We start from the raw sequence: 72,089 nt of genomic DNA, 5'->3' as shown, positions 1-72,089 counted from the left end.
CTTGCTTGTAAATTCTTACAAACCTGATTTTCCACTTTTGTAGTCCAACATCATAACATTTAAAACAAGGTGCCCTTTTGCATCCCAAATCAATACTTTTGAGATTTTGTAGATAAAGACAGACACTCACTCTTTTGCATTTTAATTAACTTTATTTCAGCAAGCTAATTTTTAATTTAAGATAAACTTCACATTGATGGTTCAGTCAGTTCCCACCTCCTTTCCAAGAACATGACACAGCCAGTCTTTAACAGCAAATAAAACAAGGCAGGAATGCTTTAGGGCTGTTTTCCCTATACAATGGAACTTTTCTTTCTTTCTCTCTTTTTTTTGTTTTTTGTTTTTTTTGATCCAACATTATTTTTCTGTTTTACACTTTTTATTCCTTTTTTTAAAAATACCTAACTAGGCCTAAAACTTTCTTCTCTAGACCTGGCTCTTTGCAATTTCTTTTTTAAATATTGTTTTTAGATGTTTTGCGATGTTTTCTGTGTTTTAGTTGTTTTGCGATGTTTACATTTTCCTCTCGGTGAAGTTTCAAGGCTCGACACCCCTGAAAAACAGAGACATCATGAACTTCCAGTTCTCACTAAAACAGAGTATACATTTGATGCAAGCAGAGTGAAAGACCACTGATAACAAAAGGAATATCTGTTACCTTGGCACACCAGTAGAGTTGGTCACTGTTTTCTGAGCAGCTTCTTTAGCCTGATGAGCCTGGAGTACGGCTACTGCTTCATCAACCTGTTTAAAACAATTCACAAAATGTTCATACCAGTGTTTCATACAGAATTCTGAAGCCAGGGGAATGGCTAAGAGTCATTAATTCATACACCCCCCTAAAGCAGCAGATACTCTGGGAGTGGTGATTACTACTTTTGGAAAAGGTCATGAGGCATCAGTGTATTACTCCCTGCTAATTCAGAGTCTGGGGGTCGGAGCTTTAACTTCTGTCAAGAGATTATGGGAGAAAGATTTAAACTTGGTATTGGAGGAGGGAGTGTGGGCTAGGATTCTAAAAAACATCAAGTCTACATCTAGAGATGCAAGGGTGCGCCTTATGCAATTTAAGATTTTACATAGATTCTATTGGACCCCCTCTAGATTATATAGGCTTGGTCTTAAAGACACACCCACCTGCTGGCATTGTCAATCAGATGTTGGAGACACAACACATGCCTTTTGGGGGGTGTTAAGATTCAAGATTTTTGGTTGAGGGTTCAGAGTTATTTGTGTGACGTTTTGGGCACTCGGGTTTTACTTTGCCCCAGACTCTGTGTTTTGGGCGATGGGGCGGTCATAAATTTGGGGGACAAATTTATAGAAAATAAGATGTGCGGAGATGGGAAGGGAGGCAGCTTTTGAAGAAGGGATATCTAGAGGATTTTGTAATTTGGGGAAAGTGGGAAATTATGGGAAAGTGGGGCAGTAATAGAGGGGGTTAAATATTGATTCTGTTTGTAAATGTTCTTGCTTTTATTTGTTAATATATGAATCAATAAAAAATGTTAATCTGAAAAAAAGGGTAATTAATTCATAAATTATTCTAAACTGGTCGTGCTGTTATCCATGTTTTTGCATGCAGTCAGCAAAGACAATGCAATAGAAAGATGTGTTGTCTTAGCATTTTGCGATACAGTCTTATCAGCAAGCTCACAGCTGGTCCATACTCTTCAAAACAACATTCCAATTCCATCACTACAACTTAGCTTTACATGTACACCAGGAAAGCAATGAATCTGACCTTGGAGCGCAAAGACTCAGGCGACTCCAGCATGTGGAGGAGCTCAGAGTTGTCGATTTCCAAAAGCATTCCAGTGATCTTGCCAGCCAGGCTGGGGTGCATGTTCTGGATCAGCGGGAAAAGACGCTCACCTGGGAGAAGAAAATAAAACATTATTTCCTTTCTCCGCCTAACAAAATGAGTGTAAAGTATCAAAAGCAGAAACTCCAGGCAGAATCCTTACCAAGCATCTGCTTCTGTTCTTGTGGCGGAGCAGCGGCAAGCATAGATGCAGTCAGGGGCTCCTGTCCTTGCACATGCACAGCAGGCTGAGAGTAAGAGACCGAATGAATTTATGCAATTTATACCAAGGCAAATCACATCTAATCAGTCAGACTCAATAGAGTGCTACCTGCTGCATAGTAACCTGAGGCTGTGTGTTCATGTGCTGCTGGGAGTTGCGGGCACCGGATCCGTATTTGTACTGAGGTACGCCACGCACTGGAGGTACAGCTGCTGCGGTTGTTGCAGTTGTGGCCCGTGGACCCATAGTCTGAGCAGCTGAGAGGAGAAAGACAGATTTAGTATTGCAAACTTGTACTGAATAAGATCCAAAAGTAGGGGTGGGTATTGATTTCTCAATTCAATTCGTAAGCTGTCCGATTCTATTCTATTCCGATTTTGATTCGATATCAATTTATATGGGTATATTTCAGTAATAGTTTCCCTTTTGCTTACATTCTCTCCCAGCTAATGCTGTTAATTATACAGGGAAACTTCAACTAAAACTAGGTACATTGAGAAAATATTAATTTTACTAATTATTAGTGCTGTCAGTCAAAAACGACAAATACTTCTCATTCTGCATTTTGGTGATAGTGAGAATTTTTGTGTGCTTCTGTGGTAATTAAAATGTGCCTTACACAGGCTGAAAAATACTTGATTTCTATCACAAGTTCCATATAGTATTAGCACTAAGAGCTCCTTTCTCAATCATTTGATCACTGATATGGCTGTTGTGTGTGTTTGTGGTGCATGCGTCTCCAGACGACTCCAGACGGACACATCTCAAAGGTTTCACCCTTCCAACAAGTGTTTATGCTGGTTTATGCTATGTTAACATTAAATGCGTTAATCGCGATTAAGAAAAATGCACTTGTTAAACCTTTTGAATTAATCACATGCGTTAACGAGTTAATTTTGACAGCTGTACTAATAATATTTTATTCGTTTTTCATAATTGGTCACATTTTAACTTTTTAAAAATGAACAAATCCATGTATTCAATCAATAAATATGATATTCTATCAAATATGTTATATATTTTTTACATTTATTGTTTAATTGCATAATTTGTACTATTTACAAGTATTTACACTGATTTGTTGACCCAGCACTGCCTCTTTAAGAAAACCAGCCAGGTGCCAAATAAATAAATTTTTAGTCTAACGAAATTTGGTTGCAAATGCGAGTGATTTTCTCTCATTGTAGAGGGCTGCGCATAGAGGAAAAGATCCATCTTGGGATTTAAGAATCGATATTGAGATTGGAAGATCTATATTTTTACCCACCCCTATCCAAAAGCATAAGATAACAAGTGAAAATGCTTCTTTTTCAAATTTGCTTTAAGGGTGTGTTCACACTTGTAGTTCGGTTCTCTTGGTTCTCTTGGTCCGGACCAAAAAAGAAAATGATACATTTAGTCCTGGTTCGCTTAGCGTTCACACTGGCATTTTTAACACCGAACCTAAAGATACGAAACCAAAGGCATCAGGAAAAAGTCACAACCTGATTGGACAGCTTTTATGACGTATATTCTTTGACGGAATTTGCCGAACATCCAAAACAATGCTGGCTGCTGGGTGAAATGCGCTCGTTAGATTTATATATGTATATATGGTGGTATTTTTACCAGCTGAGAACAAACGAAGAGTTAATAAAATGTGTAAAGGAGTCAAAGCAGCACCAGAAATTTCTCCGTTGCACACACAAACAAAGATAAGCTGCAAGGACGGCTTATAGCGGTTCGACGCCTGTACCGAACTGTAATGGGCAACATAGCTCCTATGATGAGAAGAACCAGGTATGCTTGAGGTCAGTATTAGGCAAATTACTTCCTATTTTTGGTCCATGTTGCATTCATATATCAATCGAACCGCACCAGAGTTTGTTTGGAAGCGCACCAAGGTTCGGGTGACAGCGTTCACACTTGTTCAAATGAACCACACTAACAGAGCAATCGCACCAGAGTTCGTTTTAATCGAACCAAATCTGCCAAGTGTGAACACACTTTCAATTTTAATTCCCTTTTGCTTTATTGACAGCATGCACTCGAGCTGGTATGATAATCCAGCATTATTTGAGAATGTTCCAAAGAGAATATTGTGTGCTTTAGTGAAAGCAAGAAAATCTGACCTTTTGCACAAACAAGGTAACATGGTCAATGCCACACATTTGCTTATTGGATTAGTAACTTAGAAATAGAGCAATACCTTAAAATATTGTTACATTACATTTATTTGTTTTAAATTGCTCAAAATCTTTTCTAATCAGGGCCGGATCAGCACCCTCAATTTACCCTATGCCCCCACCCCCAAGCACAAGTTAAGAAAAAGGTCGAATTTTATCATCATGATGGCAACCCTAACAATACGTGCTGGAACTGAAGATGCGCGCACCCCCCAATAGCATATACACACACACACACACACACCCTCCCCCCAGTCGACGCCCCTCCATTATATGTTACTGCCCCTCGACGCCCATTCATTATATGTTAATGTAACCATTTTACATCTGGGCCTGTTTCTAAAACTTTAACAGGTTTAAAATGGATTTTGCATCCCAGATTTTCAATGTGGCCTCACACTTTTGTATGAAGTGTATTGTAAAGTGGGTTGTTAAAATTGAGCTAACAAAGAATAGCAAACTTCAGTGTGTTAAGTGACTCACCGACACGCTGAGTGGACATCATGCGGGGCACTTGGGAGGCAGGACGCATAGTGCTGAACGTCTGAGGTCTGGGAACAGAAGGGCGCATCGTGCCTGGCAAGTTCTGAAAGTCTGTAAGGATGGGTCATTGTTTTTGTTGAATTAAAACTCTGTATTGCTTGAGACATTCATGCAGTACATCAAGCTTTTTTCTACGGTGCAGATTTGCCTGTTGACTTACGCTGAGGCCTGACACCCTGTGTGGTCCAGCGAGGGCTGGGTCTGAGCTGGGCGAGCTGACCTGTAGTGTAATATGCAGCTCTGTTCTGGGCCTGTGAGGGAAGAAATACATTAATATAGTAGAAAGAAACTCTGTGTTACTAATCAAAACAAATGGAAAGCAATCTGTTTTCCTTACTTGTGGAATGGCGGCCATGAAGTATCCTGATGGTGGTGCAGGTTGATAGGGGTTGATAACAGGATTTGGCACTGCACGGACACTGGCCATCCTCTGCATGTACTGGTTGGTGAGATGGGCCTGCCGTTCCTCTTTACGCTGAGCCAGAGCCACGTACAGCGGCTTAGTGGCCACAATGCGGCCATTCATCTCAGTCACTGCCTTAGTGGCTTCCTCAGGAGAAGAGAAACAGACAAAACCGAAGCCTTTACTGCGACCGCCGTCCATCATGACCTGTAACAGAGGAGAGAAGGGTTTTAATATTTTGTCCACAAAAAGGAAGTTAAGGAAAAATTTTAAAGCAAACATGAAAATACATGAAGAATTTAGAAAGGTTGCACAACCAACAAGAGTCGCCTACAACAACAGAGCCTAAATAGCTTATTTGGCTATTACTAAAAAAATAAGATCAGAAGGTTATTAGATTTTAAATGATAGATCACAAAGACAAACTTAATTTGTAATAACGTGGACTGATCAAGCACAATAAAACCAGGAACATGTATTGCATTAAATAGGTTCATTCTGATTTCATGCTGACAAAGAAAACAGTGTGTAGATTCAGATTTTATAAACAATATCCACTTGGTCAATGAAGGTTCACACTGACTACGTTTAAATGGACACCAGAAATCGGTTTATTGAGAGAAAGGGGCATTCCAGTTTACATTCACTTTATAAAGCGGCATACTACATGCGTCTCGGTCAGTAAGCAGATTTCTCCAGAGCAACATAATTTCCCCGCAGCATGGTATCCGAGGAAGACTATGACTATTTTATTCCCCGTTGCTTCACTTTATTTACAGATATTCCACAGTTGTTGCTGTGTTTGTGCCGTGTTTGTTGTCTTAATTTTCTATTTCCACCTGCAGCAGAATTGCACTGCAATAGTGGGGTTTCCCTCTTATGTAAAACTCTGGGATTCCCCCAGTGTACTAGTGCATATTTTGACTAGCATCAATATTTAAAATTGGTTTGTATAAATGGGTATAGTTTATACTGTATGTGCTTTTCCCACTGTACTCCCAGAAAAGTTGAATTCTTTCTGCTGTGTTGACTTGTTGTTGGGCTCCATACTATGACGTTTGTTATCTGGACTGTTCCACGCACATGCACACTCCTCAAAAACCTGTTAGAATGCTGCTTTTTTTAACATTAAATGCATGTAAACGTGGTCACTCATACCTTGGCACTGGTGATTGTACCAAAGGGAGAGAACTCTTTACGGAGACGCTCATCATCAATACCATCATCCAAGTTCTTCACATAGAGATTGACACCCTGTAAAAACAGCAAAAAACTGTCAATAACTGCATCTGTGAGGATATTTGCTTCTCCTAGATTCAAAGAAAAACTATAAAATCATTTTTATGACCAAAATCATGGTCTAATAAAGCACCATAAAAGGAGGGAATACATTTTCTATAAACAACTGTACATAGTCATTTCTATCCCCAGGATCTACTATGGAAGAATATGGGGCCCATAGACTACAAATTCACTGTTGCAGCCATTTTGGCCAGTACGGTCCACAGAGGAGGAAGCACTGAATTTGACAGGGCTGCAGAGGTCAGAATTCAACATCACTGACCTGGTATCGAGTCATGCGATCCTGCTTCATCTGTTCAAACTTGCGCTTGAGCTCAGTCTGACGTTCCACTTTCTTCTGAGCACGACCCACGTAGATGAGTTTTCCGTTCAGCTCTTTCCCGTTCATTTCATCCACAGCCTGATGAATGAGAGCAAAAAGAGAGTAAAGACACAATGTATAATTGTTCGAAACCTGTCTATTACTCCAGGAAACACAGAGTGAGCAAAACCTAGTTAACAGTCTCCTCCTGTGAGCATTTCTGTGGCGCACAGGATTGCTTCCTATGTAGAGTGTTACAAATAAATAGCTTATGAGGCTTAAGTAGACAGTAAGCAGTTCACAAGGTTTTGTAACAGATCCAGTCAATCATATTAATTTTACCGAATTCATAGTTAGACTGACCCTTTGGGCGTCTTCATGCCTCTCAAAACTGACAAATCCAAAGCCTCTGGATTTTCCGCTTTCATCAGTCATGACACGGATGCTCATAGCAGTACCTTACAAAATGTGAGAATTCAGTAAAATTTATAAGAATAAAGAGAATAAAAATACAAGTGTAAAACAGAAAAGTGCAGCAAAGCTTACCATATTTGCTGAAGATGTCCTTGAGTTTGTCATCATCCATATCTTCCCCAAAGTTTTTGATGTATACATTGGTAAATTCTTTCGCTCTTGCTCCGAGCTCAGCCTCCCTCTCTTTGCGAGATTTGAAGCGCCCCACAAACCTGAGAGCAATAGAAAAGAAAACTGAATGGCCCCCAATGGTGAAATGATCAAGGGGGACAGCCATGGATTTCAACCCACTTCGAGCACTGGGGCATCAGGATGATCACTTTTGATTGGAACAAGGGAGCTGGATGCCATGAAAGTGGCTGGATTTTATTATTTCAGGCATTTTATTTCAGCGAATATTCTTCACCTATTTGGGATGAACCGCACAAGTAAGTGTTCTTTATTCTTTATGTTTAGTGTATTGTTATTAAAAATATTGATATATAGATCATGCTTGTTTCTCATTAATCTGCACTGATCCAGCCTTTTTATTTTCCCTGTCCGTCTAAAATAAAATAATTTTATTTACAAATATCATATGTGAATTGATTGCTATGAGTTTTATTTGTTATATTTAAATAACTCCAAATCGTTACTTTAAAAACAGCTTGCGATGGCATAAAGACAATGAATTAAATTACTATAAATGTCACAAGACTCAAACTCCAGCCTTTATATTTTACATTTATTTATTTACAAATACCATAAGTCTGAAATATTTTATAGTTTTATTCATTATAAAGTTTAATGGTTGCATCAGAAGCAGATTATAAAACCATAAAGATGCAGAATTAAAAATGATTTAAATGTGTTTTTAAAAACTTATAAACAAAATCCACAATGCGCTGTTTGTTTGTGGGCTTTTTATGTAGTAACGTCGTCAGTTACATCGTTGCTCAGTTCTCAAGTCAGTGGAAAAGTAGGCCGGTGCTCAAGTCTCCCTGGCTAAACAGTTGTCATTCATCATGACGCCCCAACTTCCAGTTTCAGTAGAAAATACAGTACATCAACACACAAAAGAAAACCGCACTCGTCAAGGCAATTCACGGCGTACTTTAAGCATTTGGTTCTGTAATGGCTTATGTTTTTTTTATACGATCAGATGAACCATCATTTCAACCGAACAACAACTTTAGCCAAGTCTGTTTGCGATTATGACTTCCATGACTATTTTTTTGGGTGAAAAACAAGTTAAAATACAAAAAAAGTACATAAGTAAAGTGAATACCAACCTATATAAAACTTTAAAACTGATTCCTGAAGCTAGATTCAAAATGAATAAAGTACAGTAAAAATATAATTTAAAAAACAAAGCATGCTTTCCAGTTATTTACTAAGTGAATGCTAGAATGAGATTTCATAATTTACACTGATATTCACCTATATACATGGTAATAAACTGCAATATTTATATTTATTTTACTAAACGTTCAAAAACAAATTATTTGATATGAGTAATTCATTTGCGTCATTATCATCATCCAATAAGAGTTATGAAACGATTTATTAAAATCGAAACTTTGAACCGATTCACAGAAATGAATCAAACTTACCAACTTGAATGCATTTTTTACTAAAGTTTAAATCAGAGATGCCATTAAAAGGTGTGCATTAATACTCACTCACAATTTACCAGACAAAGAGGGGTCCTGAAACTAAAGAGGCAGTCTTTAAGAAACTTATTGTTAATCAAATTATTGTAATTGTTAGAAAGCAAAATCATTACAAATGCATCATGAATATTCAATACCCTTTTTATTTCTGCATGTCATTTGGTCCAATCACTCCGCACTTCAAGCTTAAATCAAGTCTGTTAGTCATTGTGCCACTCCTCAAGTTAGTTAAAAAGTTCTTTTAGCAATGTTCATTCGACCTAATACTCAGGTTTAAGACAAAGCTACAAGCTCACTTACACTTTTCGGTCATTCAGTAACATGCCGTTCATTTTCTCAATGGCTCTTTCAGCTGCTTCCTGCGTCTCAAAGTGCACAAAACCGTACCCCTTTGAGCCATTCTCATCGCAAACAACCTTGAGAAATGACATCAGGAGCAAAAGCATAAAGTCATGCACTCGCTGATCAACATTTCATAGCATTCCTGCAAAATTTTCTACATTCATTAAATCACAGCAACAAACAATTACAAACATGTCGGAGTCTTACCTTGCACGACAAGATGTTGCCAAACGCAGAAAAGGTGTCATAAAGGGCTTTGTTATCAATAGACTTGTCCAAGTTCTTGATAAAGATGTTTCCAACACCGCTCTTCCGCAAAGAGGGATCACGCTGAGACCACATAATGCGGACAGGTCTGCCCTTGATCACATCGAAGTTCATGGTGTCTAGAGCTCGTTCAGCTGGAAATTAAAAAAGATAATTATGACTAAACTAAACCTGAACAGAAAATGAAACATGCTATGCCAGTGTCAGAAATGAATTTTAAGGGGCAATATTTACCTACAGAATTAATTTGCAGGTGTTTTTTTTTCCCCATCTTTGAGGGCATATTTTCTGTAACAAAACTTTGTATTAAAAAATACAAAAAAGTTATGTTTAGGCCTAGCAGGGATTAAACGTTTCAAAAAAATTAATGAAAGGAAATCATTAAAGGGACATTTTATGCCCTCACATTTTGAATATTGTTGATATTACTGGTGGAACTCAGGCCATTGAAGCAAAGCAACCATGAACTAAAACTGATGGAAGCCATTTGAATTTAAAAGGAAAATAATGCCAAACATTACAAACCTCTAGGTCAATAAAAACAGTAATAGATAGTAGACAACCTATAAATTGACCGATATTCTGTATTTTTTTAATTATCGCCATCGGCTGATCCATTGTCCTGTTTGGCCAATTAGTTAAGCAAGCTGCAATGGCACTGAGAATCACTCATTTGAAGCAGCCGTTTGAGGCATGTAAATGACTAATCAGTTTGTTTTGTTGTTACGTGCCAACATAAATGACTTGCACAAACTCGTGATATTAAGTGCTCGTCAGCCTTGATTCTCCCTCTGCCTCCAGCTGTTCCCTATAACTTTCTTGTCTAATGACAAAAAGGCGAATAGTTCTAAAACTCATCATATACCATCTACAAATATGTGGATTGAATATCTTTCAAAGATTTAATTAACAAACCTTACAAAACTTGAGCAAATCCAACGATTTCTTCCTTAGAGTGACATATTCCTGTGGACTGTTCATAGATCTCCCTTTGAAACATGCATTATATTAGCCTAGATCAAAACTGTGTCTCTTTGAATTCTGCATTACAGTCAGTCCGTGACAAAAGCAGGTGGTGATCCGGGCCATGTAAACTGGAAGGATCAGCACAAAAGAGAGTAACTTTAAAGTCTCAGTTCTTCAAGTGTGGTATATTTTATATATATATATATATATATATATATATATATATATATATATATATATATATATATATATATATATATATATATTTAGGGCTGATGACAAATCAAAATAAAATTTTAATTGTAAAATGACTGTGCAATTATTAAAGTGCAAGGACTCCAATTTAATTAAATTAATAAATATCCTGCACATGCTGGTTGCTGTGCCTACTGTACATATGTGTGAAGATCTGTTCACTGCAGTGTATCACACATACTCTGTGCATGCATGAGGCTCATGATAGCGTTTTAAAAGTGGTTTGGTGCTTAAACACAAATTCCTTCTCGAGTTAAAGGGGTCACGTCATGAGGAATTACATTTCCTTGATCTTTAAACATAAGAGTTTATTGCACTATAAGAACATACAGTAAGTTTTAGAACCCAAAACATTCTCCCATGTCCAAAAACAGCATTTACTGACACAAAGCTGCAAAAACGGCTTGTTCTCTACTTCCAAACATCACTAGAGGGCCTTCATTAATATATGACCGCCTCCACAGTAAGAGATCAAAGCCTCCTTTTACATCATCGCCTCTAAGGTCCCGCCACTGGTGCGCAGTCAGAGTGAATGATGAGAGAGCTGGACAGGTAGCACAGCCATTGCTACACACCTAGAGGGACCATTGCTGTTGTTGTTAATTAACTAAAAAAAGAGATTGTGATATATTAGGGAGGATTTGAAAACGTTGTGACATTCCTGGCTGTGGAAAATTAGCGTCTCTGCATAGCCTTCCGAAGGATGACAACGTTAGGGAAATGGATTTTTTTAAAGGGATAGTTCACCCAAAAATTAAAATTCTTTCATTTACTCACCCTCATGCCATCCCAGATGTGTATGACTTTCTTTCTTCTGCTGAACACAAATGAAGATTTTTTAGAAGAATATTTCAGCTCTGTAGATCCATACAATGCAAGTGAATGGTGGTCAGAACTTTGAAGCTCCAAAAAGCGCATAAAGGAAATATAAAGTAATCCATATGACTTGAGTGTTTTCATATGTCTTCTGAAGCGATATGATAGATGTGCGTGAGAAACAGATAAATATTTAAGTCCTTTTTTACTATAAATCTCCATTGTTCTTTTGTTTTTGGTGTTTGACATTCTTTCTGCATATCGCCACCTACTGGGCAGGGAGGAGAATTTGATCACGTAGAGCAACGAAAGACAATGGAGTAGTACAAGCTAGTGGCAGCCATCTCGTATTAGCCAAAATATCCTGTATTTTGGCTGAAATGTATGCATCGAGACGCCATTATCCCGTATTTAAGCAGCGAAACGGTCAAGGGTGATCCCCTCCCCCAGTCAACAGGTAAAATGATCAGGGTGCGACTCTTGTATTTCCATACATGGGAGACAAACACCCAGGTCGTCCATCCATTACAGCTGGATACAAATGTATTAACCATTCATATGCAGCCTGTGTAAGTTTGGACAAGTTTCACTGTTCTCAGCTTTTACTGTATATCATTATTGTATCACCAAATCTCATCTGCCTAATAATACAAGTATGCGGGAGCAACAGTGTGCCGACTTTGTTCAGATTTCGATTGTTTTCCAGTCGGGACAACTGTAGTAGTTTTATTGTGTGCTTCGCATACATTGGGACATACAGCTATTAATGATTGCATGGACTGAGTGCTTTCAGGTGATTTTGTAAATCGCTTGCACGTTTTCTTGAAGAAAAAAAAATAAAATAAAATTTGAGTGTTGGCTGGGGGTGTTGCTCTTCAAAGATGTTAGCCAGTCATAACACAGTGTACATTTAAGTCTTAAAGGGGACAACACAGAAAACCAAACGTTTCAGTCAGGGTCAGAGTCAGTGTGGAAAAAAGTCATTTAATACCATGTTGTGCCTGTTTATTGTCCAAAAAAACTTTACTAACATTATAAATGATCCTCAAGGAAAATAATATTGTTTAAAAAAAAAATAAATAAATAAATAAATAAAAAAAATGACATGACCTCTTTAACAGACGTACTCAAGTTCAGTTCGTATTTATATATTGTATTATATTAGTTACCACAGCTGCGATGAGGTTTCTAATACAGTTGCTGAGGGAGTGACAGAACATCTTACTAATGTTATCCAGTGCTCTATATTTTTGTCTTCTTTTGCAAAGCTCTGAAAGCAAAATCGTTGATTTTTTCTTTTGCTGTTGGAGCAAACAGTTAAGTAAAAATTTCATTTGCTGTGGTCCCCCATTCAAGTTTATCCAACTATGACGACTTCCGCTTCGCGAACGCGTGAAAAGGGTCCATAGGATGACTAAACAGAAACCAGGAGAAGCTGCTATCTACTATCTAAAAAACACAATCTTGTTTTTTTAACAGATTTTTGTGTGTGTGTGACAAAGTTAGTTTTGTGTGAAATTGAGTTAATAGTATGCTACATAAAAGTTAATTTAATTTGTATCAATTTTCTGTACGTCATTTATTGTGTTATATGCTGTATATAATCTGCATTACATTTATATAATATAATGTGGTGTAACTATCAAGAGAGTCATGTTAATGACCCGTTAAATCTAAAGATATTACCATGGTATTGCATGGCAAAAAAAAAAAAAAAAAAAAAAAAAATTAAAAACCAGAATCAATGTGATCAAGGCACATCTTTCGGTGTGGTAAAGAAATGCATCTCATCTACACACTCTCTGCTCCACCCACGCCCTATTTATGATGACATGTGCAAGTCAATGCTGTCATGCTACACCATGCGACATGCATGCAGTCCTTAATCGGGTCTCTCAAGCAAATCAGTCAGTTGATCAGTACATAAAAAAGGACTAATAACCCCGCTATGTCAAGGCTTCTGTCTAAACGAAACCGTGCTTGGATATTGTCACGAATGAGCTTATTAACACGCGCAATATATCGGCATACTGCAGCACTGCATTTAATTCTCCTCGTGACATCACTGTAAACCGCATCATGTGCGGCACACTCACCGTCTGCAGGCTGCTGAAAGTTGACATAAGCGTAGCCGAGCGACCTGCGGGTGATCATGTCCCTGCACACCCGGATGGAAAGGATGGCCCCGGCCGGGCTGAACTTCTCGTAGAGCATGGCTTCAGTCACGTCCTGGTGCAGGTCCCCCACATACAGTGAGGCCATGGGGTAACTAGGAGCGCTGGGGTTCATTTTCTCTTGGGTCGCAGGTAAGGATTAACTATCGTCGTTTAAAAGAATTAATCCCAGGTCCGACTAAAGCGTTTGATTCTTTGTTTTAAAATGGGGAATAATAAGGGCGACTGAAGTTTGAAAACGCAATAATATCGAAATCAACGAATCAAGTAAAACCGCCAGGCCTCCGCGAGCTCACAGACGTCCGTTATAACTGTCGGTTTTTTTTCTTCGGGTTTGTTGCGATGTTTCTAGGCCTCCCGCTTCACCGAATTTTATTTAAAAAGAAAAGAAATGATTTTTTGTAATTTTTAAAAGTTTTTAATATTTTTTTTTGTATTTTTTTATTTTTTATATAATGTGTGCCGAGGCAAGCTCTGGAGCACACACGCACTCACACAGCTCTGTCAGCCGGTGGGTTTCGGGAGGAGAGGGGAGGGGAGAGCCGTCACATATATACCCACAGTTACGTCATTCACCGTACTCGCCTGTCACTGTGCATGCGCAACACGTGTTCAACGGTTTTGATGATGATTGGAAGAAAATATTGTAGTCCGAATCAGCTTTTAGAACGATGAATATTTGTTGATTTTTGTGACGAACACTGAATAACTAAATCACAGAGGTTTTATTACAGGGGTTATTATATATTTATTATAACATGCTATTGTTTAGAATAAAATGTGGTAAGACTCCGTTTTCCAGTACATGCTGCTGATATATGCTGCAGATATATCAGAGTTACTACTGAATGTATTGGCAATGGAACATTTATAGCACATTTCATTCATGTCAGCAAGTTCTGCAGTATGCTGTGTTGTTGTCTCTATATGACAAATAAAACCTTTAACTTAAAATGTGATGGAATTATTTTAGCATGAGTAGTTTCTGGTCAAGTGTCATCAAAGTCAGATAATACTGATAACTTATCGAGCAAACAGATCTGTGTATGATGCAGTTAACATGGGATTGCATCATATCCTGCAACATCTGGACAGACCAGGGGACATATGCAAGGATCCTTTTGTTGACTTCAGTTCGGCTTTCAACACCATCATCCCAGCTATTCTCTGAACTAAATTAAACCAACGCTCTGTTCCCACGTCTATCTGTCAGTGGATTACCAGCTTTCAGACAGATAGGCAGCAGCTAGTGAGACAAGGGAAATTCACTTCCAGCACCTGTACGATCTGCACTGGTGCCCCCCAGGAATGTGTGCTCTCCACACTACTCTTCTCCCTGTACACAAATGACTGCACCACCAAGGACCCCTCTGTCAAGCTCCTGAAGTTTGCAGATGACACCACTGTCATCGGCCTCATCCGAGATGACGATGATTCTGCATACAGAAGGGAGGTTGCACGGCTGGCTCACTGGTGTAGTCAAAACAACCTTGAGCTGAACACGCTCAAAACGGCGGAGATGATTGAGGACTTCAGGAGGAACACCCCAACACTGACCCCCCTCACCATTCTAAACAGCACTGTGACAGCAGTGGAGTCATTCAGGTTCCTGGGCACTACCATCTCACAGGACCTGAAGTGGGAGACACACATTGACTCCATTGTGAAAAAGGCCCAGCAGAGGTTGTACTTCCTTTGCTAGTTGAGGAAGTTCAACCTGCCACAGGCGCTGCTGATACAGTTTTAGTCAGCAGTCACTGAGTCTGTCCTCTGCACTTCAATAACTGTCTGGTTTGGTGCAGCTATGAAATCAGACATCAGAAGACTACAAAGGACAGTTCGGACTGCTGAGTGGATTATTGGTTGCCCCCTGCCCCCCCTTCAAGAACTATACACTTCCAGAGTGAGGAAAAAGGCTGGAAAAATCACTCTGGACCCCACTCACCCTGCCCATTACCTTTTTGAACTGTTGCCTTCTGGCTGGTACTTCAGAGCACTGAGCACCAGAACCGTCAGGCACAGGAACAGTTTTTTTCCCTCAGGCTATCCATCTCATGAACAGTTAAAACTGCCCCATTGAGCAATAATTATGTGCAATTCACAGTTTAGTCTTTTTATATTATCCAACAAATCTTAACTCTTCTGCCATTACATTCCTTTGCACTGTAAATAACAGATTTGTATTTGCACTATATATATATATATATATATATATATATATATATATATATATATATATATATATATATATATACACACACACACATATAAATATACAGTATACACACACACACACACACACACACACATATATATATATATATATATATATATATATATATATATGTATATTTAGTCTTATTGTATATTCTATATATACTTTATTTTCTATCCAAATTTTATTCTTATTCTATTTCTATTTATTTATTTTTTTTAAATGTTATTTATTTAAAAAATAATTTTATTATTATCTTTGTCTTGTTGCTGTATTGTATTGTTGTTCCTGGAAGCACACCTGGCAATAAAGCTCATTCTGATTCTGATTCTGATAACACTTTACATTATTAAATGCATTAGATATTATGAATTAACATAGAACAATATTTTAATAGAATTTTTAAATCTTGGTCAATATTAATTTATACATTTACAATTGTTTATTGTAGTTCATGGTTATTTATAATGAATTAAATCATGTTAACAGATAGCTACCACATATTAACAAACTTCTAAAAATATGCTAGTATATATTGGAATTAACATTAACCAAGATTGATAAGTGCTGTAAGTGTTGTTCATTGTTAATTCTAAAGTAGTTCACTAATGTTAACAAATACAACCTTATTGTAATGAGTTACAGCTAATATTTTGTGGTGTTATAACATAAAAAAAAACATCTCCGGTTACACATGTAACCTCGGTTCCCTGAGATGAAGGGAACGAGACATTGCTGTAAGCACTACGGGGAGTGTCCTTCTACACGACCTTGCTGAAACGCTTATACAATCACGCCAATCCTCTGATTGGCAATGGTGTCTGAGCCCTGCCCCTTCAGGTGCGCAGTTGGCCTATACAAGCGGGTGCTCAGTCACCTTTTCTTCAGAATTTTCTGACTGAGGGACAAGAGTGAGTCACTCGATTATGAAACTCTGAAGTAGTAGCGCAGCCAGCTTTGGCAATGTCTCGTTCCCTTCATCTCAGGGAACTGAGGTTACATGTGTAACCGGAGACGTTCCCTATCGATTCAGTTCACCTGATATTGCTGTAAGCACTATGGGGAATGCTATCTCATCACGCCGCACTACGTGACATCACACTCACAGAATTATAACACTAAATAGATATATTCATAAGGAGTCACAGGCCACAGTCCGATAACTTATAAGTCATATTTAAGTGTATATGAATAGTCCCACGTGGCGGACGCCAGATGGAAATGAATGTAGTCTGAGATTTATATGAACCACATAAATATACACAGTATGATTTATTAACCTTCTCACAACATGGTTGGAAAAGTAGGTTTTATTTCTTATGGGAGTGTTTAGGACTTTTAAAGGGGCAGTTCAACAGCATATAATTAGGTGGCTGCATTATAAGTTTAATATGTGTATTCTAGTCGGTAGCCCACCCGTAATAAGGGCTTGGGCTCACCTGCATGAATGTAAGAAGCGCTCTATACAGAGAGGACTTGTGAGGAGATGGATGCCACGTCCAGGTTATAAAATCTGGCAAACGTGTTTTGTGAGGACCATCCTGCTGCCAAACATATGTCCTATAAGGACACACCGTTTGTCCACGCCTATGACAAGGCCATGCTTCTGGTTGAATGCACTTTGACACCAATAGGGCAATTTGTGCCCTGTGATTCATAAGCAAGGGTGATCGCATCAACGATCAAGTGAGAGAGCCACAACCTGTATTGGATGCATCTGTGGTCACTACTTTTCTTCTGAAAATTTTACCCAGCATAACACCCTGTTGGTAGAAGGCCGGCACTGTCCATGGTGCTAGAGCAGCCAAGCAGTGGTAAGTCACCGTGATGTGCATACGCCCGTGCCTCCAGGCACAATGTGGAACATGTCGCTTGAGCCAGTACTGGAGAGAGGTCTCGTGTAACAGACCTAACAGTATGACGGCAGATGCTGCTGCCATAAAACCCAGCATTCTCTGGAATGACTTCAGTGGCAATGTTTTCCTCAGTTTGAACTGAGACAGACACCGAAGAATGGTCTGTACGCACGCGTTCATGAGATGCCCGCACATGCTCATGGAGTTGAGACAAACTCCTAAAAAGGAGATTTGATGGCTGGGGAAAGTTTGCTTTTTGCCCAGTTGACATTCAGACCCAGATTTTTCAGATGGCAAAGCAGCATGTCTCTGTGTTCACTCAGTAGTGCCACTGATTGAGCTAGTAATAACTAATCGTTGAGGTAATTCAAAACATGCACATCGTTCATTTTCACTGGGGTGAGCGGTGCATCGATACATTTCGTGAACGTGCAGGGAGCCAGAGACAAACCGAAAGGAAGGACTTTGAATTGATACGCAATTCCCTTGAAGGTGAATCTCAAAAACTGCCTGTGACGTGGTGCAATTGGTACATGAAAATACGTGTTCTTCAGATCTATTGACGCAAACCAGCCCTGAGGACGGATGTGCGATAAGATCTGTTTCTGAGATAACATTTTTAATGGGCACTTCGCGCGCGCGTGATTCAAGTGTCTCAGATCTAGAATGGGCCGAAGTCCGCTGTTTTTCTCCGGAACGAGAAAATAAAGGCTGTAAACCCTGCTGTGTGTGTCGCAGTCTGGGACAGTCTCTATCACATTTTTTGCAAGGAGACTGTGAATCTCTGCGGGCAACACTGGCGCATCCTGTGGTCAGACGACAGGTTGCAAAACGCCGGTAAAGCTAGGTGGCCGGCGTACAAACTGAATCGTATAACTGTGCTCGATCGTTTTTAACACCCAGTCTTACACGTCTGTGAGGGCTCGCCACGCATTTGTGCAGTGGGACAGCGGTCTCATTGATTTGCTTGCTATAAGAGATAGAGCGCCGCTCACAATAGGGAAGCGGTTGAGCATAATGTGTGGGGTGTATGATACGTGAAGAGGAAATGGCAGTTTTTCTGAGAATGTGTGAGCATCCAGTGTTTATACAACGGGCACTTTTTTCTCTTTTGTGAGAACAATCTTTATTTGAGTAAAACACACAGAAGCGACATTTTGAACAATGTCCCGTTCCTGATGAACAGTGTTGGGGAAGAGGGGAGAAACACTGTGTGCCTCGAATTGAGCCTTCTTCGGCTTTGGGCCATGAATAACGGCGAGCTCTGGGCTCCTCTTCACGGGGCTGGGCATTTCAGAGACATTTCTGCTGCCTGGCTGGGGTTTTTCCGTCTGCACATTTTTCGTGCTGAGATGGCGGGTGCTTACGCTTGGGTCACGGTTTGCGTGGCTTCACAGATGTCTCAGTAGTAGCTTTCGGCTGCACTGGAACAGTGAGAGATGGATTTTTTGCCAGGTGCTAACCTGAAATTAGATTGGGAGCGTGCCGGGGAATGGGGAAGTGCTACTTCTCTTTGGCAGAAAGTGTTTAATCTCTTGAGACTGCTTCTGCGCCGCGATGATGCGCTCTGAAAAAACTTCCACGGCGTTGCCAAAGAGACCATCGGGTGACACCGGAGTGTCGAGGAGGCAGCTTTCTCTGCGTCAAATATGCCGGTTCAGAACCACCAGGTTGCTCATCGCTTTGCCGATGGTCTGAGCGGTAGCTTTCATGGCTCACAGCACCAAATCTGTAGCGGTGCAGAGCTTTTTAAACAGCTCTGGATCGGGGCCTTGCTCATCCATTTGTTTGAGGAGCATAGCTTGAAAAACCTGGAGCACCGACATGCTGTGGAGTGCTGAACCAGCTTGGTCCGCTGCTTTATAAGCTCTTCCAGCCAGTGCGGACATGAGTCGGCATGGCTTGGAGGCATGGGCGGGCCGGGATTTCCATCCTATGGCAGTATTATGGCAGAGGTGAGCTGCAACCACCTGTTCCACCAGCTTTGAGTAGCCTTTTTCCTCGGCATGGTCCACTTAAGTGAGGAAGACAGCACCTCCGAACTGAGTGCGTGAGGAGTAAGACATATGCCAGGTCTTTGTGAGCTCCGCGTGGACCTCAGGGAAGAATGGTGCGCTCTTCCGGACCATGATGTGTTGACGACGGCCGGTTTGCAAAAACCATTCATCCAGGTGAGACTTTTCTGGCTCTTCTGGAGGGGACCACTCAAGACCAAGCTCTTCAACCGCCCTCGTGAGGATGTGAAGAAGTTCCTTGTCCATGGTGTGTGCATGTTCTTTACCCTCGCTGGGGGAAGGGATGGCAACATCATCCATGGACCACTCACCTGAAGCTGCAAGTTACACAGCATCATCCCCATCATCAGAGATGCCAAACGTAATGAGGCCATGCGCTCCAATAGAGGGCTGGAGCTCATCACGTGCATATTGCACAGGCAAGGACATTAGATCAGAAGTTCGTTTAATTCTTTCAGCTCAACCTCACTGCCCTGCCGTGCCTCCTCATGTGGTCCCTAGGGACTTAACACAGAAGAAGCATGTGGGAGGGCACAAGAGGCTGGATCTTCCCTCAGAACGAGGTCAATCCTAGAGCACAATGTCCAGAGATTCATACCCTCGCAGTGAGTGCAGTCTGTCTCCATAAGAGCTGCTTGTGCGTGGGCGTGGCCCATGCAGTGAACACAGCTCAGCTTTCTTACTCATCAGGTGGCAGGATGTGCCGTTCGCATAGGGAACACCTGCGGAACTACACAATGCTCTTTAGTTAATTTTGTGTGTGTGTGTGTGTGTCTATATATATATATATATATATATATATATATATATATATATATATATATATATATATATATATATATATATAAAGGATACAGTAACTCCAGCCAGAGTGCTGTGGGAAGCAGGTAGGAGTTTCGCTGAAGCGCCGCGTTGATCAGCGTTGAGCATCTGAAGCGAAGAGCCCTTTCACCGAGAGCGTCTTCGACGGCGATGTGGAGAACTCTTCACCAGAACACACAAGGGAGCGGTAAGTCTCTCAGTGCTGGCGCTGAGCACAGGCGATGAGTCGTGCTATTCGTGTCTTGCTGAGAAGTTCCGTCTGCTGTAAGTGTATGTCGATGGTGAAGCAGAAAGGATTCCAAAACAAAGAGAAAGTTTGCAGTCTTGAAGGAAGAAAATTCTGAAGAAATGATGACTGAGCGCTCACTTATACAGGACAATTGCACACCTGAAGGGGTGGGGCTCAGACACCATTGCCATTTAGAGGATTGGCGTGATTGTATAAGGGTTTCAGCAAGGTCGTGTAGAAGGACACTCGCTATAGTGCTTACAACAATGTCGAGTGAATTGAATCGAAAGGGAACTATAACTATACTGAAACTAAATAAAAACGAAAAAAATTGTAATATTAAAAAAAAAATACAAACTAAATAAAAACTATTTTTGGACTATTAAAACTAACAAAAACGAAGCTAAAATTAAAAACTAGTTAAAGTTTCAAAACTATATTAACCCTGCACTCAACATGCACAAAAAATGCCTTTGGCGAGTAAATAAAATGGAAATATTCACCAGTTTCCATACAGATTTCCAGAGTCAATTTGATTCCGAATCACAAGCTCTCGATTCGATTCCAAATTCGATTCAATATTGATTCATATGGATATATTTAAATGTAAAAGAAATTCTCTCCCAGCTAATGCTGTTAATTATACAGGGGACCTTCTAACCAGGTACATTACGGAATTATAAATTTTACTCATTATATTTTTTTATTTTTTTATCATTTGGTCACATTTGAGCTTTTTATAAATGTCCAAATCCATGAATTAAATCATTAAATATAACATTATATTGCATATATAATTTTTTGTAACATGTTTTTTTTTTTTTTTTTAATTGCATGATTTGTACTATATACAGGTATTTACAGTAAATTGTTGAAAATGTTTTAAAAACCAGTATTGTCTCTTTAAGAAAACTGGCATTTCTATAAAGAACATCTGTAAAGCGTATCTGTAAAAGAGTGCAAATTTATCTCATCCGTGCTATTCATGATTAGAATTAAATGTTTATTTTTTTGTTGTTTTTGACCAACAACAGACTGTACAGAACAGAAAGAGTATTAAAAGAGACATTATTAGATGATAAATTATCTCGTCTTTGGACACACACATTACACGGAACAATGTTTACTCTCAACACAGTGAAAGGATCTCGCTGCTGAATACTCAAACACTATACAACACAATTACTGGTGAGTGAAATCTAAACATTTACCAGCCAGTTGCCCAATACATAAATTTTAGTTGCATAGCATGAAAATTGTTGAAAATGTGAGTGATTTCCTCTCACTGTATTAGAGGGTTGCACATAGAGAAAAATATAAATCTTGGGATTGATATTGAGGAAAAATCTGCTAAATAATTCCACTGTCATAGGGACAGAAATACATTTGAATAAAAAAATAATGCAAAATTTAGTTTCATGGCTAGTAAGTGGTAAATGTTACTTAGCTAGTAAATTATTCATATTATTATTAGTTTAGTAATATTTCAATTTTGGATCCTGTGTAAATATCAGTTGGCAAGTTAAAATTACGAAAACTACTTGAGAGTAATGCCTTAGGATAGATTCAACAACCTGGCACTTCTCTTTTTTCAGTGATCTGATGGTGACTGCCAAGAAAACTCATAGTTTATACATGTATCATTTATTTTGTCAGTAGGCATTTTTTTATTATTAATTTATTGCTTAAATAATATTTGTGTTTGTTAATTAAATAATTTTTTACTAATTTTACTAGGGCAAATTACAAGATATTCAATAATTATATTTATAATTTTGTTCATGTCAATTTAGAAATAAGTTACTTATCACTAATTAACTGCACTTCAACCCCAAAAACAATGGTGATGACCGGCCTGATCAAACAAGACATGATGGGGGTAATCTTTGATCAATGCAAGTACACTTTATTTTTCAAAATTTAATCAGTCATTTATTTAACCACATTAAATTTTGTTTTACCACATGTGATTTAAAGCCATTGTTCTCAGCCTTTCTGCAATGATGAAGAACATAATTTGTCTGTGACCATCAGGGGGAGTCATAGACCTTGCAAAACAACAAACTGAGCTGAGATGCCATCAATTTCACTTTGAGGTACATGCACATCAGACTCTTAACTGAAAATAAATTCATGGTCATTACACTGTTGTCCATTACAAATATATATCCAAACTTTCGGTGTTGGATAGTATGGACCATATGGATAGTAATTTAAAACACCTTAAAGCAAATCTTTTCATGCATGGGTTATGTGTAAGAGAATTATTGGTCAACATGTTCAGGCAACTGCAGTGCTGATCTGAATATGTGCTGACATTGGCTGTACCATATTGTCTTTAATCTCAAACCTACAGAGACATTCTGTTGCCTTTAATAAAACATCACACAAACTAATGCCCCTGCTGAATCTCAGTACACATATAAAATGTTTTTACAGTGCAAAAATATGGTTATATGGCATTTAAACTCTTCTGACCATGTAGAAAGACCCTAACCCTTTATGGCAATCTACATATATCACAGAACATGAAAAGGTCAATAGGTAGCAAGAGGTGTGACTCTCACATCTTAATTGTCATATACTGTATATATATACAGTATATATATATTTGTGTTGTCCTACATCTCACACTTTACATCTTTTCAAAATCAATGGTTATAATTAGGGCTGGAAGTTCAAAGATGTGTGCCCAGGAGCCTCACAGATCCATGATCCAGCCCTGCTCCTATTTAGTAAGCATTTAGTAAGACGCATGTATTGTCTCGCATGACAGTGTGTTTTGTCAAATGCTGTAAGTGTCTGGTTCCCATCCTTTATTACTCATCTGCTCTCCACAGAGTTACCGCTGTTGTTCTGTGTAGTCTACCCGTCTCCATGGCAACACGGGCCCATCCCACAGCTATAGCCTGAGGCTCTTCACTGACACACCCAAACTAAAGAGGAACAGTGGTGCATTTATAAGCAGCTCTCCAGATATAGAGGGATACAGATGTGTTAAAGTTCCTTTAATAAACAAGATATTAGATGTACTTGTAAAAACAAAGTCAAACACTGGATGGATTCTTTCTTAATGTAAAAAATGATGTTGTATTATCATGTATGTAGCTGTCATGCTTACACACACATACACAAACACACACAGACCTTGCAAAAAATAAATATATATATATATAAAATATATATATAGGGTACTGTGGGGCTAAAGGCACACCTTAAGGAAAATGTGCTTTTTTCTGGTCACAAAATATATAAAGATTGAACAAATGTCTTTTTACTGAATAATTATGGAGCAACATAATTTGTTTAAAATTAAATAATAATGGAAGGTTGTTTTGATTAAACTTTTTTTATTTTTTTTTTAAAGGTGGGGAGGGAGCCTTTTACCCCACACTTGTGGTAAATGGCACCCAGGGGGGTTATAGTGATATCGTGTAGATATAGGGACAATAGTTTGTCAACTGGCAAAATTAGTTTTGAGACAGGGAGTTGCATTTTGAGTTACAAATTAAGATAATACTTGTTCAAAATAACTACTTTAGAAAAAGATTAAGCATCTTCTGTTAATTTTAATCACATTTGGCATTTATTGCTTTGGCCTTTAGCCCCATTGTAGCCTAAAATAATTTTGAATACATTGCACTCTTAAAGATAAAGTTTTAACCAATGACATATTTTAGAGCTGAGCATAACTAGTAAAAATTGGGGGCCTGGGTAGCTCAGCGAGCATTAACGCTGACTACCACCCCTGGAGTTGCGAGTTCAAATCCAGGGTGTGCTGAGTGGCTCCAGCCAGGTCTCCTAAGCAACCAAATTGGCCCGGTTGCTAGGGAGGGTAGAGTCACATGAGGTAACCTCCTCGTGGTCGCGATTAGTGGTTCTCACTCTCAATGGGGCACGTGGTAAGTTGTGTGTGGATCGCGGAGAGTAGCATGAGCCTCCACATGCTGTGAGTCTCCGCGGTGTCATGCACAACAAGTCACGTTATAAGATGCTCGGATTGACTGTCTCAGAAGCGGAGGCAACTGTGACTTGTCCTCCGCCACCCGGATTGAGGTAACCGTGCCACCACGAGGACCTACTAAGTAGTGGGAATTAGGCATTCCAAACTGGGAGAAAAGGGGATAAAAATAAATAAATAAAAAATAACTAGTAAAAATTTTATATTTTTGTATCTTTTTACATTTTTTTAATCTAATGTATCTTTTTGTTAATTAATTTTCCAGGCATGGAAATGTAAATTTTCAAATGTTGCTATTTAAAGGTTTTCGAGGACTATGGAAACCCAATATAATTTCTGAAGAAATTTAAAGAATATTAATTTGAGTAATTTACCAAGAACACACGTTTACATGCACGTTCTTACACCGATTATGCATGAGCCGGCAACATGTGTCGTCATGTAGCTAAACACCTTAAACGATTTTCCTTTATCGGGTAAGATCATAAACAGTTTGAGCAAAAGGTGATTGGCACATGTACATTTTTGCCCATTACCCTGATTTTGTGTTGCATGTAAACACCTTTACCAGTGTTCTTCCCAGCGTATCCGATGTGTTCAAGTGTTGTGCACATCACGTTTTGATGTCAAAAGCAGCATAATCCAATGAGTGCGTTTACAAGCATGTTCTTAAACTGATTATGCTTAATAAGCCGACAACGTGTGTGGTCATGTAAACACATTAAACGGCTTTCTTTTATCAGACTAAGGTCATAAACGGCGTAAGAATAACTCGATCGAAACGTATATATTTTTGCCCATTACCCTGATTTTGTGTTGCATGTAAATTCGTGTGCGCATGCCTCTTCACAGGTTGACATCAAAAGCAGAGAATGTAGCTGACATCAAAGTCAGTTTAGGTGTATTCATGCTTATTTCATTACATTTCCCATATTTTTGTGTTAAAGAAATAATAGACCTTTCATTTGTAGATTGAAACTAATTAGGAAGGAACTGTTTGGCTGGGACTTTTATTATGACACATATTCAAAGAGACTCAAATTAAAATGGCTGCACCACATGTTGAGTGCCAGAGTGTTTCACAAATCTAGTATTGTTTATTGAGTCATCCTACTTATCTGAAGTTACAAAATGCAAGATTAAATTCTCCTTTGGTATTAAGCAGACAGTGAATTCTCACAGTAGCTTCTCCTAGTAATTTCACAAGCACAATGATTATTTGATGACTGGCATCTTGAGTGGAATGGTGATCCAACCTTTCAATAAATTGCCAGTCATCAAAGAATCACCATGCTCGTGAAATTACTAGGGAAAGCTACAGAGAATAACTTGATTATGTCAAATCTCATGTAGCCTATACACAGGTTTCTTGTTTTGTCTGATTTTATTAAATGAGTTATCAGTGTATTGGTGCGCATGTAAACTGGCTCAGTGTTTGGTTAAAGGATCATACTATTAAAAAGGAACAATGTGGAAACCGGATTTTAATGCCTTTATGAAAAGGCAAATGGAGACAGACAAGAAATTATTGATGAGAAAGAGGGGAATACAACTGGCATATTATGCAGGCTGGATTAAACCTTCATCCCGTGAGTCAGCAGCTCTTATGCTGTGCAAGTACATGCCCACGGTGCCATTGCGCCATGATAAGGAATGGTATAGACCTAAATCAAGGGCAGTTGTGTTTTTAAGAGTCGTATGAACACAAAATTACAAAACAATGGATATGCCTTCCAGTCAAGAATCCAGAATGGAAACTAATGTGGACTAGTGCTTTGGGTACGTGGATTTATGCAAAGTACTTTGGCTACCTTTGCCTGTTCAGCATAATCTGAAAACATTGAAGAGATCAGGACATCACGAGGAGTTAGTCATCATTTGCCTCAGTCAGCAGTCCAGGAAGTCACCTCTCCTCGGTCCACTGAATCTGGTACAGGGCTCGAAGGCCTCTGCAAACGCAAATGACTGTAGCTTCCGCTGAGATTAAATGTCCCACTTACTGCTCTGCATTTTAAACAGGTGTCAGGAGACAACCCCTTGACCACCATCACACCTTCAAGCCAAAGCAGAGGTTTCCTGTTAAAGCCATGTCCTGGATTAAATAGTTAAAAGAATAGTTCACCCAAAATGAAAACTGTGTCATCGGGGGAGCCACGTGACGCCATGCGAAGGGCAGACGTGTGAGAGACAGCTCTGAGCACTTTGCTAATTTTTTTAAAATTATTTTCATGATATAATCCTGTGAAATTCGATAAACCCAGTTACACATTTACTGTTTGAGGTAAACATGGCAAAGAAGTCAAAATCCTTGGGCTCTGGAGACATTAAAAGACACTTACAGGTTCAAGATGAAAGCCCAGACAGGCCTGTGGACCGGGGACTCGATTTGGATGGCGCACTGGGAGAAGGAATCCAGCGTCAGTGTCGGTGATGTTGATGAAGGTACTTGAGGACTTGGAGGATCTCGCTGTAATACATCGATCGATTACGGTGATGGAGAAACAATTCTCTGAGCTAGTCACAAGAGTGACAGATATTGAAAAATGAATCGATTATTTGGAGGCATCAGAGAGGGAATTAGCCGCTAATCCGCCCGCGACCAAAGTTGATTTGGAACGTGTTCTTGAAAAGCTTGAAGATCTTGAGAATAGAAGCCGCAGGAATAACATTAGAATTGTTGGAATTCCTGAGCATGAGGAGGGCAGAGATATGGTGAAATTCTGATGTTTCTGGCCAGACTGAGAATAAACACAAAGGACGGCAGCAAAGTATTTACATGTCCCAATCAGGCAATGTCTTTTATTGAAACAATGGGTGAGTAACCATTGGGTGTTTTTCTTGTGAGTGGATTGACTCACTGTACATACTCTGGCTTTCAGAGGAAGCTGGGTGCCATTTTTGTTTCTTTTTGCGTTGGCTCCGCCGAGTGGTTGGAGTTTGTTTTGTTTTGCAGATTAACACATTTCCTTAAAGAAACTTTTGCATTGACGGAAGATCACTTTTACAATGAAGTTCCTGGGCAGATTGAGAATAGACACTACGGATGACCGCAAAATATCTACATGCCCACACAAACGATGTCTTTTATAAAGTTGGCGGACTGTGTCATCATGGGATATACTTTTATGCGGCCTCCAAGTGAATTGACTCTTGACCATCTGAGGAACCGGGATGTGTGTTTCGTTTCCTTTTGTGCTGGTCCCGCCTAGCGGTTGGAGCTTGTTTTTTTAAATATCACTACTTCGGGACAGTTATGGACGAATTTGTCAGTTCCTTGTGCTTATGCCTCCTGTTGGCTGGAGTATGATTTGTGGACATTGGAATGATTATGCCATCTACTGCACTCATCTGCTGGCTCACTGAAGATTTGTTTGAATCAAAATATTTGATGTTATGTAATTTTGCCTTACAAATTTGTGAGGCAAAATTGAGCAATCTGATGGCAAAGTTGTCGCGGGGGCTCTCGTAGGCGTACATGGACTCTTTGAGTTTAAAGGGATTGACGCCGGTTGGCGCTGTCGTGTGAGGGGTTAATGCACACGTTTTTCTTTTTTCTGTTTGTTTTGTTCGGGGGGGAAGTTCGGGGTTTTAGTGTTGCATTAATATTGAAATGTGGTCTTCATAATTTTGTCTTTGGCACACAATTTATTTTTTCTATTATATCAAAATGTGAAATGTTAATATGAGTGTACTATCTCTCTCCACATGGAATGTAAATGGGTTGGGGCACCCCATAAAAAGAAGTAAGGTTATTTCTTTTCTTAAATGTAAGAAATATGATATAGTGTTTCTTCAAGAAACGCATCTTTCCCCGCAGGAAGCTGAAAAATTTGGGAAGATATGGGGTGGACATGTTTTCTTTAGTGCTGGCTCATGTAAGAACAAGGGAGTCATTATATTGGTAAATAAACATTTACAATTCAAATGTCTCAAACAGATTAAAGATAAATTAGGAAGAGTCATTATTGTTTTAGCAGAAATTCAGGGGAAAAGTCTGATTTTGGCTAATATTCACGCACCTAACGCTGATGATCAGGGCTTTTTTATAGATCTTGAAGGGATGTTGCAAACCACTGGCACCCCTCATAATATAATTTTGGGAGGAGACTTTAATCTTTTGATGGACTCAGTCCTTGATCATAGTGAAGCAAAAGTGTGTAAGCCCCCTAGAGCAACATTGACGCTTCACAGGATGTGTAAAAATCTTGCTCTTACGGATATTTGGAGACTTTTGAACCCATCTGGTAGAGACTATAAATTTTTTTCATCAGTCCATAAGATTTATTCTAGAATAGATTTTTTATATCTAAGTCCCTCATTTCATCTGTTGTTGATTGCTCAATTGGAAACATTTTAGTCTCAGATCACGCCCTGGTGAGTTTAGAGGTGATGCCACATATAGAGAAAGAGAAATCATATAGTTGGCGCCTTAATGTATCCCTTTTGCAAAATCCTGATTTCCAACAAATGTTAAAGACTGAAATCAATATTTATATGGAGACCAACTGGTCCTCGGTATCCTCTGTGGGTGTGGCTTGGGAGGCACTTAAGGCGGTTCTTAGGGGTCGGATCATACAGTATGCCTCATTCATCAAAAAATCCAAAGCACGAGAACTTGTGGAGTTGGAAGGAAATATTAAAAGTGCAGAGGCAGAGCTGAAGCGCTGTATGTCATCTGATGGCCTCAGAGAATTGACCCAATTGAAATATAGATATAATACTATTTTGTCATGGAAAGTGGAGTTTTGGTTATTCAGGGCAAGACAGTCATACTTTGAGTCGGGTGACAAAGCAGGGAAGCTTTTGGCTAGATATATAAAGCAGAGAGAGTTTTTTTCTACTATTCCCTCAGTGAAATCTGCTGGTGGTGAAATTTTTACCTCAGCCATTGATATTAATAATGCCTTTAAAGAGTTCTATCTTGATCTTTATAGTTCCACGTCTTCGTCTACCGATGAAGATATTAGAAACTTTGTGGAACCATTAGATCTTCCTAAACTGAAGACTGAGCAAAAAAACGCTCTTGATTCTGAGATAAACTTGGAGGAGCTTGACGAGGTAATAAAGTCCCTACCTACTGGCAAGGCTCCGGGGCCAGATGGTTTTGCCACAGAATTTTTTTGATCCTATGCTACAGAACTGGCTCCACTTTTGTTAGAAGTTTATACTGAATCATTAAAGAAGGGAAAACTTCCTCCAACCATGACACAAGCCCGGATCAGTCTGATTCTTAAAAAGGACAAAGATCCAAGTGAGTGTAAAAGTTACTGTCCAATTTCCCTGATCCAACTAGATGTACAAATTTTGTAAAAAAATTTGGCTAGCCGATTAAGTAAGGTTATGACATCTCTTATACATATAGATCAGGTGGGGTTTATTCGGGGCCGTAGCTCTTCTGATAACATCAGGCGTCTCATCAATATCATGCGGTCAGTAGCGAATGATCAGTCTCCGGTCGCTGCCATCTCACTTGACGCCGAAAAGGCGTTTGATATGGTAGAATGGGATTATCTTTTTAAGATTTTGGAAATGTATGGGTTCAGGAGTCCATTTATTGGTTGGATTAAGTTACTTTATAGACACCCTGTAGCAGCGGTACAAACAAATGGATTAATTTCAGATTATTTTACTCTGAATAGGGGCACCCGGCGGGGTTGCCCTCTTTCCCCATTATTGTTCTGTCTTGCCCTGGAACCGTTAGCAGCCACGATAAGAAAGGAGGATGATTTTCCAGGGGTGGTTGCGGGAGGTATGGCGCATAAGCTTTTGCATTACGCAGATGATATTTTATTATTTGTCTCTGAACCTACTAGATCTATGCCTTGCCTCCACAGAATTATTAATTATTCTCAGGATACAAAGTCAGTTGGTCTAAATCCGAAGCTTTGGCTTTGACAGCATACTGTCCAGTAACGTCTTTCTAACTGGGCGCCTTCCAGTGGCCCAAACAGGGCATTAAGTATTTGGGGATTTTATTCCCAGCAAATTTGTCTGATTTAGTTAGTGTTAATTTTGACCCTTTAATAAAAAGGTTTTCGAGCGATGTGGGCAGGTGAGCTTCAAGGTTAATGTTATTAAAATGAATTGTATTCCAAAATTTAACTACCTGCTACAATCTCTCCCTGTAGATGTCCCCCTCTCTTATTTCAAGCAATTTGATAGCATAGCGAATTCCTTCATTTGGAATGGTAAACGTCCCAGATTGCATTTTAATAAGTTACATAGGCCAATAGACAAAGGTGTGCTAGGCCTACCTAAGATTTTGTTTTATTACTATGCGTTCAGTCTCAGACATTTGGCTCATTGGTCACTTCCACCTGAGAGAGCCCCTCCCTGGTTTGTTATTGAACAGGCAGTTCTTGCCCCTATTTCGCCATTACAAAGCATCTCTATCAAACTAATCGGAAAAGTTAAGTTACACCCCGTTATTTCGCATTTACACTCGGTATGGACTAAAGTGTCTAGATTGTTTAAATTGTTGCCTCCAGCATATGGCAGAACCCAAGGTTGTGTATTGGCAAGTCCCCTTTCTGCTGGCCAGAGTGGATTGTGAGGGGGGTTGCAACACTCGGTGACCTATATGAAAGTGGAGTGTTGAGATTGTTTGAAAACTTGGTCCAACATTTTGGGATCCCCAGACCTCAGTTTTATAGGTATTTACAACTGCGCCACCTGCTTTGTACTATTTTTGGGAGTAGCACACACCCCCCTAAGGAGGCAGATGCTTTGGGAGAGGTGATTGCGGCTTTTGGAAAAGGTCATGAGGCATCAGTGTATTACTCCCTGTTAATTCAGAGGGGGACGGAGCCTTAACTTCTCTCAAAGAGTATGGGAGAAAGATTTCAACTTGGCATTGGAGGAAGGAGTGTGGGCTAAGATTCTTAAAAACATTAAGTCTGCATCTAGAGATGCAAGGGTGCATCTTATACAATTCAAAATTTTGCATCGATTTTATTGGACCCCCTCTAGACTGTATAGGCTTGGTCTTAAAGACACACCCACCTGCTGGAGATGCCAATCGAAGGATGGAGACATGGCCCATGTTTTTTGGTGGTGTGTTGAGGTCCAGAAATTCTGGTCGAAGGTTCAGAATTTTGTGTGCGACGTGGTTGGCACTCGGGTTTCGTTTTGCCCCAGACTTTGTGTTCTGGGTGATGGGGCGGACATCGATGTGGGGGATGGCCATATAGAGAACTGGGTTCTGACCTGTGTGATGATCACCAGGCAGGTTATTTTGAGGGTTTGGAGGTCAGCTGGTGCGCCTCCATATCCGGAATGGTGCACGGAGGTGGGGAGGGTGGCAGCTTATGAGGAGGTGTCATTGGGAAGACGGGGTGGCTTGAATATTTTTATACGGAAATGGGGCAGGTATTTGGAGTTTTTGGAGGGCTTTAGGGTGGGGTGTGGAGAGAGTAGTGTAACATAGTTAGTATGATTATTATGTGGGTGTATGTGTGTATGTATGTGTATATATATTTGTGTATGTATGTATGTTTGTATATGTATGTATATACATATACACATATATATATATATATATATATATATATATATATATATATATCATATACATATACATATATATATATATATATATATATATATATATATATATATATATATACATATATATATATATATACATATATATATACACTATATTGCCAAAAGTATTCGCTCACCCATCCAAATAATTGAATTCAGGTGTTCCAATTACTTCCATGGCCACAGGTGTATAAAATGAAGCACCTAGGCATGCAGACTGCTTCTACAAACATTTGTGAAAGAATGGGCCGCTCTCAGGAGCTCAGTGAATTCCAGCGTGGTACTGTGATAGGATGCCACCTGTGCAACAAGTCCAGTCATGAAATTTCCTCGCTACTAAATATTCCACAGTCAACTGTCAGTGGTATTATAACAAAGTGGAAGCGATTGGGAATGACAGCAACTCAGCCACGAAGTGGTAGGCCACGTAAAATGACAGAGCGGGGTCAGCAGATGCTGAGGCGCATAGTGCACAGAGGTCGCCAACTTTTTGCAGAGTCAATCGCTACAGACCTCCAAAGTTCATGTGGCCTTCAGATTAGCTCAAGAACAGTGCGTAGAGAGCTTCATGGAATGGGTTTCCATGGCCGAGCAGCTGCATCCAAGCCATACATCACCAAGTGCAATGCAAAGCGTCGGAAGCAGTGGTGTAAAGCACGCCGCCACTGGACTCTAGAGCAGTGGAGACGCGTTCTCTGGAGTGACGAATCACGCTTCTCCATCTGGCAATCTGACTGTCTGACTGCATTGTGCCAACTGTGAAGTTTGGTGGTGGGGGGATTATGGTGTGGGGTTGTTTTTCAGGAGCTGGGCTTGGCCCCTTAGTTCCAGTGAAAGAAACTCTGAATGCTTCAGCATACCAAGAGATTTTGGACAATTCCATGCTCCCAACTTTGTGGGAACAGTTTGGGGATGGCCCCTTCCTGTTCCAACATGACTGCGCACCAGTGCACAAAGCAAGGTCCATAAAGACATGGATGAGCGAGTTTGGTGTGGAAGAACTTGACTGGCCTGCACAGAGTCCTGACCTCAACCCGATAGAGCACCTTTGGGATGAATTAGAGCGAAGACTGCGAGCCAGGCCTTCTCGTCCAACATCAGTGTCTGACCTCACAAATGCGCTTCTGGAAGAATGGTCAAAAATTCCCATAAACACACTCCTAAACCTTGTGGAAAGCCTTTCCAGAAGAGTTGAAGCTGTTATAGCTGCAAAGGGTGGGCCGGCGTCATATTAAACCCTATGGATTAAGAATGGGATGTCACTTAATTTCATATGCGTCTAAAGGTAGATGAGCGAATACTTTTGGCAATATAGTGTGTATATATATATATATATATATATATATTATAGGTGTATATATGTGTCTGTTTGATTTTTATTTCTATATATTTACTTATGTTTGACCACAGGGTTGTTCTTTGAGGGGGGGGGGTGTTGTGGGGTTTAAATGTTGATTTTATATATATATATGTTTGGCATTTCATTGTTATTGTATGATTTAATAAAAAACAAAAATTAATAATCAGATTTAAAACAAAAACAAAACTGTGTCATCGTTTTCTCACCATCATGTTATTCTAAATCTGTATGACTTCTTTCTTCCGTGGAACTCAAAATGAGTTAATAAGCAGAATGACTGAGTTGCCAATTTCCATACAATGAAATTGAATTTCAATAGTGAAACTGAATGGGATATTGGGCTGTCAAGTTACAAAATAAGGGCATATAGAAAAGCATAAAAGTAGTCCATATGACTCATGTGCTATATTCCAAAAGACCAACATTTAAATATTTACTAAAAATCTCTCAAATATTTTAAGTCATTTGACATCATGGATGTGAAACCTGTTTTTGTCAGTTTGACAATCCCCATACCCCTTCAGTCGGTTTATAAAAACATCCACCAGCACATTCTCCAAATGTGACTACTGACACCAAATTCAAATACTAAAACCAGGAATAGGGGTCTTTTTGGATCCAAGTTGCCAGCCATTAAAAGAGATGGGAATCGTCAGGAATTTAATGATTCTGATTTGGTTCCAATGATTCTTACTTCTGAGAAAAAAATATTTGCAATTATAAAATGGATAGTTCTGGTCCTGGATGCTGATTGGTGAACAGCCGTGTTTTATTCATGTTAAAGAATGGCTCTGACCTCTACACAGAACTTCTATTTGTATCACTACCCAGCACCATAGCTGACAGTTATTCTTGCCAGGGAATATTTTTTTGACAGAAGTTTGGCGTTTAATGTTTTTACTTAGCAAATACATTTTAATTAACATTTATGTCCTTAATATTTTAATTATGTGGTGACCATTTAATAGAACAATAAGATGATTGCTTTAACTCCGCTTTGTATCGTGCCTAACAATGCACTTTAACCGTGACTATATTCACAATATATCATGGCCTTTATTTCCAACAATGCCATCATAAAATGTACTTCTTTACCTCAATTTTGTTAAAAAACAAAATTTTCCCAGCTTGTGTAGCTAATGCGCATGCAAATTCTCGAGTAGACTGACAGCCCCACCTTACAGGTAAAAGAGGCGATCACCTTTCAGACACTGTCAGTCGACTCGAGAATGCACATGCGTATAAGCAGGACCAGCCTGAAAAATGTTGTTTTATAGCGTGAGCTGAGCTAAAGAAGCACAATTTATACTACTGTTTTCAGATTTTTCTCCTGATTTGAAATATGTTCTTTGATTGTAATCTTAACCAACCGATTTGGATCTTTCCTTATTCAAGTAGATAAGGGCTGTACTTTTATGCAGCTTGTGTCCATAGAAAATAGCTGCCCAGGTGCATTCCCAAGATGTCTGCATAGTGGACTGACTTGCCTTGAAAGGGACTTAGTGTTTGCGCTGTTGATTCAAAAGAACCGGCTCAGAAGAGTAATTCATTGAGGAATCGGACTGCACTGGTTGCGCTGTAGATTTAAAATAATCGCATTTCCACTCCCAGGGCAAATGAGGGTGTGCTAGGGCCAGTTGCATTCCCACGGTCACTTCTGGGGCTTCATCGTGCCTCCTTGGGACCATCGGTCAAGTGCCTCTGGCCCACCAATTACCCTAGCGCCAACTGGGGATTGAGGCGGGGTCAATGTCAAAGGCAGAGTTTCGCTGAGTTGAGCCTCGCTTTCAACCAAGCAAAGACCAAAATAAGCAAACAAACAGCAGCTTCAGTCTCTGCCATGTTCATTTCCCTCTTGCTTGTGAAATGGGCGGGGTGTGACATTGGCACCAGGATGGCATATTAAGGGTGGGTTTAAGGGCAACGCTGCAGGGATATTGGCCCGATGGTGGGAATGCAGATTGATTTTGGTTTTGCAGCTCGAGGTTAAAAGCTATTGGCCCGATGGTGTGATTTTGTTGGCCAGTTGATAGCAGACTCACACTAGGCTGATAGAGGAAATACGGTTATTGTTTCATGCTGTATATTCAGTAGCGTGGCAGCATTGCTGCTTAATAGCACAGCGGGAAGGATACAAGTACAGTAGTCCATCTGCATTGGCGGAAAAATGTCAGAACCGAAAGTCATTTGGTCATATGGACAATCATACATCCAAAAAAAAAAAAAAGGAACTGGTTCTCAGTTCCCAAACTTTGACTGGATGCAACACAGAACAAGAGTCAATGTGGTTTGTTTTTTTAAATCTTTTTTTTAATTCCACTAACATGAAATCCAGATCCCTCCTCCCACCCTCAGTAACAAATAACAATAATGCTGAGTGTTCTGTATGAAAATTCCAAAGACAGTTTCTAGGCAGCCCGATCAGCCAACTCCAGTCACCCTGATTAACTAAAGCCGCATGCATTTTAGGTATCAAAAGAGTTAACAAAAAACAGATTTAGTAGTACAAAAAAAAAAAAAAAAAAAAAAAAAAAAAAAAAAGGAAATTCCTAATAGAAAACAGTATTAATCAGATAAGCACATGAAAAGCATTACTTACTGGTAACAAGACGTTTATATCAAAGTTACAGTATAAGCCATGTGTCAAGTCTTTTTGATCTTGGATCTGTGGTTGACAAGGACAAATTGTACGTTATTCACCGATGGGAAATTGAACACTTGACAACTGAAGTAAAATGTCTTCCACAAGCCCACTCCGCCACCATTATCCTTTCATACTGACTTTTTTTTTTGGTTTGTTTCCCTTGATTCTTTAGGAAAATGAAGAATTCAGTCTAAGCCACGCAAAACCCGATTACTATACGCTCCCCTAGCAAAACACAGAAAAGGTTTCATACTCTCTCGCTCTCTCTCACGTATGCACCTAAAACAAAGTTCAATGACGTTGTCATATTGGCTTCATGGTGACTCACATTAATGATGAAAAAAAAAAGCATCCCAACGGCCTTATGTATGAGCACACATAAAGTCAACAAACTACAATGCGTTGTCCACCTCATCAAGTTAACATGTTTATTAGACAAACAGCTGCTGTTTGCCCCCCAAACAAACACACATACACATACACAGTCATGAAACAGTCTTTTCTTCACACTCTCATATCCAAACACACATATAAATGACGGGCTGGTGAGTATGAAGCTGGAACTGTAAAGCGTCAGCGTCATCGCTCGCTGTGCTGACTGAAAGCTTCATAGTAGAGTTGGCTTTAGTTTTCTCGTCCCTCCTCTGTGTCCTCACCGTCACCCTGATTGTCAGAGGTCCACAGCTGAAAAACAAAGGATAAGTGATTGAAATTTTCACATTTATCCATCTGATTAATTCATATCCATCTAAACTAAGGCTGATTAATTTGCTTAAAAAAATATTTAGTGATCAATTTTAAATATATAGCGATTGCGATTTAAACTGCAATATAATAAACATTTAAAATCTCATATTGCTTTTTCTTAGATATAAAGCTTTAGGAACAAAGAGGCACATTGAATGAATTTATGCTGATCATGCACATAACACAGGGTCCTAACTGGGCACAATGTGAAAAAGCAACGAGCAACAGAGCATTTTGTTGGTCACTTGACATTGCCACGCCAAGTAGCCTGCCCCCAGTGAAATTTCAATTTCAGCTCCACATACAGTAACTGTATATTTAACCTCAAATATGTTCAAATTGGCTAAGAATACGCCACGTCATGCAGCATTTTCTCTTTTTTTCCAGCGCAAATGATATGTTGAACAATGCTGAAATGAATGAAGTATAAAAAAACTTATCCTGAGTCCCACATATGCTTGGTGTATGTGTAGTACAATACAGAAGAGTTCACCACCCCTTCATTTTGAAGCACGCTGTGCTTGCAGATATTTAAATAAATCACAGCCTTCTGAGGATTAATAATCACATGGGCCATTTAGCAATTCTGATCAAAACCAATTTCTGATTTTTAATATGAAATCTAATTTATCATCATAGTCACTGCATCATCATTGGAACAAATGTCAAAGAACTGGGTGAATAAGATGACTGAAAACTCACTGTCAGATTGTCTCTAAGTAGCTGCATGATCAGTGTGCTGTCTTTATACGAGTCTTCAGTTAACTGGTCCAGCTCAGCAATGGCATCATCAAACGCCTACATAAAAAACATATACATGGTTAAATAGATAACAATTCTAAGCTTTAAGTGCATTTAAAACAAAAGCTACATGTGTGTGTGAGCTTTGTGCCCATTCTAACCTTCTTGGCCAGTTCGCAGGCCTGCTCTGGTGAGTTCTGGATCTCATAGTAAAAGACAGAGAAGTTGAGGGCCAGGCCCAGGCGGATGGGATGAGTGGGCTGCATGTTGTCTTTACTGATGTCAAAAGCAGCCTGGTACCCTTCCTGAGACTTGAGGATGATATCTGTACAGAATACAAATAAGGCAATCATTACTATTACAATCGCTCATTATTAGGATTCGGGGGTTTGTTAAAACCCCCAACCTCATGTATTAAACATCTGTTTGTAACTTGTACCGCACCATTTGTGCTATGGACATCAAACCTCAAAATCAAGTGGCTTTATTTTTTATTGCAACAAATAACAGGGATTACATACAACATTGTTGACAGATGTTACAAAAGAGAAAAGGAATAAACAAACAAAAACAATAAAGGAGAACGTAAATAAATAAAAAAAATAACGTTGAAAAGATTCCACAGCCTCTAAATATGTCTGAAAAATTATAATGCCTGATTCTGAGGTTTAAAGTATGTACGTAGTTACGGCCTTCTTGTGTCCTGTGTACAAAGTTAATAATTGGTTGACTGATCTGATAGAGTGGGTTAAGGTATGAACAAGTCATTAACTCTAAAATTGTAATGGAAAGAGGAAAGGAGAAAAGAGCAAGAACAATATTTTATTTTTGGTTTATATATATATATATATATAAGAGATTATTATTATTTAAAAAAAGGGACAAGAGTAAGACAGAGGCTTCGTCCATATTAATCAGGATAAATTTGAAAATGGCGCTTTCGTTTTCAAAACGCTCTCCATCTATGCTGCCATTTCAAAGGTTTTCCAAAAGTTGCTCATCCACTCTGAAACTTATAAAAACACTTAAATCCTCTTTAAAAAACAAAACAAAAAAACACACATGTAAGAAGCAAGGCTCTGTGTCTCATTAATGAGTCTCTGCTCTGGTTTTACAAAGTAACATTTATCTTTAACAATGTTATCAAAGTAATTAGCAGGCACAACAACATGGGCCACCATCTTGATTGTTTTGAATGGATCACATGACTGCATCACATAACAACAAATACTTCATCAGTAATATCAAAAATAATATCTCCATTTTACCTGTCCACATTTCAACGCGAAGATGACGTTTTCAAATTTATCCACTTCGGAGAGCGATTTTGAAAAGCTCAGTTTTCGCTAGACAAAAACGCATCTCAGTGTGGACGAAAGACCAAAACGTAGCAAAATTCATGCGTTTTCAAATAAAAATGAATTAGTGTGGACGTGGCCAGAGAGTACAGGGGGAACCAAAACAAAGAATTTTTTATTTTAAATAAACATCATATGCTCATATACACTGACGAGCCAAAACATTATGACCACTCACAGGTTAAGTGAATAATGTTGCTCATCTCCTAACAAGGCCACATGTCAAGGTCTGGGTAGTAGATTAGATGGTAAGCGAACAATCAGTTCTCATAGTCAACATGTTGAATGCAGGAGAAATGGGCAGGAGTAAAAGACCTGAGCGACTTTGACAAGGGCCAAATTGTTATGGCCAGACGACTAGGTCAGAGGATCTCTGAAACGGCAAGGCTTGTGGGGTGCTTCCATTCAGCAGTGGCGAGTACCTACCGACAGTGGTCAGAGGAGGGACAAACCACAAACCACTGACAGGGTGTTGGGTGCCCAAGGCTCATTGATGCAAGAGGGCAACAAAGGCTATCCTGTCTGGTCCAAACCAACAGAAGGTTTACAAGTCACAGGAAATTTAAATGATGGTTACGTGAGGAATGTGTCACAACACACAGTGCATCGCACCCTGCTGCTTATGGGGCTGCAAAGCCACAGACCAGTCAGAGTGCCCATGATGACCCCTGTCCACTGTTGAAAGGGAACAAATGGGCACGTGAGCGTCGGAACTGGACCTTGGAGCAGTGGAAGAAAGTCACCTGGTCTGATGAGTCCCGTTTTCTTTTACATCATGTGGACGGCCGTGTACATGTGCACGGTTTTCCTGCGGAAGTGATGGCACTAGGATGCACTGTGGGAAGACGACAAGCCGGTGGAAGGAGTGTGATGCTCTGGATAATGTTCTGCTGGGAAACCCTGGGTCCGGCCATTCATGTGGACGTCAATTTGACACGTGCCACCTACCTATAAACATCGTTGCACACAAGGTACACCCCTTCGTGGCAATGGTATTCCCTGATGGCAGTGGCCTCTTTCAGCAGGATAATGCGCCCTGCCACACTGCACACATTGTTCGGGAATGGTTTGAGGAACATGATGAAGAGTTCAAGGTGTTGACTTGGCCTTCAAATTCCCCAGATCACAATCTGATTGAGCATCTGTGGGATGTGCTGGACCAAAAAGTCCACTCACCGGCGGCTCCAGCTCACAACTTACAGGATCTGTTGTTAATGTTTTGGTGCCAGATACCACAGGACACCTTCAGGGTTCTTGTAGAGTCCATGCCTCAGCGGGTCGACGCTATTTTGGCGGTAAACGAAGGACCAACAGCATATTAGGCAGGTGGTCTTAATGTTTTGGCTCATCAGTGTATAAATGCGTGGTATTAAGCCTGAATGTATGCATCCGTATGGGGTCATGCACAGCCAAATAAACATATGTGGGCATTGCAACAAGGCATTAATACACCAATCAGTATGTGTTAATGTTTAAAAAGAAAGTGATGGTGGTAAATAGTGGTGTACATTTATGTAATTTGTGTTTGAATACAGATGCCTGTCTCTATTATTATGAGCTGTTAATAATTGCCATTGTTTAGTGGAGATTTTATTTTTATTTTTCCAGTTAATAATTGTTTTCTTGGCGATAGCTAGAGTCAGAAGATGGGGGGTTGTGTTTTCTGGCGTGGGGGTTATTTTTGACAGATCGCCTAAAAGGCGTAATAATGGGATGGCAGAAATGTGACAATTAAAAAAAGATTGATATTTTAGAAATGACTTCTTTCCAGAATTGGGTAAAAGGTGGACATGACCAGAGTGCATGAAAGTAATTATCTTGGGTATTGAGATTGCAATGCGTGTATATTTGTCTGAATTTGCCATTCCCATTTTAAACATTTTATGTGTGTTAGGGGTGTTCCATGTATGATTTTATATTGGATTAGTTGTATGTTAGTATTTCTGCTTAAATCGAATATGTTTGTGCAAATTTGTTTCCAGAAATTATTATCTGTGGTTAATGCTGAGGTCTTTCTCCCATTTTTTATCAGACACTGAATATGTTGTCTCTGTAGATATTAATAGGGTATACAGTTTGGCCAGCAGTTGTTGTGAGTTACTGATTTTGTCAATGTGTGGTGGGGTAATTGTGGTAATTGCTACCAATATTAGCTATGATGGCACTTTAAATTTGTACATAGTAAAAATATTGATCTTTGCCTTTATTTTATTTCTGTGTGCTAATACTTAAGCAATCAAGACTTACAAAAACAGGCAGTGGCTCAGGGCACCTAGAGCGGCAAGCCGCATTCATGTTGGAAAGGAAATGTAGCTACTAAATAGCCAATTACAATTTACAGTAGGGTCACAGAAGTTAAACTATTTTCACAATTAAGTAGCTTTTCCAGTAACAAGCTACTTTTTCCCAACGAATTATGGTGTAACATGACAAAACACTATATTATTCATTGTTTTGCACACATAGCTGTCAAACAAACAGAGATCAGATGCCCTTACTTTAATTGTCTTCTCTTCTTAGTAGTAAGTCCAAAACATTTACCGGTAACGGAATCAATTCGTTCATGTAAACGAACCGGTTAAAATAAATGATTCACCAATCCACTTACAGCATTGGGAAGTCCAAATCCTTTAAGTGAATCTGTTCGTTCGGACGATTGTAATGAACCAATTCAAATAAATGAATCACCAATTCAAATGAGCCCATATGTAGATGTGAACTTCAAGCAAAAAATTTAGAAACTTGCACCTGTTTATCACTCTTTTCCAATATAAACTGTGTTTAAATAGTTGTATTTAGTATAAGTTAGTTGTTTAATGTTCAATTTAGTATGTTTTGTTTAATAGCTATACATTTCTTTGTTTAATTTAATGTTATCATTTGTTTAATGTCAGCCTAACTGAGATTTTCATTGTTTTTGTGCCAGATAAACCATGTAGAATTTATAATAGAATTAAATAGTATCATTTGATAGTTATATAATTACATATTATTGCAAACATTTTCTTCTTATAATAGCTTCAGGGTAGTGTTTCAGTCTGCTAGATGCCAGTACAGTCCAAGTCAAATCTCACAATGTAACGCGACCAGCACTGATACAATATTTGATATAATAATAAACATACCTAACCAGTACATACATAAATTAATTTTTTTATTTGTGGAGTGGGGTAAGGGGGGCAAGCTCATGTCTGATATTGCCTAGGGCACCATGTGTGTCAGGTCCGTCACTAAAAACAAGGAGAAAAATCCCATAGACTTATATTGAAGGAGGAACCAGAGCCATATTTAGAGATCTGAATATTAATCGAGATTTGAGGTTGGACTCTTTTTGGGCTCCAAACATTGTAGTGTGGAGTTTTGCACAGGCAAGCGCCACTCACATTTCTTCAAAAAATTTAAACATCTAGTTTATTCTTTTATAACTTTTTTTTTTGGCCATATTTTTATAATTACAATTCCCCCCATAAAAACAAAAAAACAATGTAAGAGCCAGTTTTGTATTTTAGAAAAAGAGAATCACTTTAACATGATTTCATGTTGGTCCCTGGAAGCCACTGTTTCTCCACGGCACTGCCGGGCTGTTAGTATGTCATACTGTGATGTAATAAGAGCTTGCGGTTCTCTGTATTGATCTGTTCTCTGAGTGAAACTCAGCACTATAAAGATGAGCAGTAGTCATTGTTCATGTGAAGAGCTTTTGGAGCCTGCTGAACAGTGGCCAAGAGCAGGCAGTGCATATATTAAACCCACCCGCAGGAGGTTCTGCATACTGCCGACACCCAGCTGGACAACACACACGCACCAGATGCTGTTGCCATGGCGATGATCAGGCAGCTCATCACACTGACAGTAGTAGGTCAGTGGCTGCTAAAACTCAGTTAGACACAAGCAATGCGTTCCTGTTCTGTACAGATCTATGAAAAATAGGGATGCAACCACAGCAACATTTTGACCAATATCAATTACCAATCATTATTTTCATGGTATTGCTGATAACCCATATTTTGGTGGGTATTATAAATTTGGTTAGCCAGCTTTTAAGTATCGTTCACACTGAGTAAATCACATAGATACTTCAAATTAAAATGGGTATCAAAACTTAAATTTTAGTAGAAAAGGTGGAAAAGTCTTTAGTACTTTTGAAACCTGGCACTGCAAAAGATTTTACTGCTTGAATTGAAAAAAGAAAGAAAAAAAATAGTTAAATAAAATAAATGTTAAATAAATACATTGAAATACTTTATTTAGAAATACAAATAATTTAGTAATACAAATAAAATATGATCTGCTTATAAAATTGACCTAAAAAATATAAGGTCACCAATATATAGAGCATCCCTAATGAAAAACCTCAAGCTTAACCATAAAACCACACAAACATGACTGATCTAGGATCTGCTGCAAAGCACGATCTTGTCATTTCCACACTTGGTAGCTTCAGTTGTATCTCTCAGATCATTTGCTCCTGTGCTGCCATAGAAACAAACCATGCTCTTAAAAATTAATCAAAGCCAGCAGGGAGCAGAAGAAGCCTAATAAGCCCATGCATCTATTGGAAAGAGTGAATTATTACTTTGTCAGACAGAACCACCTGGGCCAAAGACCACATGTGGATGGAATTCACTCATTAGTCACTCATTAATGAAATTAATGAAGGTGCACTGTTACTTGTGATGTGCAAAATCTATATTTAGTTTGATAATTCTCAATACCAATTTCTATACCGCAACAAAATACTAACTAATTTGAGTACACATTGTACTCAAGTAATTATTTAAGACAAGTAAACATTCAGTAATAAAGAACAAAGATATAAATTAAGAAAACAGTGCTTTAAGTCTTTAACAGCAGAATCAAGTATTCAAGTAAACATACAGAAATTGGAAAAAGTCATGAAATGTAACAAAACTACTTAAAATTACTGGTCTTCACTATATGCTTTTTAGAGGTGGGTAAAAATATGGATTTTCTGATGCATCGCAATCTTCATTTGAATGATCTCTATACTGATTTTTAAATCCCAAGATCGATCTTTTACTGTATGCCCAGCTCCCTACAATGAGAGGAAAATCACTTGCATTTGCAACCAAATTTTGCGGTATACGATTAAAGATTTATATATTTGGCAACTGGCTGGTAAATGTCCAGGTTTCCCTCAACAGTAATTGTGTAGTATAGTAGTATATCAAGATCCTTTCAATACATGTTGAGAGTAAAAGTTGTTCCCTGTAATGTGTGTCCAAAGACGAGATACACGCAATTAGTGGTCAACCGATATCGGTTTTTTAATGGCCGATACCGATATCCAGATAGTAGGGTGGTAGGCCGATATATCACACAATTTAATATAGTAAATAACATAAACATAAAATTGCTAAAAAAATTATAAACTCTTATTTAGCACTATATTTACTCAATTTCACATTTAGCAGAGACGGGCCACTTCTATTAAAATTAATGGGAGAAATTAGAACGCCCAACTGCAGCCAACGGTCAACAGATGTAGATAGGAAGTCCCGCCTTACAGGTAAAAGAGCCAATCACCTTTAGGATACAGAACTCACCTATCAATCAACTCGAAAACGCGCATGTGCATTAGCTATAAAAGCTGGGAAAAATTTCGTTTTTTAGCGTAATCTGAGGTAAAGAAGCACCATTTATGATACCAGTGTTGTCAGATTTTAGTGCTGATTTGAAATATGCTCATTGATCGCAATCTTGACCAACCGTTTTGGAGATTTCAGTCTTTCCCCATTCAAGTAGATAGGAGCTGCACTGTCATAACTGGAAATAGCCTTCCAAGAGTGTTCCAAACATGGCCGACAGTGAACTGACTTGCTAGAAAGACTTTGGTTGCACTCACATGCTTGTGCGGATCCAGCGAGCAGCAGCAATCGCCTGACAGTTAACAGTTGTGCTCAAAAGTTTGCATACTCTTGGAGAATTGGTAATATATGTACCATTTTTAAAGAAAACATGAGTGAGCAGGCAAAACATTTATTTCTTATGGGATTCATATTCAACTGTAGGTTATAACAGAATGGCACAATCATGAAACAAAACATGGCAACAAAGAAAAAAAATGAAATGACCCCTGTTCAAAAGTCTGTATACCCTTAGTTCCCTTTTAGCATCAATGACAGTGTGCAGTCTTTTGTAATAGTTGTCTATGAGGCCCCAAATTCTTGCAGGTGGTATAGCTGCCCATTCGTCTTGGCAAAATGCAAAGTCTTTGGTCGTCTTGCATGAACCGCACGTTTGAGATCTCCCTAGAGTGGCTTGATGATATTAAGGTCAGGAGACTGTGATGGCCACTCCAGAACCTTCATCTTTTTCTGCTCTAACCACTGGAGGGTCAACTTGGCCTTGTGCTTAGGGTCATTGTCGTGCTGGAAAGTCCAAGAGCTTCCATGCGCAGCTTTTGTGCAGAAGAATGCAAATTGTCTGCCAGTATTTTCTGATAACATGCTGCATTTATCTTGCCATCAATTTTCACAAGATTCCCTGTGCCTTTAGAGCTCACACACCCCCAAAACATCAGTGAGCCACCACCATGCTTCACAGTGGGGATGGTATTCTTTTTACTATAGGCCTTGTTGACCCCTCTCCAAACATAGTGCTTATGGTTGTGAGCATAAAGCCCTATTTTGGTCTCGTCACACCAAATTACAGTGTGCCAGAAGCTGTGAGGCATGTCAAGGTGTTGTCAGGCATATTGTAAACAGGCTTTTCTGTGGCATTGGCGCAGTAAAGGCTTCTTTCTGGCAACTCGACCATGCAGCTCATTTCTGTTCAAGTATCGTCGTATTGTGCTCCTTGAAACAACCACACCTTCTTTTTCCAGAGCAGCCTGTATTTCTCCTGAGGTTAACTGTGGGTTTTTCTTTGTATCCCGAACAATTCTTCTGGCAGTTGTGGCTGAAATCTTTCTTGGTCTACCTGACCTTGGCTTGGTATCAAGAGATCCCCAAATTTTCCACTTCTTAATAAGTGACTGAACAGTACTGACTAGCATTTTCAAGGCTTTGGATATCTTTTTATATCCTTTTCCATCTTTATAAAGTTCCATTACCTTGTTACGCAGGTCTTTTGACAGTTCTTTTCTGCTCCCCATGGCTCAGTCTCTAGCCTGCTCGGTGCATCCACATGAGAGCTAACATACTCATTGACTATTTATACACAGACACTAACTGCAATTTAAAAAGCCACAGGTGTGGGAAATTAAACTTTAATTGCCATTTAAACCTGTTTGTGTCACCTTGTGTGTCTGTAACAAGGCCAAACATTCAAGGGTATGTAAACTTTTGATCAGGGCCATTTGGGTGATTTCTGTTATCATTATGATATAAAAAGGAGCCAAACAACAAAGTGATGATAAATGGCTTCATATGATCACTATCCTTAAATAAAAGACCATTTTTTGCATGATCAATCATATTTTCAAAATCAATGACAAAATTTCACAATTTCTGCCAGGGTACGCAAACTTTTGAGCACAACCGTAAACAGCCTGGATCGCCTGCTTGGATTGTGACCACTGACCATCATGATTCTGGCTGATGGAATACGCACTTCAGAGGAAGATTTTAGATGAGCGCTTGACGAGAAGAAAACGCTGGATTTTCGTGAAGTTCGCAAATCTGTTTAAAAGAGATATCTGCATATTTGCAAGTAGTATATAATAGAAATTTTATTGACATCTGCCTTTTATCATTAGAAAATAAAGTTAAAGGTTACAGGAAACTGCTGAGGAGAGGCTGATAGAATACATGCTTTAGAGGAAGATAAATGAGCACTCCACAAGATGCTGGATCTGCTCAAGTTTTGTGAGGTTTGTTTATTACATCTGTTTAAAGTAAATGTGTGCATATTAGCAGACGGTATGTATGATATTCTTTTTATTGATATTTGCCTTTTTATCATTAGACAAGACAGTTAAAAGTTACAGGCAACTGTTGAGGAGAGAAAGGGAGAATGAAACCGGCGAGCACTTGAACTTTATGAGCTCAGGCACTACAGCGGCTCCGATATGCAGACCGTTTAAATGACACTGTGTTGCACACCGGTCTATTATTGTAGTAACATGATGCACGTAACAACAAAACAAACCGTGGCTGGTCGTTTACATGCAAGCAACAATTTTCAGCACAACAAGAATCTTTTTTTTTAAATAAATAAATAGGCCAAACAGGAACATTTATCGGCCGATGCAAATAATTAAAAAAGTCAGAATATCGTCCGTTTTATCGGCCTTGGCGATATAACGGTCAACCACTACAAGCAACCCATGTGTCATTGAATAATGTCTCTTTTAATACCCTTTCTGTTTTCTCTACAGTCAACTGTTGATCAAAAACAACAAAAAATAAACATTAAATTCTAATCACGCACAGCACGGATGAGATAAAGCCATTCAAGTCTCTCTTGATAACATGAGCTCTTTTACAGATGCTCTTTACAGAAATGCCGGTTTTCTTAAAGAGACAGTGTTGGTTTTTATCACGTGTTCAACAAATCAATGTAAATACACATATTATGCAATTAAACAATAAACAAATCACTCAGTCAAATGTAAATGCATCTGGCTGTTCAAGCCACATTTGTAAACTTTACTCCACCTAAACAGCGCTACAACTGCATAGGGAAAATGGGAAATATAAGAGCTGTTACAGAGTATTTGCATATGGCTCACGTCGCGCAGTAAATAATAAAGTAAGAAACAGATGCACGTTGTAGGAGAGACAAACCTTTTCTTCCTTTTTTTGCTGCAGATCACTGAAGTAACTGAAACTAAACGCTGACAATAAGCACAGTTGATGCGTGTGGACATATCTGAACTATGAAGCCCTGAGAGGAAAAATACAGAGTGCGCGCACACAGAGGGGTAAGTCATTTGGAATAAAACAATAAATCACATCTTTTAAATTCCCTGCCCGGCATTAGCATAATCACGGAAGTTAAATCTGTTTTATTTGCATATAGTGCAGGAAATAAAGATCGGATTTATATCCATTTGGAGACACATTAATATGACCAAGTGTAAGTGGAATGTGCTTATTAAATCGGAGAGCAATCCTATCAGTAAAAACTCTTGATGTGACCAAGTGTAAATATCCCCTAAGCCGCCTGTCTGCAAGTCAAACAGCACAAAATTAGGTTACCAAAATTAGGTCATAAAAAGTGATCTTTAAGATTTACGCTGTTTGTGGCTGTAGTGGCGATGCTTAGTGGTGTTCTGACAAACTATCAGCATGCTAAAACCCTCTCGGAGAAGCCTCTAAATTCCTCCACTTTAACAGCACTGTCGCTAAAAATATCAAAGTAAAAAAAAATTGAGGGATTAGGGGCAGTGGTGGCTCAGTGGTTAAGGCTTTGGGTTACTGATCAGAAGGTTGGGGGTTCAAGCCCCAGCACCACCATGCTGCCACTGTTGGGCCCTTGAGCAAGGCCCTGAGCCCTTGAGCAAGGCCCTTGATCCTATCTGCTCCAGGGGCACCATATCATGGCTGACCCTGCACTCTGACTGCAGCTTAGCTGGGATATGTGAAAAAAAGAATTTCACTGTATATGTGCAAATGTGTGATAAATAAATAAAATTATTATTATGACTATTCAAACATCCTGACCCATCCCTAACTGTAACAGTGCTCTAAACTACATTCTGTAACTATAAATAAGAAAAGCAAAAGAACTTGACACCTTGAGTACAGAGAGGATATTACCTACATGTGGGCAACTCAAGACACAGGAGGCATAAAATGATATAACGTCACACTGGACATCCTCAAATTAATCTGCAAGCAGCTTGTGTCTCCAGAGCTTTATGAACTAGGACACAAGACCTTCAGATCTCAACCTCCATTCTACTGAAAACTGAGTCTTTGGTCACATGGTGTCTCTATAATGTGTGACTTATAACTCTATTAAGAATGGTTAATTGATTGACCCCTTGAGTTCAGAACAAAAAAAGTCAGGTAGATGTTTCAGGGAAACCTCAGACTTCGTTCCAAACACTAGTAAGCTGCCTACACAAGCAGCTAGTCTAAAAGGCAGCATCCTAACCAACATGGGACCTCATGATTAACTGATTTGAAACGGCCTACATAAACACCAAAACAAATACCAACTCCTCAAATATAGTGCATGAGAGACACGACTAACACTCACAGTTGAATTCACTAGTCTGATGATAGCATTTTGCTATGCTCAAAGTATAAAAATACATAGCAGTATAAACATACAGAGCACACGAAAACACTGCGTGAAAGATTTTGTATGGATACTTTTCTTTACAGTGCTAAATATAATCAACATTTCCCTTCACTCTATCCACCATCTTGCAAGTAACTTTCTATTTGGCTTGTTTCCATGCATTCAGGGATTGCCTTATCCATGAGTGATACAGGATTGTGCTTTAGACGTTGGCAAAAACAAGGTATATTGTAAAGGGCAGCATCATGTTTGCTGCATACTATTTGGAATAGCCTTCGCACTGGGTACGTGCCCTTGATATTTTAAAATGCTCTCTAGGTAGGCAGCTCAATAGGGTTTTGAGGACAACATATTAGCTCTAAGACTAATAAATGAGTACCACAATGAGTGAAACTAATATCAGATTTAGCCCCAAGATATTAAAAGCAATAAAGATTAGGGGGCCTGGGTAGCTCAGAGAGTATTGACACTGACTACTACCCCTGGAGTCGCGAGTTCGAATCCAGGGTGTGCTGAGTGACTCCAGCCAGGTCTCCTAAGCAACCAAATTGGCCCAGTTGAGTCACATGGGATAACCTCCTCGTGGTCACTATAATGTATGGTTCTCGCTCTCGGTGGGGTGCGTGGTGAGTTGTGCATGGATGCCGCAGAGAAAAGCGTGAAGCCTCCACACGCGCTACGTCTCCACGGTAACACGCTCAACAAGCCATCTGATAAGATGCGTGGATTGACGGTCTCAGACGTGGAGGCAACTGAGATTCGTCCTCTGCCACCCGGATTAAGGCGAGTCACTACACCAACACGAGGACTTAGAGCGCATTGGGAATTTAGCATGCCAAATTGGGGAGAAAAGGGGAGAGAATAATAATGAAAAAAGCAATAAAGATTTACAGCACTGAAGAGTGCTTACAGTTTCCAAAACGAGTGTGCTGCCTAACTAGGCAACATTTTAAGCAATGCTGTATCAATACAATTACTTATCGATATATTGTGATGATGACCCACTTTTCTTTCACGGACATGATGGGTCTCTCTCACACATTCGGCTCAGTTTTATTCAATTATGATATTGGGATGTATGACGATATATTGAATCGTGACATGTATCATGACACGTATCGCATCTTAGGGTGGTTGGAGATACCCAGCCCTAATTTTAAGACATCATAGGTGAGCTGTTTCAAAAGGTAGGTACTAAAATTACGCTGCCTTCTAAGATACCTTGTTTAGGCCAAATTCTAAGTCAGAATTTCATGTATCATTCTCAGATAAGGCAATCCATTGCAACAAACTCTTATCAAAGTTCAACTGAAAAAATGTTGATTAAACATACACTCAATTTCATGCAAGAGTGGCAAGGATCATAAATTGGAAAGAAATATATAATAAACTTATTTGTGCGCTATGTATTTTTATGCTTTTATGAGTGTTGTGCCATTAGCTTAGCAACATGCTAACACCAAACAGGATCATGTCTACCATGAGTTTCACCTGAGGCCATATCCACACAAAACGTACATTTTCAGTTTCCTAACCTCATAATTTTCCAACATATGTGGTATTGGAGAGCATTTTTTAAATGCTGTTTACGGTGGAGGAAAACAGTTTTAGTGTGGATAAGAGGTGCAAATGTAGCAAAATCAAGATGTTTTCAAATACAGCTCTGGAAAAAATTAAGAGACCACCGAAAAATAAACCAGTTTCTCTGGATTTAATATTTATAGGTCTGCGTTTGAGTAAAATTAAATTTTTTGTTTAATTCTATAAAGTACTGACAACATTTCTCCCAAATTCCAAATAAAAACATTGTCATTTAAAGCATTTATTTGCAGAAAATGACAACTGGTCAAAATAACAAAAAAGATGCCGTGTTTTCAGACCTCGAATAATGCAAAGAAAACAAGTTCACATTAAATTTTTATTTTAGCCCCTTTTCTCCCACTTTGGAATACCCAATTTCCACTACTTAGTAGGTCCTCATGGTGGTGTGGTTACTCACTATGGACAATGCTCTATGCCACACAGCCAGGTCAATCTAGGTGTGGATGGAGGACCATCGGATCAAGACCCTGTCATGGTCAGTCCAATCTCCAGACCTGAACCTTATTGAAAACCTCTGGAATGTGATCAAGAGGAAGATGGATGGCCATAAGCCATCAAACAAAGCCGAGCTGCTTGAATTTGTGCGCCAGGAGTGGCATAAAGTCACCCAACAGCAATGTGAAAGACTGGCAGAGTGCATGCCAAGACACATGAAAGCTGTGATTGAAAATCAGGAATATTCCATCAAATATTGATTTCTGAACTCTTCCTAAGTTAAAACATTAGTATTGTGTTGTTTAAAAATGGATTCTTTGCATTATTCGAGGTCTGAAAACACTGCATCTTTTTTGTTATTTTGACCAGTTGTCATTTTCTGCAAATAAATGCTCTAAATGACAATGTTTTTATTTGGAACTTGGGAGAAATGTTGTCAGTACAGCACTTTATAGAATAAAACAAAAATGTTCATTTTACTCAAACACATACCTATAAATAGTAAATCCAGAGAAACTGATAATTTCGTAGTGGTCTCTTAATTTTCTTCCAGAGCTGTAAATGCTATTTTGTGTGACAAACATGCCACACAAACTTGCTATCTAGGTGTTCCATATAAGTCACTTATGAGATTCCATTTTAGTTCTGATGCTGCCTTAGGTCATGCCCACACTAATCCGTTTTCATTTGAAAATGCATTGATTTTGCTATGTTTATGCTCTCATCAACACTGGAACAGTGTTCACCTCCTCCTAAAAGGGGATTCTGAAAATCGCTCTCCATAACTGCATACTTTGAAAAACAATTCAGGAACTTGAAAACTGAGTTTTCAAACTTAAACGGATTAGTGGGGACGTGAACTTGTGCATACGTTTTGTAAGTGTGGCCTAGATTCTTAAACATAAACCATTTTTACATAAAAAAATTACCTCAATAATCAGCCATTAAGGGTGTGGAAGCACAAGTAAAGACATGTTCTATTGGCACACATCAAACCAAAGAAATCTGTGTCTATGTGCATGTGTGATAGAGGTGTGGCTACAAAGCAGACAGGAAGATATATCATATATCGTACCATGGCAAAGACTCATATGCTTAGAAACCATGTTGAAGATCACAAACTAGGTCTCATATTATGGTATATATTACATTATTCCTGCTATGGGAAAAATAGATCTGAATTTGATCCATTTCTTAAATCGAAATGTATTATACTAAATAAGGAGGAATTACTTCCTCCAATATAAATTCAGTTTGGGAGATGTTAGGATTTCAAAGGTCTGCAAATACTCACTGGCTTTCTCTTCTGCAGTGGCAACCTCTGCCAGGTAGCGGTAATAGTCTCCCTTCATCTTCAGGTAGAACACCTGGCTCTCTGCTGGAGAAGTGCTGCGGATCAGAAACTTGTCCAGGAGATGCTGCGGATAAGAGACACATATGCTCTAAACACCTACACAGCTTCAGTCCACGAACAGTAACAGAAACTAAAATGTAGGGCTGCCCCCGACCAAAGATTTTCCTAGTCGACTAGTAGTCGTTAATTTAAACCATTAGTCGAGTAGTCGCACGTTTATGATATTAATTTAATTACTTTAATATATTTTTTGGTTAACACTGTTCTACATTACAGAGAAATACTAAACCCTTATAATGAGCCTTTAAAATATATATTTTACAAGCGCGCGCACGCAGCGAGCCAGTGACACCGGCAAAAGCGGTAATGATTCTGAATGTGTCGGAAAAACCAGCAAGGAGACTGTCTGAACATTTTGTTAATTTATAGACAGAAATGCACATTAGGGTTGTGCCAACAGACGATGATCTCGGGGATCAACGATGGTCAGAGTGATCGTCAATAGCTAATGCCTTTGACAATGTCAAGACGATACTTGGCTCGTTTTCCCATTAATATATTAAATTATTATTATTATTTGACTGTTATTATTATCAAATTAATATTACAAATAATTTGCCCGTAGACACACAGACACAAGCTTGAAGAAACACTTTATAATATTATTAAGAACAGATGACAGAAAAGCCGTCTATGCGCATGTATGACACGCTGATACGCGTGGCGTGCAGTTTCGTGGAACACGTGCGTGTAAAAGGTTCTCACTCTTTCTTTGTTTCAGTCTTCTGATTTTATTTTTATTTCTTTTTTTTGCAAGAACAGTATCATCTGTGAGTGCTGCAAATGACCTCAGACATCTCAGCCCAGGAGATGTTTTGAGTTCAGTTCACTTTATTTCCACAGAGCAATTTATTGTGACCACAACTCTGCAGCCTATACATCTGTGATTAAAACATAAAATAATACAAAAACACGTTCACCTCAAACCGTGATGATTATCATAATTATTATTTTTATATTTATATTTGTTTTTATGTCTTCATTTGAGTAAGTAATTTTCCGCCTGCATGTTTAGACGGACACTTGCCTGACGGTAAATGGAAAGATGTGTGTGTATATGTATGTGTGTATATATATATATATATATATATATATATATATATATATATATATAGACTATTCTTTTATCACTTCATTATTTTAACTGTTTTTCGTTTCGTTTGGAGTGCAATTTGAATTTAGAAATGTATTTGATTTACATTTTTTGTTTTTTAAATAAATAAATTTAATTTTCAATACAAAATCACTAAAGCAAGAATATTCACCGATCCCTCAGCCCACGGGTTGCTGATGTAATTGGATATTGCAATATATATATATATTGTGAAGGAGGTAACAAAACGAATTTATACACACACATGATGTATTTTCCCGGACAATGAATTACCCGACCGGTAGAGAATGCACAGATGAAGTAGGTTCTTTGCCAGAGAGATGTTCACAGCTGTTGTAAAAACATCTTTCAAATAGTTGAACAACACATTTTAAATGCACTTATTTTTTTTATCCAGTTTCATTTGAACTTTTAGTTAAAATAAATAAAAAATAAAGTTCAAAGTTTGAAATCAAGGTGTCTTGCTTTATTGTGTAGGCTTAACCCTAACCCTGCTTAATGAAAATTACCCCATAGTACCACCTATTGTCCAACCAGTGCTAATACTGGTGTTTTTTTCTGCGACCAACTGACCAATCAAAACTTGGTCGACCAAGACTCTTCTCATCGACTAACCTTTGGTCGATTATCAGGGGGCAGCCCTACTAAAATGTAATAAACTTAAGGCATCTGAATTTTTTTTTTTTTTAGTGCAACCATTGTAAGAGGGAGGGAAATGGCCCTGTCCAATTCATTAAAGTCTTATCAAGTTGCACAGAGAGAGTCTCACTTTCAGTTTCCTAAGAGAAAAAAAAAACACTTTATCCAAGAGCACTCAGGAGGAAGCACTGATCTGGTGACCATTCACTCCATCCATTTGGTCACCTCTAGCCACTGACGTGAAGAAACCCTGGGACAATGACCTAACAAGAGGAAAGTGGATGCTATTCATTCCTACCATATGTACACATGATGCTGGTTCTGGCTAGGGATTCTGGCTATTCTGGTTCCGATTCCACTTAATGATTCCAGTTTCCATAAACAATTCTATTGGTGAACTGATTTAAAGGTGTACTCAGTAACTTTTGCATCATCTTACACTGACACCTAGCGGCTTGGATTCTGCATCATTTAAAATCAATAGTTTTCAGTTTCAGATGCCATTGTAGAAATGTAGTATTCAGTCAGCCATGATTACTTTATTTAATGAGTGAAAGTGTCAAATAACAGGACAGTTACTGAGATTGAGTAGTATTTGGCTGGTCATGTGATTCTATCATGGCAGCCCCCATGTGCGGACCCTCTCCATGTAGAATAAAATAGCTTTTATAAAATTACTGATATGACTGGAGTCTTAATTTAATGTGAGTGCTCATGATTTCCTACATATATTGCAAAATTACAATTCATGTCTTTAGGAGAAAAAATTACTGAGTGCACCTTTAAATTTAAAATCCTCTATTACATCATGTATTACTCTGCAATATTTATGATGCCCTACAGAGATCCTGCAGAAAACTCACCAGCACGTCTTTGCAGATGGACTTCAGCTCTGCCTCAATCTTTTCCCGGTACTCTTTAGCCATCTGCTGTTTGTCACTGCCCTCAGTCTTCTGCTCGATGCTGGACACCACCCTCCAAGCGGACCGGCGAGCGCCCACAACATTCTTGTAGGCCACAGAGAGCAGGTTCCTCTCCTCATCGGTCAGTTCGTCTCCAAGCTCAGTCACTTCCTTCATGGAGGCGGCCATGTCATCGTAGCGTTCGGCCTGCTCTGACAGTTTGGCTCTCTGCACATGTTGGCTCTTGTCCATGACTGCTTATTTCTACAGGAGCAACAGAATTGCAGTTGGAAGTGAGAACATAATTTTTAAAAGAGCCACAACAAAAGATAAACAGAAAAAAGAAAAAATCCAAACAAAAATAAAATAAATTATAACATGATGCTTGATATGAAAAAAATTATTTTGTACTTCTAAAACAATTACAGCCATTAATGTTGGCTGAAGCGCTGAATGCAGACAATATTTTAAAACACAGCCTATTAAGTATTAAGTATTAGTAATCGCACAAGGCCATATTGCGATTCTTAACTCAATCAACCATGCAGCATTAATGGATATCATACCAATGTCTCAGAAGTCAAAGTCTGCTGGTTTCAAAGTGTTTTAAATAGTTTCCCTCATCATGTAGCCTATAGGTAAGTGCTGCTTTCACATCTGTCACGTGGCAGTTTTCCTCATTAACGTGAGAATGAGGAAGAATAAAAATATTAAATATTACATTTTCTTAGGAGTGCCAACCCTTCTACACACATTGTGGCTATTATTATTTCTGGATTGTGCATTTGAAATCACAGAGTTTTTGTGAAGTGTGTTACTAATAAATTTTAAATAAACCATTGGTTTTTCATACCTGCATTTTCATGCTTGAAACCGATATGCTGATGGCTTTAATTTGGTCAATATTTGGCCGATAAATATCAGCAGCCAATACATCAGTGAATCCCTACAATCAGTACTTATTACTTTTGCCCGGACAGAAATCTGGTCACAAAACGTTTTTTTAAACCTTTCATGGTGACTGGTGAGTCGTGATCAACCGATATTAGTTTTTTAACGGCCGATGGCGATATCTAGAGAGCAGGGTGGCCAATACAATACCGATAATATATCTCATCACACCACACAATTTAATACAGTAACCTAAATGACATGTGTAAATAAAAAAAGTTAATAGAATTTTTAGCAATTATTTAGCATTGTTTTTACACAAAATTTTACTCAATTTTGTATGATAGAAAATAAACATATATATATATATATAGATAAAAAAAGATTTTTAGAAGGTAGATTTCTCCTGGTTTGTTTAGTCATCTAGGGCTGGCCGATGTGGCTACAAAAATGTATATTTTTCAGCCTTTTGATGATATTCAATATATATATCACGGAAATTATTTATTTTCCAATTTATTGGCCTCTGCAATATATCGGACATATATGAAACGGTACATAACAAAAGAACAAAACAATGGATAGTTCCAGTCAGAAGGACTTTTCCTGACTAAAGGCCTATTCACACCATGTCCGGTTCTTCGTGAAAATGAGCTTTTGAACAGGAACAATGGATTCCCATGCTGCTATTCACACCGAGTCCAACAATCATCCACCAACAAACTGAAGGTTTTTTTTATGGAGAGTGGTCTGATGTTTTTTTTTTGGACTGCAATGAAAACGTACTGACCAATCAGATAAGAGCTTTCTGTCATTTTTCCAGAGTTGCTGCAGCTGCTCAATTCAGCGCGTTGGTGGTGCTAATCAACTGGCAAACACTGGCATTGGACGTGCAGCTGATAAACACTAAGGATGGGCATTTTGATAATTTTGTCTACTCGAGTACACTGACTAATTACTCGAGTACTCGTCAAGTACTCGAGTGGCAATGACATGTACATAACTGTATATATAATAACATGTCTTTGGCTGCTGCATTGCGTCTTGTTGATCCAGTGTGTTGTTTATTCATTATTACAGGCTGTTATAAAATAATCCGTTACAAAATGTACAAAAGATTGCATAATCGAAATATAATGTATCATATTTTGCCATGGGAAGATTCGCTGCCCAACTCAATGAAAGAATGTGCACAACATGTGTCTGTTCTTCCTTCAGGTTACCGTAGTAATCTTGGTAAGCGTGCACCAGCTTTTTTAGTGACTGTCTGAACCATCGATTTTCAAATCGTGGATGGCTTAACAGTAGGGTGACCAGATTTCTGCTTGTAGAAAATGGAACAGCCCCCTCACAGCAAAAATGAAATTGACGTATCCTTACCAAAGTGCAGATCAATGCAAAGTAGAGGGTGCATCTGCATCTGTAACTGATGTCACCTTGTACTTTTTTGTTGGCAGCAATTTTTCTCAGTGTGTGCTTGTCTTTCAAGAGTTCATTGTAAAATGCAGAGCAGTCCAGTTCAAAATTAAGACATACGAAAAGCATTGCCTTCATGGCCATTACGCTGAGTTTAGATTTATCCGGTGTCAATGCTGCGTTCATTAATGACACACGCTCCACAGATGCAGATGTCCCAGGCAGGCATAAAACAAACTCCATGACCTTGGCTAAGACTCCAGCTTACGAAAAACGTCTGTCCATCTCTCAGACATGGCCGTCTTGTTCATGTTTCACTCAGTGATGTGACGAGTGACAATGTTTTTCATGCAAGCCCACTCATCAAAGAGCGTGGTTTCGTCAATCAAACTGAGAGCGGGGATTCTGGAGTAGAAGTGTTCGAGGCTGCTCTGAATGTCTTTCAACTCTGGGATGTTTCTCAGTAAGAGCCCACTCAAGTTTTTCGGTGTTCTTCAATGAGCGGCTCCAATTTTGGAGGTAATCCACCAACGCGGAATAAACATTTCTCACTGCACAAAAAAAATCATCTGCCTGCATGTCACCAGCTTCAACCAGGGCATCCAACTGCTTTTTAATGTCAGATGGTATGAATGATTCCTCCAGCCTGGCCTGTAAGACTTTTCTCAGGTCATGAATGTGCAAAGCCACTTCTGTGGCTGATATGTTGTCTTGCTCTACTAACTCCAGTGCACGGGTTAAAAGTGGCTGTTTGCTTGAGTGCGAAGCCAATCCAAAGTTTAGTGCAAGGATCGCTGAAAATGTCTCTTAGAAACTTTGGGCATTTTTCTTGAGAAAGTAAGTATGCATGCAGACCATTAAAAATGTGTAGTGGGCCTGGGTAGCTCAGTGAGTACTGATGTTGACTACCACCCCTGGAGTTGCGAGTTCAAATCCAGGGTGTGCTGAGTGACTCCAGCCAGGTCTCCCAAGCAACCAAATTGGCCCAGTTGCTAGGGAGGGTAGAGTCACATGGGATAACCTTCTCATGGTCGCGATTAGTGGTTCTCGCTCTCAATGGGGCGCGTGCTAAGTTGTGCGTGGTTCGCGGAGAGTAGCATAAGCCTCCACATGCAGAGACTCCGCAGTGTCATGCACAACAAGCCACGTGATAAGATCCGCAGATTGGCGGTCTAAGAAGCAGAGGCAACCGAGACTTGTCCTTCGCCACCCAGATTGAGGCGAGTAACTGCGCCACCACGAGGACCTACTAAGTAGTGGGAATTGGGCATTCCAAATTGGGAGAAAAGGGGATAAAATAAATAAATAAATAAAAATTGTGTTGTATTCTTTCAAGAGCTGGACCAAGAGAGAGGAAACGTGTGTTGCCATGCTGCAGTAATTTCTGAAAGTCCAGCTGCACAAAAGCGAGAATGCTGCATATGACAGCTTCAGATTTGGTGCGGGCAGGAGAAAATTTCAGATCATACAATTTCTTGATCAATTTCACAGTGCAGTCAGCTGACCGAAAATTATTGCAGTGCATAACAGAATAAGCAAAAAGTCCTTCACTTGTGTGCACTTTGTCAGATTCGGAACTTTGCTTCATGTGGTGTTCTATGAGATTATTGTCGCTAGGGAGAGGCGAGAACATGTCCGAAAAATCCTTTTGCAACCTGGCAACCTCCGTACGTTGTGACAGTGAGAGGTGGTCTCCACAAGGGACCAGGGTGAACTGATTTGCTTTTAGATTCACCTCCGGTCCGAGCTACTTTCTCTCTGGAACTACCGTCACCAAGGATAAGAGGAGAGCTTCTCTCCATGGTTTTAGTATGTTGAGGTGGTAAATCTGACTTGTCCCACCCTTATCCGTACACACTACCTCATAGTCGACTTCCCCAACTCGCCATGTGACCTCAAAGGGGCCTTGCCACTTCGCAAGTCATTTTGAGCATGATGTGGGCAGTAATACAAGTATTTTATCTCCCTGTGCGAACTCCCGTAACCAAGCTCCCCTGTTAAACAGTCGTGACTAACATTCTTGCACCTGTAGCGAATTCTCCTGTGATAGTCACCCCAGTGTGTGGAGTTTTACTCCGGTCAAGAATGTATTGAATTTCATTTTTGCTCTGTGAAGGTCCCTCCTCCCAATTTTCCTTCATGACGTCTAACATGCCACAGGGCTTACGCCCATATAACAAAAACCTCTCGCACAGCAAATAACAGGGGTTCGAGCCACTTATCCCAGTTCCGAGCATCATTGTGCACGAACTTCCGAATCATATTCTTTAAGATCTTATTAAATCATTCGACCAAGTCGTCCTTTTGTGGACAGTGCAAGCTTGTCCGAATCGATTTAATACCCAATAATTCATACAGCTCACGTAGTGTACGTGACATAAAAGCAGTGCCCTGATCGGGAGATAATTCTGAAGAGTGCCTCCACAACACTATGCGCAGGGATGTTGCGCAGAGGCACTGCTTCTGAATATTGCGCTGTGTAATCCACCAGGACTTACTCAAAGTGATGTCCGCGTGCTGTCCATTCTAATGGCCCGATGAGGTCCATGACTATTCGTTTGAAGGGGACCTCGATCAATGGAATGGGGCGCAATGGTGCTATTGGAGTGGCTGCCGGATTCACCTGCTGACATTCACGGCATGCTGCACACCATTGGCGAACATCCCCGTGAATACCCGGCAAAGAGAAACGGGCCTTGAGATGGCTTAGTGTTTTCCCCTATCCCAAGTGACCTGCCATCGGATTATAAGGAGCCGCCTGGAATAACATTTCCCAACAGCTCTTTGGTACCAACAACTGGGCTGCATTTTCATTTGTCCGAGCGTCCTGCGTCACTCTATACAACCGCTCTTTTATAATTGAAAAATATGGATATGCAAGGACGATGCCCGGCTGAAGACGTTGACCATCAATCACTATCACTATGCTTCAGGGTTTCGTCTCACGACTGCTCTAAAGGGAAATCCTTTATCGGGAATTCCATAAGGGAGCAGACGCAGATGGCCCAGTCCAAGCCTCCCCAGCCAGCTCTTCACCCATCTCACACTGACTCGCTTTCTTACAGGACCCATCCACACACAACCCCTTCAATAATAATTGAAAAGCCAGCCAATTAGTTCCCAAAATTTGTGGATGGGTGAGGCGAGGACTAACCACCACCTCGACATTATGCTTTTGTCCCTGGAACATTATCGTGACAGTCACTACAGGATAATCCTGAATATCCCCGTGCACACACCTCACCCTCACCCGATTATTTGCATCCAATGCCCTGTTCTGCACCAAGCATTGATGAATGGAGGTTTGATTACAACCTGAATTCACCAAGGCTTGATATGTACCCCCCTTGACACTCACCTGTATCTGGTACGTCCCTGCTTGATTGGGGGCAGTCTGTGGAGTGTCGGGGACCCGGATCAAGTCCCCCTCCTCCAATACTAGCACAGATCTCGGACATGACCCAGCTCCCAACAGACCGGCCCAAGCCTCCTGCCCACACCTGGGGTAGCGGGTTCCCTCACCTGGGATGAAAAGAGGGGAGAGATGGGGTTTGGTGGTACAGGGAACCCCCAAGACTGGGGAGCCGGTTTCAGGGGAATGTTCCCCTGGAACAGGGTGGAAGGGGATGAGACAAAGGGGTGGAAAAGGCGTGGGGCGCCCCCGGTACACCGGCAGATGTTCTTCCGCCAGCTGGACCACTTCGTCCAGCGACAACGGCCGGTGGCACTGGTCCCACTCGGCCATCCCCTTCAGCAGCCGGTAGATGAACTGCTCCAGCACCACCAAGCTGATCACATCGTCAGCGTCACTGTTCTCCCCAGCCAGCACCCACCGCCGGCAGGCGTCACAGAGCTGCTGAGCATAGGCAAACGGGCAGCCGACCTCACTCAGAATCAAGGAGCGGAAGTGCTGGTGGTGTTCTTTTGGGCTACGGCCGACCCATTGCAGGATGTCGTCTAGGAGGTCAGCGACCAGAAGTTATTGTGCCGCAGTCTGGGCTTCCCTGGTCAGCAGTGGCAAAAAATGTACCGCCCACTGCTCAGGGCTTTGGCCGTGTGCTCAAAGTGCTCGAGTTAGGCCTCCGGATCACCTTGAGGGCCCATCTTTGTGAGCAACATGTGAGGACTCGCTGCTCCTGGGGAAAGAGCAGTGGCCGCTCCCTACTGGGTTACAAGGCTCCGCAGCACCCACTGGTCATCCTCCTGGGCCCGTGCGTAGGTCCATGAGGGCCTGGTGGATGCTAGCCAGGGACCTGAAGACACCCTCCAGCGGCAACGACTCAATGGCAGCATAACCACTTCCTCGTTTTCCCAGGTTTCGGCACCAGTGTAGCAAGTTCAAAGGAATGAGGAAGCAGGAGAAGGCGATTCCAACTCAGGAATGTCACTTTTATTTACAAAATATTGCGTTCACGTCAATGCGTAACGCTAAAGCTTCATAAACGTATTTTTTTAAAAATGGCATCGGCCAATACACACAAACAGCATGTCAGCTGGGCTCTCTCTCTCACACACTCTGAGGACTGGCCCTTTTATTTCCCCCCGTCTCTCACTGTGAACACAGAAACAAGCAATTACCAGCAGTTCATCTCAGGTGAGAACCCTTACCAGACGAATACTCGACCATGCCCTCGCCTCCACAGCTGCATTCTGTTCCATTTAGCTGTGCTCTGTCTAGCTGTTTGAAACACTCGCAGCGTGTTGAGTCCACTGCCACACGCCTGGTGTGTGTGTGTGTCTCTCCAAGTGTTCGCTCCTGTGGGGAAAGCCACGATGCTCCATATTGTTGTTGCTGTGTTGATTCATGAAGCATTCCATTCAACTTAGAGAGTCAGAATTTCCACCTTTCAACTAGGGAAAGTGCAACAGAATTACACTATGTTGGACTTCTAACTTGGAAACTCGTGCGGAAATCTTCAACTCCCATTTCGTCAAGATGCAGGTGTGTGTTACTTAGGGCTGTATCTAACGATTATTTTGATAATTGGTTAATCTAACGATTATTAGAATGGTTATTTGACTATTCGGCGATTATTGCAATGATTAGTCATTAGCTCTTAACCGATTATTCAGCTTGTGCCCCGACTTAAAAGGTTGTATTAAACGTGCTTACTAACAATAAAGAGGACAAAATCATCTTTTAAAAACACCTCTAAATTACATTCACTGAATTAATGGAATAAAAATACTTTTTTTTAAGTTTAATTCAATAAAGAAATTCACTGCAAAGAATCCTATTATCAAGTTTTTTTGTTGTTTTCCATTTAAAATAGTCTTAAAATCCTTAAAACAAGATACATTTACTTGAGAAGCAACAAGATATTTAGACTTGTATCTTAAATATAAGTGCATTTTGTACATACGTATATTTTTTCACTTGGTTATACTTCTGCGAGTACAGTAAAGACAAAATATACTTATATTCAAGATCTATTGTCTAAGGGGCCTGGGTAGCTCAGTGAGTAAAGATGCTGACATACGAATCCAGAGTGTGCTGAGTGATTCCAGCCAGGTCTCCTAAGCAACCAAATTGGCCCGGTTGCTAGTGAAGGTAGAGTCACATAGGGTAACCTCCTCGTGGTCGCTATAATGTGGTTTACTCTCGGTGGGGCGCATGGTGAGTTTAGCGTGAAGCCTCCACATGCGCTATGTCTCCGCGGTAACGCGCTCAACAAGCCACGTGATAAGATGCGCGGATTGACTGTCTCAGACACGGACACAACCGAGATTCGTCCTCCGCCACCCGGATTGAGGCGAGTCACTACACCACCACAAAGACTTAGAGCGCATTGGGAATTGGGCATTCCAAATTGGGGAGAAAAGGGGAGAAAATTTAAAAATAAAAATAACAAAAAAAATTAAAAAATTCGATTGTCTAAAAGCAAGTCTAAATAAATTATATGCTGCCTCTCAGGTGAAAGCTTTATTTTTTAAAGGATTTTTAGATATTTTTAAATATTTGTATTTTTAATATTATATTCAACATTCTTGGATAACAATTTTTTCTTCTGCAGTATAGCTGCTAAAGTAAATGAACGTTGTTTTAAAGGAGTTTTAGATATTTATATTGGAAAACAAGCCAAAACAAATCAAAAACGTATTTTGTTGCAGTGTATAATGGGCTAAGACTACACTCTCTCACCTTTCTGTTCACTTCAATCCATCTTTAACTCACAAAAAAACAAACTCTCTTAATAAAGCTGTGTATTGCCAATTTTCTACACGATAAGAAAGCACAGTGACACATATATTATGATTCAATAAATCTCGAGTCATCACGTTATAATCTAGTTGCAGCAAGCACGTGCACTTGAGGGATGAGCATCCCCGTGACAGAGTGTGCATCAGCTGGATGCAGTTTCAATCTCCTCCTTAGATCAGGACATTCACACAACTCATAGAAGAGGTGCTGAATGCACAAAGAAATGCCAGTTTCAGAGTTTGTATTTATTCACACTGTATTATTTGAACTTTAATAAAGCTATAACGCATTAAATATAACTGCATTAAAGATGTAACACCGGGGTGTTTCCTTTAAAGAGCTCCAGCTCCACTTATTCCACAACAAGAGTGCTTCTGTATTTACTTATTTTGTATTTTTGCATTATAATTCCCTCATATTTTGTGATCTACATCACCTGAAGCTGTTTGGAAGGTTTAGAGTGCATCTGGACTGTGAGCTGTGTAATTCTTCCTCTCCTCAGTCAGGCGTGAACTGTAGTGCTGCTTTCACACGTCATCATTAGAGTTTAATGTGATCTCATGTTACTTTAAATGAGATCAAATGACTATTCGACAACAAAAAATTCGATAACATCGACTAATCATTTCAGCCCTAGTGTTACTTCACGCAAACATGTTGCCACCCAGGGCAGGGAGGTTTATAGTCAATGACAAACATTCACTTTTATTAAATAATATCTATTAACGAGTCAAAGTTCTTACATTAAATTATAATAAAATGTGTTTAGCAAACGTTTGGCAGAGACAGGGTTCAAAACACGTTTAATTACACTCTCTTTTGATTATCGTAAAGATAGCATTGCAGTGTTGATCAGTTTGGTTGCTATGAGACGTCTCTGACAATCAATGTACCCCTCAAAACCACAATGTAATCAGTCTCAAAATTTAAAATAAACTCCCTCTTTGACACGTTTGTGTTTAGTTTTCAGGTAATTGTCACTGAATTTCAAATTAAGTGAGAAGTCACATCATGCGTGATCACTATCGATCATTGCTGCCACATCCAAGTACCAGAGTACTCGTGCACATCCCTAAACACCCCCGAAAATTATATACTTAAAAATAAATAGTTGCACTTCATAAACCCTTTGTACTGCAAAACTCTGAAACTTTGCTTATGGTGTTTTGTCTTAATGTACATTAATCAATATGCATATCACTGTGCCTGTTATATTCTCATGGCATTAAAAACAGCAGCGAGGTTCGGCAATTAATTAAAAACTACTAAGCTCGTAGTAGAATATCCCATAAAGACTCTTTACGTGCAGTTTTTACTGCCGACAAATGAATTGCAGAACCACACTGCTATTTTTATTGTAAGGATAACATTACAAATTATTCCAATCATTTAAATAATAAAAAAAAAAGACTGTGAGCCACTTTTTATTTTAGAATATTTGTATTATTATGCATAATATTTTATACTATACCTGTTATTCTTAATGTACATTATTACACGTGTATTATATCATTGTACCGTGTGTTATATTATCCAGACATTATAAAAAGAGTAGTTGGGTTTGGGAGTTTGTTTGGAATATACTCATAAAAAAATACATGTGCAAAAATAAGACTTATATTTGTGCAACAGTGCTCTTCACTCATATCACTCGCAAATACACAGATTATATACTCCTCAAAATGCATCAACACCACAGAAAGAACATAATGAAACAGTTACGGCAAATTAGGTAAATAAATGTTTTAACCGCGGTCAGTATTATAATCTCTAGCATTGACAGCTGAATGCTGAAAGGTCCGGGCAGGAAACCAGTATAAAAGTTTGTAGAACAGCAAAAGCGCCACCTAATGTACAGGGGTGAAATACTTTTTTCATTTAATTTTTTACGACCTCGGTGTGAATAGACCTTCCGTCCGAATTTCGTCTCGCAAATTCGTCAGGGATTTGGTGTGAACGGGCCTTGAGGGGGCAGTTCTAAGCCAGAATAAACTGTAATGTGGACCAGACTTTCTGCTGCAAGTCAAAAATCCTTAACAGATATAAAAATCTATGGTTTTCAAACTAAAGTGAAAAACAAAAGACCAAAGCAAAACGTAAGCATGTGATACATGAGAGCACAGGAGTGAAAATGCCCAAAAATGCGGACATGACTTCGACCACGCCCAGTGCATACAGCAGCCCTACACAACAGCCAGCAGAGCTCAATGTCTGAACAAGACACCTCACTCTTTGTGGACCATGTCCAGTCTAATCATCAATGCCCTTCCGGGAATAAATCTGTACGAACTGTTCCCGCCCTGCGCTCGCGCTTGTGTCCAACAGAGCGCGTCTCCTCTCTACCTGCCGTTACCTTTCAAGTGTCCGCTTTGTGTCGACAATACTACACCGAACTGGAGGTTTATTTGCACCGTTTACCTTGCAATGGCCATTCAGACAGGGAGAATGTATTAAATTGCGTCAACAAAGACCAAAACACCTTTACATTTTCATACGCAAACTAGTAATGACACATTTTCGACACCTTCTACTGACAGGAACTCCATATTAGTAAAGCAGTGAGGTAAACGCCCTACTTTTTGCCTAATGTGCCCGACATGAGCAGGCTTGTCAGATTTTCTCGTAGAATAAGCCTGAACACGATAGACCAACGTGTCCACTCATAATCATATTCCATATTCACACATGAAAAACAGACGAAGTGATTTTCTGTGAGGAGGATAGTCGACTCATCCTTCCGTTGAAACACTATCGGGAAATAACACTTATTATTATTGAGTGTCATAACAGCAAACTTTTCATTCATGCACAATCCGCGCTGAACTGAACGTCTTTGAGTCTTTTCTCAAGCAAAAAGCTTTAAAGCATCCCTGTGGAATGCAGCTATTACAAACCATTTAATCAAATTAAAACAATAAAAACAGTAAAATTCAAATAAACAGACTCAGAATAAAGAAATAGAGTTCGTCTTTATATAACAACAAACTAAGGGTATGAATGAAGCGAAAGTAAGCTAACCTGTGGGTGAGAGTGGTCGCTCTATCTCCAGTTGGTTGCACCGCTCAGATGCCGCTCACTGACTGACTGCACAGCGCCGAGTTCAGTGCGATCCACGGGGTTTCCCTCCCACTCATACACTCCCGCAGCAGGGACTGGGCAGGGGCCGTGACGTCAACCGCTGCCAAGGCAACCGCACATTTGATTGACGTGCACTGCTATGGCTGGAGGGGTAACCTGGAGCGTGATGATTGCAATCTATTGCTCAGTTTTGCCCCTAAAGTCTGTTATTTCTTTTTTTCTTTTTTTTTTTTTTTTTGACATTTTTCTTTACTTTTTTCTTTATTTATAAGATGAAATTGTTAGAAAACAAAACAAATCTTTATTTATTTATTATAAAGTTGCAAAATTATTTCAGGACTGTAGAAGAGTGTAAACACAGGAGAGTATACATATTATTTGCTATTTTTAATTGATACCCCTCACTGTTGTTTTAATGTATTTTTCTTTGTATTGGTTTCTGTACATTTAAATGTATATTTCGGGTTCAATACAAGTTGAGCTCAATCCACAGCATTTGTTGCATAATGTTGATTACGACACAAAAATGTATTTCAACTCATCCCTCCTTTTCTTTAAAAAACCAAAATGGAAGTTACATTGAGGCACTTACAATGGAAGTGAATGGGGCCAATTTTTGGAGAGTTTAAAAGGCAAAAATGTGAAGCTTATAATTTTATAAAAGCACTTACATTAATTCTTCGGTTAAAACTTGTGTATTATTTCAGCTGTAAAGTGGTTTAAATCGTCATTTTAGGTTTTGCATTACGCCATAATGGCAAAGAAGTTGTTAAACTTGCTATAGCTTTTGCATAACTTTATACAGAAAAGGTCATCTCATGAACAGTTAAAACTGCCCCATTGAGCAATAATTATGTGCTATAAAATGCTTAGTCTATTATATTTATTTAACATATCCTACCTCTTCTGTCATTACATTCCCTTGCACTGTATATAACAGATTACATTTGTACGTAGGTATATTTTTTTGTCTGATTGTGTATTTTTAATATATACTTTATATTTCTATTCACTTATTTTTATTCCATTTTTTTATTATATCTGTCTTGTTTTTGTATTGTTTGTGTACTGGAAGTTTCTGCCACCAAGACAAATTCCTTGTACATGTAAGCATTCTTGGTTACAAAGCTCATTCTGATTCTGATTAGTAAGCGATTTTATCACACTACAATCACGTTAACACACATATTGTTTACGTCTTGTGGCTATACTTTTGAAACAGTGAGTATTTGAATGTTTACTGACTTGCCCCATTTACTTCCATTGTAAGTCTCTCACTGTAACCCAGATTTTCACTTTTGTTTTGTAAAAGAAAGGTGGGACAAGTTGAAATAAATGTTTGTGGTAATCAATATTATGCCACAAATGCTGTCGATTGATCTTAACTTGAGTTCAATCCAGAATATTCCTTTAAATGTTGCCTATAGAAAAGGAATCTAATAGGGCAATAAGTTTAGATCAATGGATGTGATGTGTCAGTGCTTTAAAGGAATATTCCAGGTTCAATACAAGTTAAGCTCAATCAACAGCATTTGTGGCATAATGTTGATCACCACAAAAAATAATTTTGACTTGTACTTCCTTTACTTTAAAAAAAGGACAAATCTGAGTTACAGTGAGGCACTTACAATGGAAGTAAATGGGGCCAATCCGTAAACAATAAAATAATCACTGTTTCAAAAGTATAGCCACAAGACATAAACAATATGTGTTAACATGATTTTAGTGTGATAAAATCACTTACAAACCTTTCCTGTTTAAAGTTACACCCAATTTTACAACTTTGTTGCCATTATGATGTAACGCAGTAAACACTAAAATGAGATTTAAACCACTTTACAGCTGAAATAATACACAAGTTTAACAGAATTAAGTAAGTGCTTTTATAAAATTATGAGCATCACATTTCTGCTTTTAAACTCTCCAAAAATCATCCCCATTCACTTCCATTGTAAGTGCCTCATTGTAACCTCGATTTTTGCTTCTTTTTAAGGTGGGACGGGTCAAAATAAATTTTTGTAGTAATCAACATTATGCCACAAATGCTGTCGATTGAGCTCAACTTGTTTTGAACCCGAAATATTCCTTTAAGTTCTATATAACACTGTTATGGTTATAATGGGTTTTTTCGTTATTGGTTTACCAGAGGAAATAGAATTCAGCTGGCGTGAAAGGAAATGCCTCACTGATGACAGTGCAGTCCACTTACTAATTATAGTCAGTACTGTACTGTGCTAGTGACCGTATGCTTTTGTCTCTTTTGTTTTGGAAAGTATTTTTTCAGTTGAAAGAACAGAAGGAAGGAAATAGTAGGATTGGAGGGATACAGGGATACTCACTTATTCATCATTTCTTCATAAGGATGTTGATTCAGATCTTTCCTTCGGATGTCAGACAACAGGGCTACAGTCCAAGTATATTGGTTATTTCACTACTTACAGTACATACAGTGCCTAGAAAATCATCATACCCCTTTGGAATAGTCACTTTTTTTGTTGTCTTACAGCCTGAAATCAAAACCCTTTAAAAAAAAGTAAAAATAAATAAATAAATAAATAAAAATAATCCAGCTTTAATTGCAAATTTTGCCTTAAAACATTCAAGTAATGAAAAAAAAGCAACAGTTCCAAAAATGTATAAAAGATATAAATTAGAATAACAGGGTTTGAAAAATGATCATATCCCTGGATTTAGTACTTTGTAGAGCTACCTTTTGCTTTAATGACATCCATTAGTCTGTTTGGAAATACCTCTACAAGCTTCGCGCACCTAGATTGGGGAATATTTGCCCATTCTTTCTTTCAGAATTGTTCAAGTTCAGTCATATTGCGGGGTGAGGGGCGAGGGACTGCTGTCTTCAAGTCCATCCACAGGTTCTCTACTGGATTTAGGTCAGGGTTTTGACCTGGCCACTCAAGGATTTTGACCTTCCTATCCTTAAGCCACTGCATTGTTTTTTCGCGGTGTGTTTAGGGTCATTGTCATGCTGAAAGGTGAAGCACCTGCCTATCTTCAGTTGTCGTATAGAGGGCCACAGATTTTCCTCAAGAATTTTAATATACGGTCGCGTGGCGCCATGCGAGGGTCGGACGTGTGAACGGCGAGCTCTGCGCACTTTGCTAGTTTTTAGTACTTTTTGTGTCATAAACAGGTGAGATTCGATACACCCTGTTCCATAACTGTTCTATGAAGACAATATGTCAAAGAATTCAAAATCCTCAGGCTCTGGAGACATTAAAAGACACTTACGTGCTCAAACTGATACCCCAGACAGGGCCGCAGACCAGGGATTCAGTTTGGACGGTGTGGCGGAAGAGATTCAGCATCAACTGTTGAGCATGTCGGCAATACTGGCAAAGGTCGTTGCTGACTTGTAGGATCTTGCTGTAATACGTCGATCGATCACCATGGAGACAAAATTCTCAGCATTACAACATTACAGTGTCTGACGTCGAGAAACGGATCGATTATATGGAGTCATCGGAGAGGGAATTACACTACCGGTCAAAAGTTTTGAAACAATTGACTGAAATGTTTCTCATGATCTTAAAAATCTTGATCTGAAGGCGTATGCTTAAATGTTTGAAATTAGTTTTGTAGACAAAAATATAATTGTGCCACCATATTAATTTATTTCATTATAAAACTAAAATTTTATAAAAAAAAATAAAGTTTTTGAAATTGATGACTTGGACCAAATAATAAAGAAAAGCAGCCACTAAGTGCCCAAGATAGATGGGAACTCCTTCAATACTGTTTAAAAAGCATCCCAGAGTGATACCTCAAGAAGTTGGTTGAGAAAATGTCAAGAGTTCATGTCTGAAAATTCTAGGCAAAGGGTGACTACTTTGAAGATGCTAAAATATAACACAGTTTTGATTTATTTTGGATTTTGTTTAGTCACAACATAATTCCCATAGTTCCATTTATGTTATTCCATAGTTTTGATGACTTTACTATTATTCTAAAATGTGAAAAAAAATTATAATATAGAATGAGTAAGTGTTTCAAAACTTTTGACCGGTAGTGCTCAATTGGAAACATTTTAGTCTCAGATCATGCCCTGGTGAGTTTAGAGGTGTTGCCACATATGGAGAAAAAGAAATCATATAGTTGGCGCCTTAATGTGTCCCTTTTGCAAAATCCTGAATTCAAACAAATGTTAAAGTCTGAAATCAATATTTATATGGAGACTAACTGGTCCTCAGTATCCTCTGTGGGTGTGGCTTAGGAGGCACTTAAGGCTGTTCTTAGGGGTCGGATCATACAGTATGTCTCATTCACCAAAAAATCCAAAGCATGAGAACTCGTGGAGTTGGAAGGAAATATTAAAAATGCTGAGGCAGAGCTGAAGCGCCGAATGTCGTCTGATGGCCACAGAGAATTGACCCGACTGAAATACAGATACAATACTATTTTGTCGCAGAAAGTGGAGTTTTGGTTATTCAGGGCAAGACAGTCATACTTTGAGTCGGGGGATAAAGCAGGGAAGCTTCTGGCTAGATATATACAACAGAGAGATTCTTTTTCTACCATTCCCTCAGTGAAATCTGTTGGTGGTGAAATATTTACCTCGGCCATTGATATTAATAATGCTTTTTAAGAGTTTTATCTTGATCCCTATAGTTCCACGTCTTCGTCTACTGATGAAGATATTAGAAACTTTGTGGAACCATTAGATCTTCCTAAACTGAAGACTGAGCAAAAACTAATTCTTGATTCTGAGATAATCTTGGAGGAGTTTGACGAGGTAATTAAGGCCCTGCCTACAGGCAAGTCTCCGGGGCCAGACGGCTTTGCCGCTGAATTTTTTAGATCTTATGCTACAGAACTGACTCCACTTTTGTTAGAAGTTTATATGGAATCATTAAAGAATGGAAAGCTTCCACCAACCATGACACAAGCCCGGATCAGTCTGATTCTTAAAAAGGATAAAGATCCAAGCAAGTGTAAGTGTTACCGTCCGATTTCCCTGATCCAGCTACACGTAAAAATGTTGTC

General features: G+C 39.3%; 2 protein-coding genes and 1 non-coding gene across 10 annotated transcripts; all 3 read right to left on the bottom strand.

Annotated features, from left to right (window-relative positions):
- Positions 1-132: 132 nt before the first annotated feature.
- Positions 133-14,207, bottom strand: LOC127424838 (polyadenylate-binding protein 1A-like). Of its 8 annotated transcripts, XM_051670304.1 has the most exons (17): positions 13,610-13,784; positions 11,475-11,514; positions 9,711-9,764; positions 9,417-9,610; positions 9,168-9,283; positions 7,288-7,427; positions 7,105-7,199; positions 6,703-6,840; positions 6,297-6,392; positions 5,073-5,345; positions 4,896-4,986; positions 4,676-4,786; positions 2,136-2,284; positions 1,968-2,052; positions 1,745-1,875; positions 659-744; positions 133-553 (listed from the first exon to the last, which is right to left on the bottom strand). In XM_051670304.1, exons 1-17 carry the CDS (start codon positions 13,634-13,636, stop codon positions 538-540), a joined length of 1,842 nt encoding a protein of 613 aa, XP_051526264.1. In that variant the 5' UTR covers positions 13,637-13,784; the 3' UTR covers positions 133-537. The 8 variants fall into 8 exon arrangements, with proteins under 8 accessions (XP_051526264.1, XP_051526261.1, XP_051526262.1 ...); XM_051670301.1 differs by lacking the exon at positions 11,475-11,514 and having other exon boundaries at positions 13,610-14,207; XM_051670302.1 differs by lacking the exon at positions 11,475-11,514 and having other exon boundaries at positions 2,151-2,284; positions 13,610-14,207.
- On the bottom strand, positions 6,542-6,677 carry LOC127425766 (small nucleolar RNA SNORA5). The gene has a single exon (XR_007894675.1). It is a non-coding gene; the product is annotated as a small nucleolar RNA SNORA5 (small nucleolar RNA).
- A 21,771-nt stretch (positions 14,208-35,978) lies between the features above and the next one.
- On the bottom strand, positions 35,979-67,134 carry LOC127424858 (14-3-3 protein beta/alpha-A-like). The gene is made up of 6 exons (XM_051670357.1): positions 67,029-67,134; positions 55,463-55,765; positions 52,727-52,850; positions 37,984-38,147; positions 37,784-37,879; positions 35,979-37,018 (listed from the first exon to the last, which is right to left on the bottom strand). Exons 2-6 carry the CDS (start codon positions 55,751-55,753, stop codon positions 36,959-36,961), a joined length of 735 nt encoding a protein of 244 aa, XP_051526317.1. The 5' UTR covers positions 55,754-55,765; positions 67,029-67,134; the 3' UTR covers positions 35,979-36,958.
- Between the last annotated feature and the right edge of the window lie 4,955 nt (positions 67,135-72,089).

Source organism: Myxocyprinus asiaticus, chromosome 34, assembly GCF_019703515.2.
Source record: "Myxocyprinus asiaticus isolate MX2 ecotype Aquarium Trade chromosome 34, UBuf_Myxa_2, whole genome shotgun sequence".
Taxonomy (NCBI): domain Eukaryota; kingdom Metazoa; phylum Chordata; class Actinopteri; order Cypriniformes; family Catostomidae; genus Myxocyprinus; species Myxocyprinus asiaticus.
Note: the sequence above shows the minus strand (reverse complement) of the source record. Positions and strands in the feature narration are given on the sequence as shown.

Bases quoted from the DNA above. Each gene is read 5' to 3' on its own strand.
- LOC127424838 (XM_051670301.1), bottom strand. From the start codon at position 13,802: ATGAACCCCAGCGCTCCTAGTTACCCCATGGCCTCACTGTATGTGGGG. The intron at 6,393-6,702 runs GTCAGTGATGTT...CTGTTTTTACAG, and splicing joins ATCGCATGACTCGATACCAG to GGTGTCAATCTCTATGTGAA. The intron at 4,787-4,895 runs GTAAGTCAACAG...CCATCCTTACAG, and splicing joins ACAGGGTGTCAGGCCTCAGC to ACTTTCAGAACTTGCCAGGC.
- LOC127424858 (XM_051670357.1), bottom strand. From the start codon at position 55,753: ATGGACAAGAGCCAACATGTGCAGAGAGCCAAACTGTCAGAGCAGGCC. The intron at 37,880-37,983 runs GTTAGAATGGGC...TTTTTTATGTAG, and splicing joins CCTGCGAACTGGCCAAGAAG to GCGTTTGATGATGCCATTGC. The intron at 37,019-37,783 runs GTGAGTTTTCAG...TTTGTTTTTCAG, and splicing joins TACTTAGAGACAATCTGACA to CTGTGGACCTCTGACAATCA.